Source organism: Paramormyrops kingsleyae, chromosome 16 (genome assembly GCF_048594095.1).
Source record: "Paramormyrops kingsleyae isolate MSU_618 chromosome 16, PKINGS_0.4, whole genome shotgun sequence".
Taxonomy (NCBI): Eukaryota; Metazoa; Chordata; class Actinopteri; order Osteoglossiformes; family Mormyridae; genus Paramormyrops; species Paramormyrops kingsleyae.
The window spans coordinates 1,432,886-1,493,833 of record NC_132812.1 but is presented as its reverse complement, the minus strand read 5'-3'; the positions used below and the strand labels follow the sequence as shown (position 1 = coordinate 1,493,833).

At 44.2% G+C, this 60,948-nt stretch overlaps 1 long non-coding RNA gene across 1 annotated transcript; it reads right to left on the bottom strand.

Moving 5' to 3' along the window:
* Positions 1-14,547: 14,547 nt before the first annotated feature.
* LOC111838300 (uncharacterized) lies at positions 14,548-17,424 on the bottom strand. The gene is made up of 4 exons (XR_011983034.1): positions 17,078-17,424; positions 15,442-15,726; positions 14,815-15,054; positions 14,548-14,684 (listed from the first exon to the last, which is right to left on the bottom strand). It is a non-coding gene; the product is annotated as an uncharacterized lncRNA (long non-coding RNA).
* Positions 17,425-60,948: the final 43,524 nt, after the last annotated feature.

Sequence of the window (60,948 nt, the reverse complement as noted above, 5' to 3'; positions counted from 1 at the left end):
CCTTTCTGAGTTTCTTTTCATATACTGTGTAGATTATCTCCCCGGTTCGAGGAGAAGAGGCTCCAGCCGCTCACCTGTGCGGAGGCAACCCCGCCTCCTCCTACAGGAACTGGGTGGCGAAAGAAGAAGAGACGCCGGGGAAAAGGGGAGGAAACCGCCCCGACGCTCTTCCTAGGGGCGTGCTACCTCGCCGCAGCGCCTCTTCTGGCGGAGGCTCAGGAAGAGCCCCTCTTGGTTCAGCAGACCCCGGAGGTCTTCACCACCGCACTGCCCCAAAGACCATCTACCTCGCCACTTCGGGGCGGCCGCCTGGAGTGTGCGGGGATTGCAGCGGTGTGGGATGCCATTCCCCGGGTGCCGAGAACCCTTGAAGGGGCAAGGGGCATAAAACTGAGACCTCGACTGGAGCAAAAGTTCGATAGTGCGGTCTGTTGTAAGAGTATCAAATTCTGCCTGTAGACAAAGACGCTCTTTGTATATCTCTATGGTTTGGGAGGTAGCATACAAGTTATCAAGTTGAGAAATGCGTTGTGCCAACCTATTCAGTTTTTCCTTTCTGAGTTTCTTTTCATATACTGTGTAGATTATCTCCCCCCTAATGTATGCCTTTATAGCCTCCATTAGCACTGAGGCAGACACAGCAGGTGTTTTGTTTAGGCTCACAAAAATCTATTTGTTGTGAGACAAAGTTAACGAAATCCTCATTCAGAAGTAGGCGTGTGTTAAGATACCAAGGCGCACGTGTAGTGTTAGAGTTTTTAAAGCATATATTCATAAAGATTGGAGGATGGTCAGAAATAACAATAGCGTTGTATTTACATGCAGATACAGAAGAAAGTAGTCTGTTATCGACCATAAAATAGTCAATATGGGTAAAAGTATTCCTTAAAGGACTGAATTACCCTAGCAGACTTTGACATAGGACAAACTCTGGGCAAAGAACGATCCAGCTGAGGATCAAGCCAGCAATTAAAGTCTCCTCCTAAGTGTAAGGCTTCCCAACCATGGAAGAGGCAGACCCCAAAATGCAGGAGAACCCTTTATTCAGAGAACCGGGTACACCAAAAACTAGAGGGCAAATCCAAAAGAGAGGTCGGGTCAGTTGCGGTGGATCAGTAGCCGCGAGGTTCAATCCAACATTCAGTGACAGGACGAGGAGACAAAGGGACGGGAGGAGCGGCGAGAGCAGACCGGGAAGGCAGGGCAGGCAGTCAGGCAGGGCAGGCGAGATGGCAGGGAAGGACGAGACAAGCAGGGCAAGTGGGAGGGACAATGGACAAAGAAATGATCAGTTTGTGTCATTACCATGGCAACAATACTTTGCAAGTTCAGAGAATGCTTCCGCATTAAGTAGAGCACTTAATTAGGCGGTGATTGCCTGCCGTTGTGCTGCCCTGCCCCTGTGGGTGTGACACTAATATTAAATAATGCAATGACATATCAGGGAGAGTTAAAAAAAAGACATTTAAAAAAAGTATCATCATCATAGTTGGGACCGTAGACATTTGCCAGGACCACCGGAGTATTACAGATCTGACCAGTGACTATAATAAATCTACCATTAGGATCAGAAATAGTGTTTGAATGTACAAATAGAACAGATTTATGTAACAAAATAGCCACACCCCTTGATTTGCCTGGAATTGAAGAATGATAAATCTGTCCTACCCATCCCTTCTTCAGTTTTAAATGGTCCGAAACTTTAATATGAGTCTCTTGTAGGAAAATTACATGGGCGCCCAAATGATGAAGATGGTGTAATATCTTACTTCGTTTTATAGGATAGTTGAGACCTTTACAGTTGAAACTGGTGGATCTAATGTCATACCCGCTGGATAATGTTCTTAAATTAGGTGGGATCATAACTAGGAAATTAAAGTACTATATAAAAACAGGAGTGATGGTTTGTGGCAAAACTCAAGACAAACACTGGACTGGTGTGAAAAAAGAAAAAGCACATACATACCCTCCCCTCCCATCCACCCACAAACTCCAGCAGAACCATCCCCCAAAACGGGATGCTTGCAACATCCCCCTAGTGCAAACTAACTACCACGCCTCTTACAACACCAATAAACCACTAAACTAACAACTACTTCTGCGTTGGAATTGTGACAGAATTGTGACATAGGCCCAATCCCAATACCCCCACTTAGCCCTACCCCTCTGTTTTGCGCGTACCCGCGTAGGGTATAGTGTTGTCCCATTTCTTTTTAGCAGCGAGGGGTAGTGGTGTTCAGCCCTCAAGATAGCCCTCGAAACAGATTTTTCAGATGCTGACTCAAAACCGAGTGAAAGAAGAAAATTCCCACAATACATTGAAATACACAACAAGAAAAGAAAAGATGGCTAGCGGTGTGGGGAAAGAAGCAACATATCTTTATAAATACGCTTGCAAAAAAAATCAAATTTTAGCGGAATATCTTAGTTTAATGTAAGTGAAACGGAGTATGAGGTTGAATTTTTCAAAAACAATTTTCTGAAAATCGTTAATTCCGTGTGTAGAGACAGAGCAGTATCTCTAGTATTTATAGAAAAAGAACCAAGCAGGGGTGAGTTTCACAAAACCGTCGAAGAATTGAGAACATATTTATTCAGAGAGAGAGCATTCAAAGTCCTTTTTATGTAGTTTTTTGGCTATGACACTTTTGGGAAATTCAACCCCGATTGTTTTCTGTGATTCATGCAATAGTCTTCTAAGTGCATTATTCTACATCGTGCAATATGTAAAAGACATTGTTCCTGACATATTGTTTATGCAACATAAACACATTGTTTATGCAAAACGTGTGTGTTACGTCCCGTTCCATCCGCTCCTGATGTGTGCCACGCCCCCCTCATTACCTGGTGTTCCTCCCTGATTGTTCTCACCTGTGGCTCGTTATCAGTGGCTTGTCTTTTGTATTTAGTCCTCGTCTGAGTCAGTCTTCACTCGTCATTAATGTTGCCTTTTGTACTCCTCCGTCCTGTGACCTACCCTAATAAACCCCGATTACCCGACTTCCTGGCTCCTGCTCTCCTGCTCGCCTGACCAGCGAACGTAACAGAATGACGAGTCTCCTCACCAACGCAACGCAGCAGAACGAGGACGAATGGCTCGTCCTGCTGCATGAAGTAGCGCACTGGAGAGGACAGCCAGAGATCCAGGAGGACCCAGCTATGAACAGCCTGGTGAGCCAAAGCTTGGATCTCCTCCAGGGCGTACAACCGCAAACAGAGGAACGCATCGTGGCGAAGGTGCGTTCCCTGTTGCAGCAGCTGGTAATCCGGTTCGAGGAGAAGAGGCTCCAGCCGCTCACCTGTGCGGAGGCAACCCCGCCTCCTCCTACAGGAACTGGGTGGCGAAAGAAGAAGAGACGCCGGGGAAAAGGGGAGGAAACCGCCCCGACACTCTTCCTAGGGGCGTGCTACCTCGCCGCAGCGCCTCTTCTGGCGGAGGCTCAGGAAGAGCCCCTCTTGGTTCAGCAGACGCCGGAGGTCTTCACCACCGCACTGCCCCAAAGACCATCTACCTCGCCACTTCGGGACGGCCGCCTGGAGTGTGCGGGGATTGCAGCGGTGTGGGATGCCATTCCCTGGGTGCCGAGAACCCTTGAAGGGGCAGCGCCGAATCACTCGGCGCCTCTCCTGCCACCGGTACCGGACCTGCATGCTCCGGACCTGCCCGTGTCATCGCCTGCTGCTGCCGCTGATCTGCCCTTAGCACCGCCTGCTGCTGCCACCCCTCTGCCCGCGGCACCGCCTGTCCTGCCTGTTCTGCCTGTAGTCCCTGCAGCTGCCACCGCTCTGCCTGCGGCACTGCCCGAGGTGGCCGCGGTTGCGCCCCCTGCTGGCCGCGTGATGGCGGCGCCCGCTGCGGTGCCCCCTGCTGGCCGCGTGGTGGCGGCGCCCGCCGGGGTGCCCCCTGCTGACCAGGAACTGAGGATGCCCGCTGCAGCGCTGCCCGAGGTCCCGGCTTCGCCTCCGCCCCCTGCTGGCCGCACGCCTGAGGTGCCCACCGAGGTACCCCCTGCTGGTCACGTGATGGCGGCGCCCCCTGCTGACCACGTGACGGCGGCGCCCGCCGAGGTGCCCCCTGCTGGTCGCACGCCCAAAGCGCCCTCCGAGGCGCCCCCTGCTGGCCACACGCTCGCGGCCCTGCCTGAGGCCGCCTCTCCCGTCCTGCCCGCGGCCCTGCCTGAGGCCGTGGCTCCGGCTGCACCGCCTGCGGCCACGCCCGCGGCTCCGGCTGCACCACATGCTCCCCCTGCTTTGCCTGAGCCTCCACTCTCAGGGACCTCCCTCTTGACTCCCTCACCCTTGCCTCAGCGAGGCCAATGCCACCCGGGACCCCGCCTTTCAGTGTCCCGTAAGGGACGGGGACACAGGTGTTGGGCCCGGGTCCCGCACACTCCAGGCGGCCGCCCCGAAGTGGCGAGGTAGATACCCCCTGGCTCGCCCGTTCGGCCCCTGGCTGTGGCTCGGTGGCTGCCTGCGGGTCCTCCGGCTCGGGGTCGGCGGTCTCCGCCGGGTCCCCCCCTGGTTCCGCGGTACCGGCCCTCTGTGCCGCCTCCGGCTCCGTGTCGGCCGCCTCCGGGCCCCCCTGCTCCGGCTTGGCGTCGGACGGCGCCTTCCCCGGCTCCGGCTGCGCCTCCGCCTGCTGCGGCTTCCCCCTCCTGCCTGCCTGCACCGGTGTTCCCTTCTGCTCCCTCCGTGTCCCCTCCGTCACTCCCTTGGCCCCTGGGTGGTCCCCTTCTGCTCCCTTCTCCCTCTCGCCTGCGGCCCCTCCGGCCGCTGCCCGTCACCCGCCTGGGCTCCATCGGACTCCCCTTTGTCCCCCTTCCGTTCCGGTCTGGTCTCCCCTGTCTGCTCCTCCTCCCTTCGTCCCGCTTGTGTCTGTTCCTCCTCCCTCTGTTCCTCCTCTGTTCACTCCTGGCCCCTTCGTTTCGCCTGTGGGTGTTCCCTCCGTGTCGCCCTTTTCTATCTGCCTGTCTGCGTTCCCGGTCCGTTGTCAGGTCTTGTCGTTCTTCTGGTCCCTGTTCCTGTTTTGTTCCTCTGTCCTGTTTCCAGTCCCTCGTTGATGTTTTGGTTCTGTCTTCCAGGTCCTGTTCCCCGGTTTCGTCCCGTCCGCCGCCTCCTCTCGGGCGCGCCCGGTGTGCGCGCCTTTGGGGGGGGGTTCTGTTACATCCCGCTCCGTCCGCTCCTGATGTGTGCCACACCCCCCTCATTACCTGGTGTTCCTCCCTGATTGTTCTCACCTGTGGCTCGTTATCAGTGGCTTGTTTTTTGTATTTAGTCCTCGTCTGAGTCAGTCTTCCCCAGACTCGTCATTAATGTTGCCTTTCGTACTCCTCCGTCCTGTGATCTACCCTAATAAACCCCGATTACCCGACTTCCTGGCTCCTGCTCTCCTGCTTTCCTGCTCGCCTGACCAGCGAACGTAACAGTGTGCATGTTTTATAGAAATATTGCATGCAATATGCTTAATTTTAAATCTGCGTGCCATTGCCAAAGGAATGCTAATCCACAAATCGACAGTGTCATATTTTGTCAGAATATTTTGTAATATTCTAGGGACACGTCAGTGCAGGGGCGCCGCTAGCAATTTTGGGCCCTATGACAAAATATGAGGTTGGGCCCCCCTACGGTAACTTATTATTAATAAAGCAGATCTCTGGGGGGCCCTAAAGGGCGTGGGCCCTTAGAATTGTCCCAACTTTCCCCCCCTTAGCGGCGCCCCTGCGTCAGTGGTATAATCATGTTGTAATGTTAAAGTGACTTGTCCGTGTTATAAGCATGTTGTACTATTCCAGGGACTCCCGAGCAAACCAGGCAGCTCATAAGCGAGTGGTGTCCCGATTCCTAGGTAAAGATTTCAGGCCCTACTCCTTGTGGCTACGATCTGTGAAGTCAACTTCGGAAGGGAGAGCTCTCGAAATCTAGTGGTAGGGCTAAGGGAGGAGAAATGGGATTGGGCCATAATGTTTTGTCTCATGCATCCATTTTTAATAATTGTATTCTTTTTTTTTACATCTGTGACATAATAGGTCAACTGGGAAAAGCCCAATACTAACAAGCTGAAAGGAGTCATATCGCCACCTATTGTAGCAGTCAGATGTACTTCAACAAATAATCAACAAATTGTAGCCCTATGGGAATTTTGGGTAACTGCTTTCAAAAGTTAATGTATTTAAGTTGATGTTTATTCTGTTTAATTATTGTTAAAGTGTCAACCTCATATTGTTAAAAATGTGTAATTTATGTTTATATGTAAAAAGAAGTTAGTTTAAAAAAAAAAAAGAGAAAAAAAAACTACCTGGAGGGACGATCCAATCAGCAGAGAGGGAGCGGGGAAGAGTAGAGAGAGGCAAGGAGAAGGGAGATGTAGGCAGTAAGTTAAAAAAAACAACTTTATATTTGTGACGGTGAATGTGAGCAATAAACGGATAGTGAGTCGCTTAAGAACATTCTACTCACATTGTTTAGTTTTACTGCGGTGTTTGAGTAAAACTTATCCAGATTTTACCACGACGACGCCGGAGACTGCTAGCCAAACCTAGCTTGCTAATTGGAGCTTCAAGGGACTGTGCGAGTGAGTAGCCTACTCGGCCCTCCTACTCTACGCCCAGGACCACGAACTTCAATCCCCGGTGACATTCCTGCTTGGGGGTGATGACGTCCATTTTTCATCCATCATTTTGGGCCTCTCCTTTCACAAGCCTCACTTCAGGCCTGCATTGCTGACATGATTGGGTACTCATTCCATCTCAGGTTTTCATTTTATGTTTAGGTCAGTTTGGTATAAAATTGCCGGCTTTAGAGTTATATGTGCATAGATTTAGGTTATTGTCTTTGGTGAGGTGAGAAATACTGTTTAGTTACATTGCGTGAAAGAACAGCTAAATTTTGAACGAGCTTACTGAAATTAGTGTTTTTGGTTTCACAAGCATATTTGATTTTAATTTATATACATATTTTCAGTAAACAGTTAAACTTTATTATGTTTGTGCATTTTCCCTGTTGATAATTCACTGGTAAAGGTAACATCTGTGTTTTAAAAGAGGATAAAGGAGTGTTACATTACTGACTAAAACTCATTGAGGTGAGTAATATTAAGTATGACCGATAACGGGAAGAGATGACTATATTTAAAACTATGCTGTTAATCATCAGTCGCTAGAATAATTTGAGAGGTATTACTACTAACTTCCTGATTGTCTGTGGTAAATAATTATTTCCATTAATGCATTGATTAACATTAGAGAGAGATCTCTTACGTCAAAGAAAAGGATTCAGGGGGCACACTCCAACACATAGCCAGACAAGCTAGGGGGCGCTACAAAATTAATACCCCTCCCGTGAATGTACAGTATACCAGGACAAGGACCGTAGTCAGATTAAATGGTGTTGTTGAGCGACTTAGTTGTGCATGCAAACGTACTGAGTGTGAAGAAGCTCACAGGCTGCAGCAGCATCGGCTGATGGGGGAATATGCAGAGTTATCACACTGACAAGTGCGATCTCTCTCAGGAGATAGAATGGCCAAATACTAACTGCTAACAGCTCAATATCCATGTTACATTTTCACAAAATAGTTATGTACATTTCAATTCCCCCGCCCTTTCTCTTACCACTCTCTTTTGTGCTCCTATCCGCTCTCATAAGCTGAAAACTGTGTAATGCCACATGCAAGTTCATTCAGCCAAAACAGCAAAACAATACAGTACTGTGCAAAAATCTTAGGCAGGCAAAGAAAATGATGTTTATATTATTCTCATGTTGGTGTAAAACTATGATATTATGCCTGTCAAAGTGTGTCAGTTTAGCCATTTCAGAACCTCAGCTAAAATCATCCCAGTAGTTGCAGCGACCATCCAGTGCAGCCATATATTTTTTGATTTGGCCACTAGCACACCTCATACAGTTAGTCAATCTGTCACTGACTTTTTAAACCAATTTATTTAATTATTTAATTGAGCTGTTGATGAAATTTAAAAAAATCATGGATGAGTGAGGTGCCCCTGAGGAGACGTTTGCCTTTGATGTTGTCCCCCACAGACGGCTCCTGCTTAAGCTCAAAGCTGCAGGGATTTTAAGAACTGTAGCAGCTTGGATCAAAAACTGGTTAACAGACAGGAAGCAGTGGGTAGTTATTAGAGGCACAATGTCACAGTGGGCCTGCGTTCATAGTGGGGTACCGCAGGGTTCAATTTTAGGACCACTATTGTAGCAGCTGGGCTGATACCTGGCAGATAAAATTTATTTATTTTTAGTTTTTTTAATGTGTCCTGTCCGGCAGTTTTCTCAAGCAGAATAATGGTCTGAATGCACTGCTGTGTCAGACATATTTGCTCTACCATGAGGGGCTCTATAAACTCTGTATAGGCCCTTCATGTTGGTCAATTTCTTTTTATTCGTATATTTATTGTATTTTATTTATTACATGTAAAATATTCCAGTTGCCATGCTGCCCGGAAGGGAGTGATAGATTAGGAAAATGAGTGAAGAAAAGGGGTAGGGAGAGAGATTAAAGAGAAGGAAGGAAAGAGAGAGAGAAAAAAAAAAAAAACGAACAAAGGCGGAGACAACAGTGGGACAGAGAGGCTAAGAAAGACAGGAGTAACGTAAAAAGCACATAAGGCAAGAAAAGAAAAAAAAAAAAACGCATTTGAAATACAACCAAAAAAGGACAAATACAAAGACACAACCAGACATAAAGAAAATAAAACAGATATACAGACATACAAAATTGTTGCGTGTGCTAGGAAGGGAGCGTGGAGGTATATTTGCATGTCTGTTCATCTGTTTGGGGGAGGTGTTTGAACACGTATGCGTGTGTTGGGTGCGTGTGAATTTCTCCATGGAATGCACTTGATAGCGAGGGTGGGGGGCCGCAACCACACCCCACAAGAACCAGAGGCCGGCGGAGACAGGCCCAGGAGACCCAAGGCGTCCGCAGCCCCCCAAGAGCACGGAAGAGCCAAGGCCCCATGTCCCCACGACAGCCGGGTCCCCACCCCAGCAGGAGGAGGAGGGAGGACCCAGGCGCAGCCCCCGCAGCCAAAAGGGCACGAGCCCCAGAGAACCAGAGGCAACAGGCAGCCGACCCCGCGAGGGTGACGGCCGCTCCCACACTGGCAGACGAAATTTTACGTAGATAAATGTAAAGTAATCCATGCAGGGAGCATAAATTTAAAGTACATAGGTTCCACTAAAATAAAGGTAGCTGATTATGAGAAAGACCTTGGTGTGTATGTGTTGATGCATCCATGTCCCACTCTCGCCAGTGTGGGGAAGTAATTAAAAAGGCCAATGGGATGTTGGATTACATCTCCAGGTGTGGAGTTTTAGTCAAGGGAGGTGATGCTAAGATTATACAATTTCTTAGTAAGACCCCACCTAGAATATTGTGTGCAGGTTTGGTCACCATAACTTAAAAAGGACATTGCTGCCTTGGAAAGGGTGCAACATAGGGCTACAAGAATGATTCCTGGTCTTAGAGGAATGTCGTATGAGATTAGCTGAGCTGAATCTGTTTAGCCTCAACCAAAGGAGACTAAGAGGGGACATGATCCAGGTATATAAAATTCTAACAGGTCTGGATGCTGTTCAGCCAAATGGCTACTTCAATATTAGTTTAAATACTAGAACTTGTGGCAATAGGTAGGAATTAGCAGAACATTTTAAAAAGAATTTGAGAAAACACTTCTTTACACAGCGTGTAGTTATGGTATGGAATAGTCTTCCTGTTAGTGTAGTGCAAGCTAAATCCCTTGGGTTCCTTTAAATCAGAGCTAGATAAGATTTTAACAACTCTGAGCTATTAGTTGAGTTCTGGATGGACCGAATGGCCTCCTCTCGTTTGTAAATTTCTTATGCTCTTATGTTTTAAGAGGGGAGCGGGGGTAGGAGGTACTGCGATGAGATGAGAGTACGTTCAGGGGTGTCATCCTCCCATGCCTCAGCAGGTAGGAGGCAGCGCCACCTTCAGGATGCTCATTCCCCCTTTTCCACCTGCAAAGCCCACACATACACAGCTGTTTCCCTCTTTCTCTGCTTGCTTCTTCCCAGCCAGGACTTTAAGTCTGACCAAGGAGACTGTTACCTCCATGATTAGAGTCCTAATCAATCTCCAGCTGTGGGTCCTTAGCTCTTCTTGAGGTGGGTGGTGAGGAAACCACAGTTACCACTAGCCTGTGTAGTGCTGATCACCTTGTGCTGGGGAACAGGGGCCTCCTAGCAGGGCTACCACCTCACATACCCACACCTCCCCAAGAACCACACCAAGACTGGTGGCCCCCTCCTGTCTGGTGTTTAGTGAGGTAGCTGACACAGAGGGGCTGGTGACAATCTCTTGGTCCTAGTCTCTGCTGTTGTTGCTGCAGTACTTCAGCTATCCAGGCCTGTCATAATCAGAGATGACATCCTAAACGTTGGCTGCAGTGTCTTCAATACAATGGCAAGGAGGTGGCGGTCCTTGTAGAGCAGTCTCTACAAAAGGAAAGGTTCTGAACGATCTGAAGATTTCTCTCAAAATTCTTCAGCTGTTAAAAATGAGCACATTCCAAGCCTGCCTTTATAGGGTTACTGGATGAAGGATTCCACAGTGTTCAGTTCACTTCCCTATTCTTTGTGTATTTTAGGTTCCTTTTCCTTCAAAAACAATGCTCCAGTTCATCTTCTGTCCTGGGATCCTGTTCCTTGAATCAAACAGTCTTCAAGCGACATATTCACCCATATGATCAAAGCTAGTCTTTTAAGTAAGCTGGGTAGCATATGACGTACTGCATGTGTCTGGAAAAAAGTATTAAGCCTAGTCATATGAAAAGATAATGAACTGTACTGAACACTTTACTGTTGATTTTATTTGGCACTATGGTCTACTGGAATCAAATCATTGTGTTAGTTGAAGACAATCATACATAAAATATGTAAATATATATAAAAAAAAGTATCAGTATCTAGTCAGTATCTTAACTTCACTGGAAACATCACAAGATTATAAACTATTAAAGATCCATGATGGAACAGATGACTCACAATCAGAGGAAGTCTAATTGGAACTAAAGCACTCAGTGTGAAACTCTGATCCCCTGACAGTTTCCTTAACATCAATTACTATGAAAGTAAAAGCTTTTATATCATTGGTTGTTCAGGGACAATTGTGGGCAGCATCTTTTTAGTTTCCACCTGAGCTGTGGGTTTCACTTAGTATTACACTTTGCTTTATACCTTAAAAAGATTCACTATGGCAGGAAAAATACCATATAACCAAACAATGTGAGGAAAAGAATATTGTCTCTGTCTTATCATCACAAAATGCAACACAGCTATGAATAATTTCTAATGTCTTTCACAATTTTATAGTCTTCTTTCTTCAGGGAATGTTTTTCCAGTCTCCTTATCTTTAAAAACTAAGCCAGGAAACACTAACAGCAGATCCCCTTAATGTGCACACAGTTTCTCTGAATGCATGTGCAATGCTCTTTGTGACAGTCCAACCATCTGCACTATATGGCCTTTCTGATTCTGAAACTCATAACCCAGGGGGCAATGAAAGAGAATAAAAACCAGTTATCTTCAATAATCCAGTTGCTGGTGGTAAAACTAGTTGACTTGGGGTCAGGGGGAGGGGATGCTGACGGAATATGGTGTGCTGCTGGTGAGACTTGCCAAGCCAGAAAGTAGAGTTTGTTGGGGGGATTACATATTTTTTTATTCTCTGTGGAAAATGAAAGATTGATCTGAGGGCCAGGTTATTAGTGAATTATTAATTTAATTCAGATTTAATAATAATAATACATGTTGTGTATAAACCATCTCTGTTTTAGAAGGCACCAGACTGCAACTAAGGCATAAACCACACAGTCCTGTTTCAGTACACATTAACACCTTCTACCAACACATCGTTTCTGCAAAAAAACATGTGCTATTTCAATGCATTACACGTGGCGAATAGGAAATGAAGTCAAATGAAGGAAATCTTCAGCTGATGGTTTAAAGCCGGGCCAGAGCTGGGCTGTTGCTGAGCCATTTAAGTTTCAGAAAGTATGAAAGAAAAAGATTAAAGTACAGAGACACAACTCAGGATACTCATTGACCTGTTTGGTCCACAGACATTACAGTTAGGGCACAAAGACCTATAACAAGCCCCTTGGATAACCTGTAAACTCAAGAGATGTAAAAAGACTCTTGAGTACAAGACAAAACAGTAGAAATTAAATGCATTACCAGTTACATAGCACCTTCATTTTGTCTTATTATGTCTGGCTTTGTAGTACTTACTGTATGTTCTTCCTTCTCTTTAACTGCAGTACTGCCATCACTGAAATATGGGTCTTTTTTCAGATGCTGGCAATAACAAACAATGCAGCAGTTTCATTATAAAGCCAACAGTGAGATCCTGTCTTCCTAATGCTGACCTATCAATGCACAATCATCTGCTAGCTTCAGTTCTGGCTTATGGGGCTGAATGGCCTTGAGGACGTCGAGCAGGTTGGGCAGGAGGTGCATCCGGTTCCTGCAGGGTTAAAACTGTTCTGCTGATGCCTTTTGTTTTGCACAGTGTTGCAGTTGGTGGCTAAAAACCACAGCTCCAGGCTCATTTCATATCATTGTAGTTCCGTTGAAACAGGAAAAGAGAAGTCTTAGCTGGTGCATGTACTACGTGAGGGGTAGGCGAGTGACAAAGCAGACAGAAACACAATTTTTAGCCAATGAATGCAAACATTACTGGGACTAACTTCAACTGTCCACCCCTAGAATGAGATGGTTTTACACCTGAGACATGTAATACTAAATTGAACATACTGAGTAGCCCATAGCACTGGCTGCACACAACATACATATGATAAGCACAGATATATAACAGCACACTGACAACACTTGGAATGGAGAACAAGGTACTTACTGTTAGAAAAATACTTTGGGTACGAGGTACATATTACACATTTCACTTTATTTTTCTTTTTTTTGGTTTTGTACACTATATGTAAACATATATTTTAGAAGAAAAAACATAAAGCTGGTTAAATTTTATGGGTTAACATTGCCTCTGTATCGTGAATAGCTAACTCTCGTGAAAAATATGTAATACGATATTCATCCTTATATACAGTACTGTGCAAAAGTCTTAGGCAGTCCAAAAAAATGTTTAAAGCTGTTTATCTGGGCAACAAGTGTACTTTGGCTTAGAACAAAAAACACAATTTAACATTAGAACATGTGCAAATTAAGAGTAACACAATAAAAACTAGTAATAATTTCTTTTGTTTTCTAAAAAGTTACTGATATCTAGTTGGATGGCTAGATGAACACCGCTTCAGTTCCCAAACTTCTCCTCAGGGGCACCTCAGCCGTTCCATGATTTTGTTAAATTTCACCAACAGCTCAATTAAATAATTAAATAAATTGCTTTAAAAAGTCAGTGACAGATTGACTAGCTGTATGAGGTGTGCTAGTGGCCCATTTAAACAGGATAATCTAAACATCATTTTCTTTACCTGCCTAAGACTTCTGCACAGTACTGTACACCAAACATTGTAAAAAAATTAATATACACATATTACACACACACACAGACACACACACAAATATTTATAAAAGATTATTTGTTCTGTGGCACAAATACTTTTGCAGTTATGTAAAACAAAGCACATATAGTACTTTCCTTGCAAGGTTATTTTGAATTATGTACCTACAGTAGTTGTGATATCATGTATGTATGGCCTTGTGGCCCTGCATGCTGGTCTCTGATGATAGGGACATGTGACCTTTCCAATGAAGTTGCTCTGACAGTTGCTTGGTGGGAAGCTGAGCTAAGTGCGGTTGTGGCGGGGCGCTGACTGCCGTGGCTTCGGCCGTGGCGGGGGTTTCTCCTCATCCGTGACCGGCACTGGTGGAGGCCTGGGCCGTTTGCCTCTTGGTCTGGGGGGGGGCGGGGTGTACTCCTCTCCATTCTGTGGGTGTGTGTAGGGAGCTGTGTGGCTCCTGGGGGCCTCCTGCGGCCTGGGGGGGTGGGCCTGCTGCCTCATGTGCATCAGCCGAAGCTCCTCTTCCTCTGTTGGAAGAACATCACGCCACATGGTCAGTGTGTACCTGAGATCTGTCTGTGACAGTGGTAGCCCAAATCACCAGCTCAACAACAGAGGCATCCTACATAAATGGCAATAATCCGACTGGGTACAGTGTGTAGGGGTGCATCCTGTCATGGACTGACATCCCCAGCCCTGTGGTGCCTGGGTTAGGCTCCAGGCCCCTCTTGTGATCATGAACAGGATAAGCAACTGGATAGATGCATGGATGGATGGATGGATGGATGGATGGAGAATGCAACATCCCGGAGAGAGGAATGTCAGATCAGAAATCCCAGATGCTCATCTGCAATCTGATGACAGTTTTATTCTCTTGCATACTTTCCCTTGCCCTGTGGTTGAACTTGCTACCATTTGTTTTTGTTCTTCCCCATGTTTTCTTGTAAAATAAAAAACCCAAACACCCTGGATACAGAACCGCAATATCTTAGAACTGTATATTGAGTAGACGGAACACCACACACTACATCTTACCTCGCTCTCGATCCTTGTTTTGTTTCAGTCGCCGACAGACACACACCACCAGGACCAAGATGAGAATAAGAATAAGACCCCCTCCTGTCGCCAAAATGGCTACCATGACCCAAAAGTCCAACCCAAGCAGTTTGTCATCTGAAGTAAAAAGGAATACAAAACTGATTTACAAATGTGATCACCTGTACATAACAAAGTCAGTGTAATGAAATAGAATTAATAATTGGTACTAGAAATACATGCAAATATCACAACTCTACTGACACACCTGGACATTTGATGTCGTCACTCATCTGGTAACTGACTTCATTCGATACGTTGCATGAAAATGTATCACTGCTTTTAAGTTTTTTTTTGTCTTCAATCAGAGTTTTGGTATTTTCTTTCATTTCTTTCTTGTTCTTAAGCCAGGCATACTTCACATTATTAGGTTTTTTCACAGAACAAGTCAGGGTCAGTTTTGACTTGCTGCAATTAGACTGAATATGAGGCTTTGATAAAATTTTTTCTGAAAAGCAATGCAAATGATTATTAATTACCAATTACATTTTGCATCTCATAAAGCTATACTCACAATTCATATTCCAAACCATTTTTTTTTCCACAACCAAACCATAATTTTAGTAATAGGACAGAGAGCCATCATGGAGTTTATTAAATTCAGTTCAGTAGTGATACAAGGAAACCATCAGTTTCAGAAACTGATGGTTACCTTAATTCCGAAAGTACAAAACATATGTGGTGTATATCGGTTAAAATTAAAATATGAACAATATTTCTGATATTGATCCTACTGACACAGAAATTTAGTTATGTTATTTACGTGGCACAACCAGAAATGTTCTGTATTGTTTGTGTACACATATGTACATGCTATGTTTCATAATGTACTCACCAATCACACAAAGGCATTTTCTGTCTTCCTTAAGGAACGCTCCGTTTTTATCATGTACCTCTACTGAATAATTTGCTGAGTCAGTCATTTTCAAATCAATTAGCTGTAAGGAGCCAGAGCTGCTGACAACTGTGGTATTTATTTGTACCCTGTTTTTCTTCTTCTTATACACTGTTTCTGAATTTTTCTTCCAGATCAATTCATCATGTTCTCTGAGGTTTTTGTGTTCCAGCGGGATGCTAAAATTATCTCCTAAAGCCACATAAAATGTACATTTTCCACAGGCTGTCACGATAAAACAAACAGAAAAAAGAGGAAAGACAATGAGTCTTAAACTTCTGATTAAATAGAAGAAAATGCACTGAAACATATATGATAATGCATATCCTCTGATAAAAGAAAAACAATCTACAAAATTTTCTTACCAATTGAGCCTAATCAGATGCACTTTCCTATACTAACGTTCTTCATTTTGTTCATTAGTACAGCTGATCTCTAGCTGAGCTCTGAAGGTCCATCACAACTGCTTTAAATTTTAAATATGTAGCCTTATTGACTCTGGTTCAGTTCATCAGTGAATGCATCAAGTTAATCAGAATTTTGCTTATTAATTTTTAATTAAAATTTTAGTATTGTGTAGTGGTTATTCTTCATAGTCCATACTACTGCTCACAAAGTTAGCAACACTCTTATGAAACCCTTTCATCTTAAAACAAAGACTCCAATCAGAGCACAGGTGCTCAATATACAGTAGTGCATGTGTCCGTGGTTTAGCTTTGTCTTCCATATGCAGTTAACCATATGCTAGTCATAAAACCTATAGTTCTGGGCCATCACCAACTTTCCAAGCAAACTTGTATTTAAAGCATGAGAAGATGAAATTGTACCTGAAATATGTACAAATATTCAATTATTTTCAGTGTGATTCACAAGTGTATGGTATCCATGATTTATTCAAAAATAATTTTTAGTAGTTGCCTATAAAACTCTAAATCTCATTAGCATCACTAAATGCCAATTCTGATACTGAACATTAAAGCATATGAAGTTCCATGAAGAAATGAGACAAATCTCGATTCAGATGAAAGTTTACCGCTCAATTAAAAACACTTCTTAAAATGTTTTTCTGAACAGTGGAAACTAGTAAGCCAGGATTTGTTGCTATACATATAATTAAATTATGTAAATTTTTCCTGGTTGAATTTGATCATGGTACAGATTTGTCTTTTATGGTTTGAAATTATTACTATACAAGTATAATTTCTAAAACATTTATGAAAGCTAAATGTAGGCGTACCTTATAATTTTCTATAAATCTTTCCAAAAGGAAGAAAAGGAAACATTTAGAATTAAACATTTTCAAATGATACAATTCTAAATTTTCAGTTTTCAGTAATGCAATTTATAACTGATCTGCCGCTGTCTATATCTAAAAAATATGATGGAGCTCATAGAAAACACCTTTAAAATTATAAGCTACTAGGAATGCGGCAACAGGAAAAACCATAAAATTATGAATGGAAACATTACTAAACACACAATCCCAACATAAAATGCCAAATACTATACCAAATTATTATCTAAAGATTTATAAATTATATAGAAACCAAACATGTACAATGAGTAGCAAACTTACCATTTGAAACTGAAATGCCATACCAGTAAAGTATAAAAATTAAAACAATTCCCCTCATAATTGTCTGTGCCCTCGGCTTTGTGCATAAAATGGAGCTCAGCCCTATGCAAGTGTAACCACCACGTCCGCGCGTGAGCGTGGTGCTGTAGCGTAAATAATACTCGTCTCACCCCTGTGATGGGAAATAAGATGACACTTCAGTTTTCGTGGCAAATGTACGGTGGCCCCTAGAGACAAAACACAAACAAAAGAAAAAGCAGAAACAAAATGAAAATGCGCTGCAAAGTAAAAAACACAAACAAAAGAAAAAGCAGAAACAAAATGAAAAATGTACTGCAATTCAAAAGAGACAAACAAAAGAAAAAGCAGAAACAGAAAGAAAATGCACTGCAAGTAGACGATCCCAAACCAGAAGTGCTCCAAGACGCTACGGGGCGCGGTGAGCTCATGTGGCCCAGTCGCTACACAGTACTGATGGGAAGTTCGACTGAATTAACTGATTTGATTCTTTCAAGCTGTTCATTGTAATGAATCAATTCTAAAATGTTCAGCTTGACTATTCACAATAAAACAATATATAAAAAGCAAAAAGGGTGTCGATGCTGAACAAACACGCGTGTGTATTTATAGTTCTTATTTTCTTTAGCCAAATTCATGTGCATGAGTATCAAGGACTACATCACAGTTAACAACTGCAATATTACCAATACAATCACACATACACATACAATGAGCATGAGTAAACTTGCATACATTGTTGTGTAAACGTCAAAGTTAATAAATATCTTTGTTTTTTGATGAAAGACATATAGTTTTATTATGCAGAAATGCAATAATTTACTGTTGTGATAAATGATGAACATAGGGCTGCCAACTCTCACGCATCTGGCGTGAGACTCACGCTTTCGGACTCTCACACTCGCGCAAGAAATCTTATGCGGCGCCCCCTGCTGGCCACGTGAAGGTGGCGCCCGCCGAGGCGCCCCCGGCTGGCCGCACGCCTGAGGTGCCTGCGGAGGCGTCCCCTGTTGGCCGCACGTCCTCTCTGCCCGCGGCCTTGCCTGAGGCCGCCGCTCTGCCCGCGGGCCCTGCCCAAGGCCGCCTCTCCTGTCCTGCCCGCGGCCCTGTCCGAGGCCGCCTCTCCCGTGCAGCCCTGCTCATCGGTCCAGCCGGTTCCGGACCCGCCTGTTCCCGTCCTGCCCGCAGCTCCAGCTGCACCGCTTCCTGCAGCTGCCACCGCTCTGCCTGCGGTACTACCCGAGGTGACCACGGATGCGCCCCCTGCTGACCACGTAATGCCGGTGGCCCCGGATGCGCCCCCTGCTGGCTGCGTGATGGCGGCGCCCGCCGTGGCGCCCCCTGCTGGCCGGGAACTGAGGGTGCCTGCTGCAGCTCCGCCCGAGGGCCTGACTTTGCCTCTGCCTGCAGCGGAGGAAGCCGCTCTGCCCGTGGCGCCCCCTACTGGCCGCACGGCCGAGGCACCTGCTGAGGCGCCCCCTCCTGATCTGCCTGTCTCGCCTGTCCTGCCGGCGCCTGATCTGCCTGTCTCGCCTGTCCTGCCAGCGCCTGATCTGCCTGGCTCTCCCTTCCAGCCAGTCCTGTCCCCGGCTCCGGCTGCACCGCCTCCGGGCCCCCCTGCTCCGGCTGGGCGTCGGACGGCACCTTCCCTGGCTCCGGCTGCGCCTTCTCCTGCCGCGGCTTCCCCCTTCTGCCTGCCTGCGCCGCTGTTCCCTCCTGTTCCCTCCTCGTTTCCTTTGTCGGTCCCTCCGTCTGTCTCCTTGCCCCCTGTGTGGTCCCCTCCCGTCCGCCTGTGGCCCCTGCGGCTGCCTTCCCTCGCCCGCCTGGGTTCCCCCGGGCTCCCCTTTGTCCTCCGTCCGTTCCTGTCTGGTCTCCCCTCTCTGCTCCTATGCCCTCTGTGTCTCCTCTGTTCGCTCCTCGTCCCTCTGTTCCTCCTCCGTTCACTCCTGGCTCCTTCGTGTCGCCTGTGGTTGTTCCCTCTGTGTCCCCTTTATTTGTCTTTCTGCGTTTCCTGTTCTTTGTCGTGGACGAAATAAACTTGCATACATTGTTGTGTAAACGTCAAAGTTAATAAATATCTTTGTTTTTTGATGAAAGACATATAGTTTTATTATGCAGAAATGCAATAATTTACTGTTGTGATAAATGATGAACACAGGGCTGCCAACTCTCACGCATCTGGCGTGAGACTCACGCTTTCGGACTCTCACACTCGCGCAAGAAATCTTATGGCAAATTTATATTATAACATTATAAACCTAAAACTAGCTGCATCAAAAGTGTTGGGGTAGTTTGCAAACCCTACAGACTATTTACAAGGTAATGAAACTGTCACATTATTCCTTTCAACATTCCGCAGTAAACGCCGCAATGGCTCTTGGAATCGATTTGCAAAGCATTCCTTAAGTTTGAGTCACCGACCGAGTGTCCGAAAACCGTAAGTTCGATTTGTTCATTGAAGGAATGCATTTTCGTGCATTTTCATTTTGTTTCTGCTTTTTCTTTTGTTTGTGTTTTTTACTTTGCAGCGCATTTTCATTTTGTTTCTGCTTTTTCTTTTGTTTGTGTTTTGTGTTAGATCGCAGATAATAATGAAAATGACTGTATTAAACCAACTTTCCTTTTAAACAGAAGTTTTATCCAGCTGAGATTTTAGTGAATAAACAGAATTAAATAAATTTAATATAATGCGTTGTGTGTCTTTCCGAGTGGAAGTATTGTATTGTGTGATATTTGAATGTGCATGTGGTAGAGCAACCCTCTAACACAAGCATGTAGCTCTAAGTAGGAAGAAGGCAGTCAGAAACACTGAGGAAATAACCAGTGAGAAGTGCCTTCCCAGATAGCATGCAGATGTGGGCCACTTCTGGCAAATGTGTGGCACTGCTGGCCTGGTTCCTGTCACGATCCGCTCCGTTCGATCCTGATGTGTGCCACGCCCACCTCCTTACCTCGTGTGATTACCGATTGTTATCACCTGTTACCCGTTCTTTCCTGCTTGTCTTGTGTATTTAGTCCGCGTCTGAGTTAGTTTCCCCAGGTCTGTCATTGACGTCGTTTGTTGTGAAGCTCCCCTGGCTGCTTGGTTTCCTTTAATAAATCCTTTTTGACCGTGTTCACGGCTCACTTGCCTGCTTCCCGGATCGCCCGGACACGCAACCTGACAGTTCCGGTATCAGCAAACGGACGTATGCCAAAAGTGGCCCACTCGTGGTTAGACAAATGTGGCCCACATGTCATAAAACAGATATGGGCACATGTTAAATACTTTATTTAAAAATAGTAGTGAGCAATGTTAACTCAAAAACATATAGTCAGGTAAAATTAATACAGTATGACTCACTATAAACACGCAAAAGTTTATTGTTGGGTTAACAAATAGACAGGTTTTGATTGCTATACCCATAATCTTTATGAGTTTGTATAACTGTTGGGGTTTACTGTGCACAATGAAACATATTAGTTCATTATAATGTTGCATACCTGTTTAATAATGCATTTAAATAATGCAATATGCTCTGTCTCTGTCCAAATAGTACACTCTTTTCATCTAGAAAACATTTCGTTTTCCATAAGCACAAGTGCACATTTGCCATACCTTTGCCAGAAGTGGGCCAGAGCCGCAAGCCATATTAGTTCAGTATTTGTCAGACGTTCACAGAGATTCTCCATATTTACCAGATTAAATATGACAAAAACATGTTCACAGAATCCTTATTTTGACTGATTACAAAATTAGATCAAAATATTGGTTATTAATTTCCTTGTTTCCAGTGCTTGAAGTGGAAATATCTGCTGTTAGGGAATCTGGGGGGTTTCCACGAAGACGGATTAAGGGAAAGTCTGACTTATTTCGACAAGTCTGGCTCATTTAAGTGGAATTTCCGTTCCATCAACGTGCCTTAAATTAATCCCTGCTGAGCTACCATAGTAACTTAGGTGAGTGAACAAGTCTGCTCCGGACCAGGGGGGTATTCCAGAAAGCAGGTTACATTATGTGACATACCCGGGTAAGTTTAAGGGTAAGTTAGTGGATAACCTCAACTTTCGGTTCCAAAAACGGAGGTAACTTTCTGGGTATGTACGTAACCATAGCAACTTACTCTCTAAAGATAACCTGCTCGGTAGCAGGTTATGTTCCAGGGTCAGTTTGTTTCAGAAGGTTACTGAGCATGGCGTGCCCTTTTGATGACGATCCTGTGGACGTGGAGGCACAAATCATACAAGGTTTTTTTCACCGGGAGAGAGTTATAAGACCGCATATTGATGTCTTTTCACTTCCTAATGATTATTTGAAAGAGCGTTATCGGTTTTCAAAAGAATCGTTAATTTACTTAACACATCTCTTGAAACCGCATATTGCAACCGCGGGTCTGTGCTTAGCACAGAAAACATTCTGTGCATAGCACTTCGGTTTTTTGCGTCAGGGCATTTTTTGTACAATGTGGGCGATGCAGAGCATGTGGGAAAGGCAACTGTGTGTAGAGCCGTTCGCACAGTATGTCTGGTACTTAAACGCTTCTTACACACGTTTGTACAGTTCCCTGGCCATAAACCTCTGCGTGTTATTAAAGAGGAATTCCACAGAGTGGCAGGTTTGTCCTTTGTAGTAAAATCGATGATGCATATTTAATATGTAGTCATACTATTTATATCTATACATGTATTCATCCTGCACACACACACACAATTGATACTTCCATATATGACTTTCTATTTCAGGGTTTCCAAATGTAATTGGGTGCATTGATGGCACCCACATTCCTATTAAAGCTCCTTCAATAAATGAGGGAGACTATGTTAATAGGAAATCTATTCATAGTATCAATGTGCAAGTAACAACTTGATTTTGTGTCCTTAAATTTTTGCCTTGTTAAAATCATTAAACTCATTACTTTTTTCCACTAACTATAGGTAATATGTGAGGCAACCCACATCATTACTAATGTTGAGGCAAAATGGCCAGGATCTGTGCATGATGCCAGAATTTTCCGCGAGTCATCATTATGGCAGACATTTCAGACAGAGATGGTAGACTTTTGAGATAGGATTTGTCAAAATTACTTTTAAATTGTTTGCACTGGTCTGCTGTGCAGTTCATTTCTTTATTTCCTGAAAAACAATGAAACAATGAAAGTAAAATGAAATAAAATGGGTTTTTTTTTAATTACATTGCTTTATATACACAACACTTTTAACATGCAACAGATTAATATTCACACAAGTTCTCACCTTAAGGCGATGCTCTAGTAATTCAATTTCTAGTGTTGCTTTTTTAATGGATAGCCTTTTCTCTTCCATTTGAAGCTGTATACATGGAGATGTCACTTTTTCTTATTTGTTTTTGAAGATGGACCTTATACAGCTCCTTTGCTGGCAACTAGGAAGGCAAAAATAATTACATAAATGAGATTCTGTCAGACAATAAAATTAAAATATGGACAACTGCACACAAATTCTTACACTGCTTAGATTGTGCATTGAGATTGAAGGACCTTCATCTGTGGGCAAATCTCCAGGTATGTACTGTGAAAGGACAATGACAGTTTGTTACTCTAATGTAAAAAAGGGGGCATGCATTATAATGGTATGCATCATACCTCAGTGGATCTACCAGCATTGTCCACTTCTGTCACAGCAGATGTGGTCTCTTCATCATCATCTTCATCCTTCAGTGGAAATATGCAAGTATACATTATCTGGCAAAAAGAAAAAAAAAATATCTAAAAGCAACTAAAGGTACCTGACAATAAAACACTTACAGTACAACTGTGACAGACTGTGTTCTTTCTGTAGGGTCCAATAATACAATCCCTCTATCAGTATCTGTAAGAAAATACAACCCATAAAATTCTCAATATTATCAAAGAAAAACCAATAATGCAGGAAAAAAAACATGTGAAAGTAATACAACTAAGATCACAGTGGCCTATACATCATATGCAGTTAAATAAAGTAAGCCTGCAAAAAAAACGTTAAGCATGTTCAAAAAGCCTTTAAGTGACAGAGATAGTAATTTATTAAGTCATATAATGAAAACAAATCATAGTGGTAAACTTACATTTCACCATGTTACTTGTGGTGCATGTGTAGCCAAGTTAAAAATTGCAACTTATTTAATGTGAACTTCACAAAACTTTTGTGTTGTTTTTGTGCGTTTTATGTTGATTGTACAGTATATTGTATTATAAGATGCTGTGTATATAGTTATACCGTGCGGAACCACATATGTAGTGTTTGTGTTAGGTGGAGCACGTATTAGCGACACACAAGATGCCTCGTGCCGCGCGGCAGCATGTTAGATTGACTTTTGCCGCCAGAGAGGCTGGGTGTATTGTCTCTCGCTCTGCTAATGCGAACACGAGCAAAGGGAGAGACGTTGTGCTGTGCGCCATCTTACATGTGCTATGTGTTTCTGCAGGTATGTCGTGTTATTTCTTTATATACGTGTTGGTGAACTTTAGATATGTATTAAACTGTATGTTGGTTTGTTATAAAGAAAAGTGAGCACTTTGCAAGTGTAGTCGCACTGAATGTTTATTTGATGTATTTGATTTATAGTTTGGATGCGTAATTAGTTTTGTACGGTTTAATTATATTTTTTCATGCATTTAATGTCTGTTATAATATAAATTGTTGGAGTCAGAACTCCGCCAGGTCCGTTGATGAGAAGAGATTCACTGCACAGTCGAGGAGTAGTTGCAAGTCACCAGTTTATTCTCTGACAGATTGCAATCTGGGAGCAACCATCTGACATACATTTGGCATGTACAGGAAGAAGCTCGAACCATAGGTGTCGGCTCTAGGTCTTTATAGGTCTTTTGGGGTGTGGCCCCCCTTTTCTGTACTTTTCCACCTACGTGACTACCACATACATTGACATTTACTCTAGTTAGCCATTAAGTACGTGTCGCCCCTCCCCTTTTATATTGTGCAAAAATAAGAAAAAGTATTAGTTCACCCTGTCCTCTGGCACAGGTCATCTCGCTATCAATTCCTGATTTCTGCCAACTTCATGAAGTGAGATCGCCCCATCCTGCAAGCCCAGTATCAGTTTCCCTGTCCAGTGTCTGCATTATATTCAACACTGTGTTATTAGACATTAGTAAATTAGTATTGGCATTATTGTATAATTAACCCCTCAGTTTCATCATGCCCTGCTTTAAGTTATATTCTCCTTTTCCTCTATTCATTGTATGTTCTTTATAATTCTATTGAATCCCACAAAATGTTATATAATTTTTATATATTTATTTATTGCTATAATTGTGTATTATATAAATTTATATACGTATTTAATGGTATATCTGTTATACGATTATGTATTTTATTGTCTGACCTGTATTTCGTTTTATTTTGTTCTTTTTGTTGTGCGATGTTTTGCACTGATTATTTTATGTATATTACCATGTTAGATTAACTTTTGCCGCCAGAGAGGCTGGGTGTATTGTCTCTCGCTCTGCTAATGCGAAAACGAGCGAAGGGAGAGACGTTGTGCTGTGCGCCATCTTACATGTGCTATGTGTTTCTGCAGCGTTTCTGCAGAATAAAAAAGGAATCAGGATCATCTTTGTTGTCATCGTTTTATTAAAAAAGAAAAAACTACACAACCAGAGTACGACCGCTACACATGGTGTGTGTGATGAAGTGCCCCCTGGAATGCCAACAACCACTGGTCGCCCTTTATTAAAGGACAGAGCCAGCTCCTCAGATGGGGTGAGGGGAGGTGGTGGTGGGCCCCCGCCAGTTAGATGGGCTTCAGCCTTCTTTCTATTAGCTACATGACATAAAGAATATACTAAATCGTGTTTAATAAATAGTTCAGTGATCGTGTAATCAAATATTACCTTTTTGCAGAATGTTTTTGTGTTTCATTTTGACTTGGCTCAAAGTTCTCCAGAAGGATTACACCTTATTAAATGAGAAACCGTATATTCCTAGTCAATATATATTATTTTAACCTAAAGAAATGAATGGCAGGAAAAGTAAATTCTTTCATAGTGATTTAACAGTCAAAAGGATGCGGAAGGGGTGTTTATTTTCATTATAATAAAAGGGGATCCAATGTCAAATTTACAATTTAATACACTCACGCATTTACTCTGTCCGTTATTTTTTGCCAAGCCAACTCTTTCTTTAGTCGATGCAGCCGTATTGCTTTTTTTCATTCTTATTGGCTTGAATTCTTCATATGCGTGCATTAAAACCTCCAACTCCGCCTCTGTGAAGTATGCCACTCTCATTTGTTCACTTTGATTTTCCATTTTGACTCGTGAAATCGGCGATCCATTGAAAATGTCTTTATGTATGCACCGTGCTCGCGCATTTACTCTGGCTAACCAATAGGAGGTTGATTTAACTTGCTCTTCTCAGGTGTTTTGGAACCAACATTCTCATGGTATGCGGGTTTGGGGTAAATCAACCCAGAGGTTCTGATTTACCAAATGGTAAGTTAACCAAGCTTTCTGGAATACCCCACAGGCTGTCTCACTTAGTTTAGCGTTGTCTCAAAGAACGTCCGACGTGTGGGAACAGATTTCCAAAATATCGTTCCGGCGGACGAAATTCCACGATCTTACTACTCATGTCATGTAATATGTTGAATTATGTGTTCTCATCTAACATAATATTTACATTATCTGATTGAATTATTTTGTTAATCTGTACGGTGTACCAAAATGACATGATTTTGTTTGTTAGCGGAAGAATGAGTCTTGTATATACGTATATAAAAAATGGAACCCCTGTAGTCAGTGATGTGAGTAAAAGCAAGACGAGAAAGCAGAGAATAAAAACCATCTCCTCTGAAGTAATCCTCTGCGTAATACTTCCATAATATGGAGAACAGAATTGAGATTGCTACATAATCAATATAATAAACCTATGGAAGTAAATCTGTGTCATCACAATTTGAATTTTATATGCCACTGAAATTCTAACATTGAATGTTTATGCATTGGAAATATACATCGGAAATTCGATGTTCCAAATTCACATGCAAAAATTCGAGGTTAAAAATACAAAGACAACATTTCAAAGTTGCTCCAATTCGACAGTCCGAATTCACATGCAAAAATACGAGGTTAAGAAATACAAAGACAGCAGTTCCTGGAGGATGATGATGTTTAAATGAATAATAGAAATTGATTATACAAAAAAATACAGTGGGGTCCGTTCGGGCGTAGCACAGTGCTCATTTAGTAAATGCACAGCTAAACTATGCTAATTGTGGCCGTTAATATTAAGTTAACATTATGCCAAGTCGCCACAAATAAAACAATGCATGGGAAACAGCTTTGGCGTGTTAGTTGCAGTGCACTATGCAACAAGCTATTGTAAACAAGCTAACATGAACTAGATGTTATATAAAGTAATATTTTAATCGCTAATATTTCCAGATTCATGGAAAATTACATCGGTAATCAGCATTTTTGCCGCAACTAATTTATGAATGAGTCTGCATCAACTACATTAAAGAGAATCGCTTTATTTAAAGTGAATAAAATACCCTACTTACTGCAGTTCAACATTAATTGAGCTGCAGCCACATACCTGATTCGTGTGTGTAGAGTAGGTGAGATGAACTGGGAAAGCAGGCAGTTGGCCAAACCACTGTGAGGAAGGCGAGGGGGAACTCAACTGTTTCTAAATGCATTTCTTGCGTTTGTTTTTTTTTTCTACTTACAGAATTATTTTAGGTATACATACATATACACTCACCTAAAGGATTATTAGGAACACCTGTTCAATTTCTCGTTAATGCAATTATCTAATCAACCAATCACATGGCAGTTGCTTCAATGCATTTAGGGGTGTGGTCCTGGTCAAGACAATCTCCTGAACTCCAAACTGAATGTCAGAATGGTAAAGAAAGGTGATTTAAGCAATTTTGAGCGTGGCACAACCATTTCTAGGGTTTACAAAGAATGGTGTGCAAAGGGAAAAACATCCAGTATGCGGCAGTCCTGTGGGCGAAAATGCCTTGTTGATGCTAAAGGTCAGAGGAGATTGGGCTGACTGATTCAAGCTGATAGAAGAGCAACTTTGACTGAAATAACCACTCGTTACAACCGAGGTATGCAGCAAAGCATTTGTGAAGCCACAACACGCACAACCTTGAGGCGGATGGGCTACAACAGCAGAAGACCCCACCGGGTACCACTCATCTCCACTACAAATAGGAAAAAGAGGCTACAATTTGCACGAGCTCACCAAAATTGGACAGTTGAAGACTGGAAAAATGTTGCCTGGTCTCATGAGTCTCGATTTCTGTTGAGACATTCAAATGGTAGAGTCAGAATTTGGCGTAAACAGAATGAGAACATGGATCCATCATGCCTTGTTACCACTGTGCAGGCTGCTGGTGGTGGTGTAATGGTGTGGGGGATGTTTTCTTGGCACACTGTAGGCCCCTTAGTGCCAATTGGGCATCGTTTAAATGCCACAGCCTACCTGAGCATTGTTTCTGACCATGTCCATCCCTTTATGACCACCATGTATCCATCCTCTGATGGCTACTTCCAGCAGGATAATGCACCATGTCACAAAGCTTAAATCATTTCAAATTGGTTTCTTGAACATGACAATGAGTTCACTGTACTAAAATGGCCCCCACAGTCACCAGATCTCAACCCAATAGAGCATCTTTGGGATGTGGTGGAACGGGAGCTTCGTGCCCTGGATGTGCATCCCACAAATCTCCATCAACTGCAAGATGCTATCCTATCAATATGGGCCAACATTTCTAAAGAATGCTTTCAGCACCTTGTTGAATCAATGCCACGTAGAATTAAGGCAGTTCTGAAGGCGAAATGGGGTCAAACACAGTATTAGTATGGTGTTCCTAATAATCCTTTAGGTGAGTGTATTTTTCACAATATAGGTAGCGTGTGAAGTGCTTACATGGAAAGTGCACTGCGGCATTATTTTGTTTTATAATGGCTGACATATTACAACTTCATATTATATAACGTTTTGTACACTTTAGGTTCAAACTATTATTTCGTTCTTACTTATGTGACTCATTTATAATACATATTTCGCTCCCGCTGAGAATTTTCGCAGAATTTTAGTGTTAATTAATTTATTAATTGTTTATTATTTATTGTCATTTATTTGCAAAATCATAATTATTATAGGCTTATTTTTCCCACACAATGTATTTTTATTGCTGATATATTTGGATAACAATAATAAGCATGTCCCTTGAGAAGTATAAAGTAATCCCATTACAAATGTAATGTGTATTTTTAAACCGCACATTTTTTGTAGCCCAATAACTGTTCAATGTAAATAACTAATGTATTGGTCTATTTTTTTCTTCCAGATTTCATATACCAGGTTTTCAACTTATGAATCTGCGTGATTTAGGATTCAACTGGACAGCTATATCCCGAATGCTTTGTGTTAATATTCGCACTTTGTTTAATCATAGAAGACAGCTAGGTTTACTGGACTATAGCAGTTTTAGTTCTTTGTCCAACACTGAACTGAACAATATTATTTTTAGAGTGCTTGCACTAACACCAAACGCTGGAGAAACATACATTGCGGGCAGTTTAAGAGGACGAGGTGTCAGTACAAAGGTGGAGAATTCGTGAGCGGTTGCGAATTTTGGATCCTGTAGGAAGAGCAGTACGGAGGAGACGGGCGATCAGAAGATCAGAGTCTACAATGTTCATCTTCCAAATAATCTTTGGTATGTAAACTCAACCCCCTGTTTTGCGTTTATTTTGTGTGCGTAGGCAGGGGCGTAGCAAGCTTTTCAAAAGTGTGGGGGATGAATGTGGTTTGTTTGTTAACAATAAAAATGATGAATACAATGACAGAAGGGTACAAAAGGTATTAACATACAAGATATAAAAAGCTTTCAATTTAAATGAGTGATAGTGATACTAGAGTGATACTAAAAACACACTCAGAACACACTTGCTAGACTTGCTAAAGATTTAGAATCAGAAATGCTTTAATAATCTCAGGGAGAAATTATTTTGTTGCTCCAAATATACAGACAACATTTCATACAAACAACAAACTGTATATTCAGAACAAAAATATAAACAACTATGTACATATATAAATGCAACCAACAACAACAACAACTGACCAAATAATATATGACCAACTATATCTCTCATTTAAAAGAAGCAAAAGTGCTCTTTCTGCTCTCCTTACAAGAGACAAACTGCTCAGCAACCTTTTTTCTGTTTACCCTGTCCAGCTTGTCTTTATGTACATGGCACACAGCAACACTGTTGAGGCGAGTTTGGGTCATCGTGCTGCGTAGCCATGTTTTCAGCCTCCGGAGGCTGCTGAAACTCCTTTCTGACTCTGCTGATGACACAGGCACAACTAGGAGGAGTCGGGCAACTGTTTCGACTTGGTCAAAGAGACCACGGACCTCTGGGGTCATTCCTTGAAGAACTGCAACAACTTCAGTACTAGACTGGAAGCTGTACTTCATTCTGAACAATGCAAGCTGAACTTTGAGGATGTCTGGGTTGATTTCTGGGTACTGTTGGACAACAACATGTATTTTTCCAGTTAATAGAACTTGTTCCAGGTGCTTTAACATTTGCATTCCTTCCTGCTCAAATCTTTCTCTAAACTGCATGTCAGCAACATCCAGAACTTTGTAGAATTTAGTCCTGTAGTAGTCAGAAGGGGACACATGTACATGTGCAGGAGCATTACCTGTGAAGCGCTGAGGTGGGATACAGACACGAGGAGCGGCAATAGGAGTGAGATGGAGTGTTTCACACATACTTGTTGCTTTCGTGTAAAGAGCCTGAAAACTCTCTGAGTTTCTCTTTTTGCTGAAACTTTCCTTAACACAGGCAACAGCTGAAAGCATCCCATCCATGGTCTGAATTGTGCTCTGGAGGGACATATTCAAAACCTCCAACTCCTCTGTGATCTCCAAAGCACACAGAAGACCAAAGACAACATTTCCCTGCTGAAATGTGTCATAAAGCCCCTGTGCCTTACTAGCCGCATCAGACTGACTCACTGCCATTTCAGCCAAAGCCTTGATTATGCACTCGTACTGGTTTAGCACACTGCGGATGGCACTAGTGCGAACGGTCCACCTTGTTGGACACAGAGGTCTTATAGTGTGACATGGACCCCCTCAGACCTTGCAATTCCCTTAAATATGTCCTTCAGTTTCCCTGACTGTCCAAACAACACACCCAACTCATTGACCCAATCCAGAGAATTACGGATAAATATTGAGGCAGTACAGGACCTCTGTGTAATTAGGTTAACACAGTGTGCAGCACAATGAACATAGGGAGCCAGAGGTTGTATTTTTCTTATAATGGCCTGTGCTCCATTGTATTTGCCAGCCATATTTGCGGCCCCATCGTATGCTTGGCCACGCAACCCAGTGATAGGCAAGTTTAGGCGCTGCAAAACATCCATGACTACTTTTGCTAGATTTTCTCCAGATGTCGAAGAAACTTCATAAAGACCAATAAATTCTCCATGAGGGACTAAATCCTTGTCAACATATCTCAAACACACTGCCTCTTGCTCTTTTCCAGACACATCTCGTGTCCCATCCATCATCACAGAGTACTGCAGGTGTGGAAGTGATCTGATGTTTTCAACTATTTCACGTATGATCATGCTGCTGAACAAAGTTAGGATTTCATTTTGAACAATAGCTGAAGTATATACATCCTTTCTACCACATGTCAACCACTTGGTTAGAGAGGGGTCATCCTCTGATTTGTACTTCAGAACCTGTTCAAAATTTCCTTCACCACATTCATGGCCTCTAAAAAGTAAGCCCTGCCTAGCCAACATCTGCACAGCACCAATGATTTTGAGAAGACATCCCCTTGCTTCCTCTTGCTGTTTCACACTCACACTAGATAGCTGAACCTGTACTGATCGATTTTCATAGATGTGCGTTGTCATGGCTGTCTTATGACTATCAGATCGCTCATGCACAGTAAATCGTTCAAGGGCTTTTTTCCAATTTTTAAACCCAGATGAAATGAATGCTGAATCAGCATTCTTGGCAAGAGATGATGTCCCCGAGTCAAAGGCTTATGAGCAGTAAAAGCACAATACACCCTCAACATCAGGACTCACATGGAGCCATAGAAATTTCTGGTACCACTGAGTTTGAAAACTCAGAGAATATTTGGGCAAGGACTGTTTAGAAATTAATTTTGGATCTGGTTGATTGGGTTTACTGAACTGATGGCGAGTAACATCCACGTCTGTGTTCTCTGCTCCTCTCTCTACCATTTCATCTTCATCCTTATCCTCTCTGACTTCCCCCTCACTCTGTTTTTCTTGTCTGTCTGCTTCTTGTCTGTCTGCTTCTTGTCTGTCTGCTTCTCGCCTGTCTGCTTCTTGCCTGTCTGCTTCTTGCCTGTCTGCTTCTTGTCTGCCTTTTACCCCCTCTTCATCTCTGTCTTCCTCACTCCTGGCCACATCCTCACATACACCATAATCAAAACATTTAAAATGAATTTGTGAATTTGATATAAACACACCATACACACGTGTGCACCTGAGATGGAAATAAGCACCACCCATGACACAAACACACACACAGCCCCTCTTCCTTCATAAACCTCTTTTACAAACTGTAACATTCATTTAATTGCTCACCTGTGAACCTTCCTGTGCTGCCTCTGAAACCAATGCCTCCAGCAACGTCCTCTCCTAAACAAGGTTGCAGTGGTAATAGGTTCAAACAGTTACAGCTGTGGCACTAGAAAACCTCAATGAATATTGAAAAGTAATACAATGAAATAAATGCAAACAGCATCTAATGGTAATAGGCTACTGTTGTTTAATGTCAACATTTTTCAACTTTCATCTCTCAACTTCACTTACAGGATTTCTCTTGAAAAAGGTGTCAATCTTCTCCTGTCTCTTTCTTTTCTGCATCTTAATGATACTGCGTGACAAAAGGACAATGGTAAGCTTGATAGTGGCATGGGTCTGACAGGACTTTGATTCAACCATTATCTAAAGCCAGTCTTCAGCTGTTTTAATTGATTTAATATTGAAACTGTTTGTGATCAATATTCATTCAAACATCAATAGTTTTACTAATGAGGTTTCTGCTGAAATACATCTGAACATACTGTAACTTATCTGAAACTAAGAAAAGTAACATTCCTACTATACTGTACTACATGAAAGACACACTGCAGACTTCAAGTATTTCTCACATCCCTATCCAGCGAATTAAATAATTTAATTTATTATCTGTAAAAACAAAAAACATCGAAAAGGCATGTGATGTTTTTAAATATACGGCTTGTTTACCTCAAGAGCTTCGTAAAAAGACATGAAAACAACAGCGAAACCGTGTACAAATCAGCGCGCGACAGGGGAAACCTAGGGAAACTGAACTGCCCGGAACACCGGATTCGCCATTGACGACACCGGCTGGCTGTAAAGTGCGCGTCAACCGGGCTAGGCTCGAGGAGCATCTCAGCCCCAATAACAGCAGTTTTTTTTATTCACAGAACCGGCCAGTATAAGAGTAAGTTTCAAATTTAACTCACTCTCTCTTCGCAGCCTCAAAGACAATGATGGCGTGAATGCGCGATGGCGCTGGCGGGTAAGGTTTAAAGTATGGAACATTCCGAACAGGGGGCCGCGCGCTCCTTCTTCGGTTCAGTCTCTGTCCAGAGATGACCTTTAGATGTTTTTCTATTACACATTACACACGTAACATAAGACTATTTTCATGTATTTAAAAAAACTGTGATTTATCTACAACTATGTGTATAATACGCCCCCCGCACCAAAAAATGGTGTGACCCAATTCGCTATATAAAAACAGAGATGCACAGCGCAAGCCTTTAATTTCCGTTGGTAATTTAATGTCGGTGTTTTCCCTTTAAGAGCGACTTTTAAAAGTTCTCCACATCATTATTGCTTAATTATCCAAATATGTTGCATGCATTGCAGTGGAAAAACTGCTTTGTTTAAAGAGAAAAAGAAGATGCTTTATATATATAGCACCTTTCATACATGAAATGCAACTCAAAGTACTTTACAATAAAGTGAAATGTGATTTTTAAAAGCTTTTTAAAACAAGGAAGTGATTCTGCTTCTCTGCTATGGGTATAACGTATTCCAAAGTTTCAATGTTGAAAACAGGACCCTTAGTCAACATTGATTCAATGGCTCATTTTCAACATAGAAATTGTTGTTGTTGTAAAAATGTTGATTTAAAGTTGAAGTTGTAACTTCAACCACAAAACAAACTTTCTGACCATAATTCAATGTTGAATCAATAACGATTGCTATCTGGGAAAGTACCTGGAAAACGGAGATGTAAATAATCATAACAACCATAAGTTCCCGCCTCCTCTGCACAAGCTGACCGATAAATCTAACACACCAAGAGAGGCAAGACTTAAGGCAGAACAGCCAATCATCAGCCGGTGTCATGTTTGAGAGGGAGGGGAGAGGAGAGCTGAAGCGAGCATAGACACAGAGCGGCCAGAGAAACGGAGGAGCGAATGCGAAGGCGTGAAAACTGTAGAAAAAGTGTGGGTGTTGCACTCTCTCACCGGGAAAAGTGTGGGTGTTAAAACACCCACATCCCCCACGGGTGCGACGCCCCTGTGCGTAGGTTGTGCATGAAAATCCTTGTCATGCACCCATATTTCAAGCATTGGAGGAATTATGGTCCACTAAGTAAATTTTATTGCAGTACGGTTTGTGAACATTTCACTACAATTTTCAGAAGACTAACGGTCCTTTATCCACATTTAGTTTTGTATATATTTCTTGCAAATTGTAGTCTACATCAGACTATTTTATTTTATTGGGTTATCATATTTCAGTGTTTGTTCTACTTAAGTCATTTCCCTACACTGCTACACCAGTAAGGTTCCATCCATTTTTTAAGTTTATCAAAGCTGCACAACATTCTTCTGTTTTGCCATAATTTCAATATAATATCCCATACAAGGATAAAATCTGTTTTCTTAACATGGGGATTTTTGGCTTTTTGACTATATAACCTTTGGATTCCTTTTGTAACTTAAGTGTCCCTGTGTTCATTTGGACTCGCCTAATGATACCTGTCTGATTGTAGGCATATAACCATAAATTAAATGCCTGGGGCTTTGTGTTTCATGGCTGTGTTGATGGGTTTAGCAGGTGCATAACCTACCTTAAATGCTGTACCAACAGCAGAGCATCAACAGCTCTTGAACTGTTCAAAGATGCTGTTGCACAGTTTGGACTTCCCAGCCGTGTTTGAGGAGATGCAGGAAGTGAAAATATGGACATTGCACATTTTATGATTGCAAACCGTGGGATAAACAGAGGAAGTTTCATGGTTGGACCTAGTGTTCATAACCAGCGTATTGAGAGGCTCTGGCCCGAGGTCAACAGAGTGGTCTCAGTCTATTTCAAGGACCTTTTCTTGTTCATGGAGAGCTTTGGAATTTTGGATAACCCCCTCCATATTTTGGCCCTACAGTATGTTTACCTACCAAGGATCAACAGAGCCTTAGACGAATTTATTCTGCAGTGGAACAATCATTGCATACGCACAGCAGAAGGCCGGTCACCATTACAGCTGTGGACCACTAGCATGGCACAGATTCCAAGACCTCCACCACCAAGAGTAGCACAGTCAAACAGTGACATACATCTCAATCCCTTGACTGATGACGGCAATCACAGGATACAAATTTTTCTGGCAGCCTGCAATGCTTTTGGGAGCCTTGAGCCATTGTCCTCTGCACTTCATAACTTACAAAAATTGCATAATTTCGGTGTCAATGTTTATGGAAATACTTGCTTTGAAATATCCCACAAAAAATGTCAGTTCTTGAATATTAAGTGCAACTGTAACATTTTATTTATAACAATCAAGAGTATTCAACTACATTCTCAAACTGAATTGAGCATGTTATATATAGCTAAGTATATAAGTATATAGCCAAGTAAATAACTATCAGATTATTTTAAGATGAACTGGCTAAATTATGTAATATTGTACCATTGCACAGAGACAATAACAATCACTATAAGCTTGCCGTAAATAAAAAAGCAATAAAAATGTATAACCAAATAAAACTGGTAGTTATTTTTTCTCTAGTTCTCACAGTATATAAACTTGAGTACCACCTAATATTAGCTCAACTTAAAATGTTAGTTATATTACTAAACCATCCATAAGTTAATTAAGCAAAGCAGTACCATCGCTTATGTTATTGAATCATACTGATAAATTCAGAAAAAAAAGAAAGAATAGTTTTAATTTGCCCACATTTTAAACATTCTAACAACATTATGCCATTCCAAATCCTGCAGCATTCCTAATTCCAAAATCCATTGCCAATCTAAAGTCTTCATAATCAGCTTTAATTGGTATCCGGAGAATGTTGCCACACGTGTTAGCAGTTGGGTATCCTGAGTAATCTTGAAACTCCAGAGTTGGGTGTGGCCTAAAGCCAAGTGGAGGTATGGAGTCACATCCCGTTGCAAAAATGAACTCAACTAAAACAAATGTTTCACTGATAAAATGCAATAAAAATCACAAAAAAATCATAATGGGTCAACTCTGTTCAAAGATGATCTTACCATCATCATCCACTCGGTCAAATGACGAGTGCACATTAGGGCCTGCAGCAGTGCTGTTGCTGCATGCATTTGCCACGGTTTCAATAAACTCTTTGTTATTCAAAAGACACTGCACTAGGGCTCGAGCTCTGTCTGCCATGTTTAGACTGGTATCCCAGTTGTCACAATGCAATGCGGAAGCAGGCGAATGAAGCCGTGAATAGGGGAACACAGGGTTTAATTCCACAAATGGCAGGCAACAACACATTGACACTACAATGACCGGACTGGGGAAACAAACGGAAACGCGGACTAAATACAATGGACTAATTGACAACGATCAGGAACAGCTGGTAAACACGGGGAATCCACATGGGGTTAAGGAGGGGGCGTGGCACACGAGAGGAGCGGACGGTCGGGGCATGACACCAGTGACACCCTCATCGCGCTCCTTGTAGTGGAAGACCCAACGAAGTTGACCAAAGCAGTGCCTATCTGTAATTTCACGTTCATTATACTGTATATCTGCAACCCGTGGTGTGCACAGCTTTTTTGCGACCCTTTCAAAATTATAAAGCAGATAATATGGCTCTGGACCGTTGTAACACATGTGCCAGCGTAAGTTGGGGCAGTATGCTGCACACGCCTCACAATCATCATCTATTACCGTATCCATAATCCATGCCACAACCCCTATAATAAAATGGACCGTTCGTAGCGCCCTGGTTCCTCCCGCTGCTGCAGTCTTCACGGTGTCACACACCGCACCCGATGCCGCAGTCTCCTCCATAAGCCCTTCCTTGATAAGCTTCTCGATATTTGTGATCAGTTCTTCGGTCGGGCATCCATCATCTGAACCTGTGTGTATATAATCACATGCTGTCTTTCCCCATTTTTAAACAGTAAAAGCCATTGCTATGTCTGAAAACTTACTGGCCCTCCATCCGTTTTCTTCAACATCCTTGCTCAGCATCCTTAATTCACTTGATAACATAAAAAACTTTTGGTCAAAATAACAATAATATGTTTTCACAGTATTGACAATTATAACAATTATAAATAATATTAAAATGAGAATGTATCATACCTCCAGTTTAGCTTCTCCATCTTCGGTTTGAAAGTTGTTCGTGGTGTTCGTAGCTTCAAGCTTTCAAATGGCGGTTGGTATCTTGCACGATGTCTCTCGCGCTTAATTAACCCCAGGGTTGTTGCGGTTTATGACATTACGACTAATGGTTAATAGCCAGGGGGGGGGTATTTGGAGCTTCCGCCGACGGGGTGCGAACTTGCGTGCATGTCCGAGGTGAAATACCAAATTCTCCATTTATGCGTGGCTGCTAAAGTTTTTTTATACCTTAAAACATTAATAAAACAGTTAATGTCTTTTCTTTAAAATTTACAAGTCTATTTCTGTATGGTTTTTCCTTTACTTTATTATTCATATTGGCTGAAAAGTGCTTCACTACTTTAAAAACGTCACGGTTAAGGGGACTTATTTGAAATAACATGGTGCTCTGTTTGTTGCTACCATTTTGAAATGGGATGTCTTACGAATCATTATTCTTTGTTTGATGCATGGTTTCGTGTAAACACCCGCGACGGCTTATGACTACACCATACTGTATGTCCAAAGTGGCCTGGGAACGGATGACTCAACCTATGTTTAATAGCTTGTGAACGGGTGACCAGTCTATCTCAAAGCCAGTGGCCTGTTTGATTCTGCCCCATGTTTCCTCCGGCAGGTGCGAACTTCCGTGCATGCCCGCTGTGATATGCTTGACAGACACGTTTGATGGCATTATCCCTTAAAAATAATATACCCATTGCATTATTCTAACATGGTATGTTGCTAAATACCGCTCACTAGTTCCTACAGCTATTAAATGTATTTAAATAAAATCAGGGCATCTTGTTTAAAATAAAACGAACAAAATACAAGTAAATGCATCTAGGTCACCATTTGAACGTGTGTCTGTGTCAGTGCGCATGCGCAAGCTTCGGATCCCCCCACCGTCGTTCATTTAACGCACAAGTTTTGAACAGGCTGGTAGCACACGGCCGAGCTGCAGGGCTAAATGTTTGCTGGTTAAATGTTTTCTTCAACCTAACACTGGTAAATATCGCTAAAAGTTCTTCTTCTTTAAACATGTTGGTTAAATGTAATGGGTTTAAGTGCTTTCTTCTTTTAAAAACTTGGTTCAAATATTTGTGCTTGTTTAAAACTCAGCATTTGCTCTTGTTTCGCTCGGTTATGCCTCAACTTAAATATTGTCTCTAGTTAAAAGTTTGGGACTTGTGTCGTTTGTGCTTAAAATACGGTGTTTCGCTCGGGCATGTTTGTACTTGTTTAAATTCTGCCTGCTTTTCTTTCTTTTTAAATGTAAGTAAGTAATCATTATTTATATAGCACCTTTCACAGGCAAAAGCCACAAGGTGCTTCATAACATAATAAACAAAGAAAAATACATAACATAACAAAAAAGCCAAGACTACACAAAAATCATAACTGCCCATAAATAACTATTTGAACGCCTGGACAAATAAATGAGTCTTTGGTTCTCTCTTAAAAAATTTTATTTTTTTGCCCACCACCACCCCCCCTCTTCGGAGGACAACTTTATGTTTAATTACAACATAAAAAGAAAGGAAAAAAAAAAAAAAGAATAAATGTTTACATTCACTTTTTTTTCTTTTCTTCTTTCACGTAGATGGGGGGGCTTATTTATAACATACAAAAACCTGAAATACAACATAAAACAAAATAAAACAAATAACAAGCATACAGGAGGCAAAATAGTGCCACAAGATCCGACAATGATGACAAAGCAAAAAGACAGACAGACAAGAGACAATACGAGGCAATACGAAGTGACTTACGATAGACTTACAGTTACAGTTAGAGATGCTGAAGTTGATCAGATGTATGTGTATGTGCAGGGTTTGTACTAAAAGTTTATAAAAGTAAGTGTGTATATGTGTACAGAGAAGGAGTGGGGAAAGGGGTTAACTCTGGAGATATACACGTTTTTTTTTTTTTTCCCTCTCCTTTGCTCTGAGGCTATATGTTAGTAAAGTTATTGTGATGGAATATTAAGAAATGTTATAAATGGGTTCCAGGTGTCCTTAAAGGCTGACACATGCTTCCACTGGACAGCATTATTTTTTTCCATTGAAATGTATTCTACAATCAAGTTGGTCCAGTGAGTAATATGACATGAGCTCTTAGATTTCCAGTTTTGGAGAATTACTTTCTTGGTGACCGCAAGAGAAATGAGCAAAGGGTTTTTATATTTAGAGGGAAGATGTATATTACATGTATCACCAAGGAGACAGAGTGACGCTGATGCTGGGATTCTGCAACTCAGAATAGTGGAGAGTGTTTCAGTAACCCTTAGCCAAAGGGAGTGAACTGGTTCACAAAGCCAGACAGCGTGAAAATAATTATCTATGCTCCCCAAAGTACACTTTGAGCAGATATCTGCGTTAGTCAATCTCATTTTAAACATTTTATTTTGTGTAATATAAGTTCTGTGTATGACTTTATATTGGATAAGCCGCAAGTTGGAGTTGGTGGTCATGCAGAAGATGTTTTTGCAAATCTGCTTCCAGTAATCGGGGTTGGGGGAACTGCCCAAATCTTTTTCCCATTTAGCTGTTGGGAGTGTTATTACACTATTTCAGGTAGAGATAAGTAAATACAGTTTAGATACTAATTTTTTTGGGCTGCTGATTTAAATGAGTTCTTCAGTTAGTTGAGATGGCTGTAGTGTATTATTGGTTAAATTAACTTTTCCTTTAATTCTTAATTTAAGCTGTTGATATTGAAGAAATTGATCTCTCCCAAACCCATATGTCTGCATAAGAGCATCGAATGACATAAATTGGTTATTATGGAATAAGTGGTGGATGTGTGTAATACCATTTTGTTCCCATGTGGGAAAATAAACAGATTTATTTTGTAGGGTAAATGTTGGGTTGTGCCACAATGGGGTGAATTTATTCAGAGTCAATGATGACTTAATGATTCGGTTTGTTTTCCACCAGGCTGTCAGAGTTGTAGAGATGGTATTGATCTTACCGATGTTTGATTTAATGATTGACTGTGGCAGGAAGGGGAGATCTGCAACTAGGATATTTTTACACTGATATTGTTCCAATTCAAGCCAGGGGTAACTATAGTCCTGTTTGTGAATCCATTTAACTAAGTACTGTAACTGATTTGTGAGGAAATAGTGGAGAAAATTTGGTGCCTCGAGTCCACCAAGTGATTTTTTATTTTGCAATGTTGTAAGTGAAATTCTAGGCTTTTTATTTTTCCAATAGAATTGCGTTGTTAGTGAATTAAGTTTTCTAAACCAATTATCTGTGGGTGTAACGGGAACCATAGAGAATAAATAGTTAATTTGAGTTAAGGTTTTCATTTTTACTGCTGCAATTCGACCCATAAGTGTAAGTGGGAGCTTTGACCAGCTATTATAGTCGTCTTTGATTTTCCTAAGGAGGGGAGTATAGTTAAGGCTAAACAGCTCTGACAACCTGGAGGAAATGTTGACACCCAAATATTTTATGTTACCAATACGAAGGGGGAGAGGGAAATCCTGAGTTCCGGAGTCCCCCGCATCATCTGAGAGGGGTAAGTATTGATTTATTCCAGTTAATTGTGTAATGTGATATTTGAGAGAATTTGTCAATAATATTAAAGGTTTCCTGGAGAGATATGTATGGGTTCTGTAAATAAAGTAATAAATCATCTGCATATAAACTGATTTTGTGTTGTCTATCCATGGCCTGTATTCCTTGAATTTTGTTGTTTTGACGTATTGCTACTGCGAGAGGTTCAATAAAAAGGGCAAAAAGGGAGGGCGAAAGTGGACATCCTTGTCTAGTCCCCCGGTGTAATGTAAAGCTCGGTGAGGTGATTCTATTAGTAGTGATAGTAGCCCTTGGTGATGTGTACAGTATCTTAATCCAGTGAATAAACGACTCTCTGAACCCAAATTTATTAAGAGTGTTAAATAAGAACATCCAGTTTACCTTATCGAAAGCTTTTTCTGTGTCGAGTGACACGATGATAGTTTTCCGTTGGGTTTGTTGTGATATATTCATAAGATTAAAAAGTCTACGTGCATTGTCTATAGCAAGTCTATTTTTGATGAAACCTGTCTGATCTGGGTGAATTATTGTGGGGGTGACTGTTTCTATTCTAGATGCTAGTGCTTTAGTTAAGATTTTCAAATCGGTGTTGATTAATGAGAGTGGGCGGTAGCTGGAAGGTTGAGTGGGATCCTTATTAGGTTTTAACAATAATATCATGGCGGCAGTATTCATATGTGTGGGTATAGTCGAAGTGGCTTTAATCTCTATGATTACCCTGTAAAATAGTGGTGATAATATGTCCCAAAAACATCTATAGAATTCAGCTGGTAAACCATCTGGTCCAGGGGATTTGTTATTGGGTATCTTATTTAAAGCTGAAGTGAGTTCACTGAGGGTGATGGGTGCATCCAGAAATGTTACTTGTTCTGTGGTTAATTTAGGGAAATCCAAATTGTGAAGGAAAGCATCAATGTCAGGGTGTGTGGGTTGATCAGGGGAGGAGTAAAGATCATTGTAGAATTTTTGGAAAGTTTTATTTATATCTTGTGGATTGTGAGTTATTGTTCCTGTAAAGTCCATAATTGAAGGGATAATTGATTTTTCCTTTTTATGTTGAAGTAAGTTTGCCAAATATTTATTCTTAACTTTATTACTAAGGTGAAAGTCATTGTATTTCAACTGTTGAATGAGAAATTTAGTTTTTTTATGTATATTGACGACAGATTCCATTAAGCGCAAAGAGGAGAAAAGATCATTCCAAAGCCTAGGAGCTACAGCCTGGAAAGAACGGTCACCTCTAGTGCGAAAATAAGTGTGAGTAACTTTCAACAAATTTTGATCCATACACCTCAAAGCACGCGCAGAGGTGCAGGGATGGATCAAGTCGCTAATATAAGACGGAGCCTGTCCATGTAAGGCTCTGAAAACCACAACCAGAATCTTAAACTTATATCTAAAAGACACAGGCAGCCAATGAAGTTGTTTTAAAATAGGGGATATGTGAGTGCTCCTATTAGTGCGAGTCAAGATTCTCGCTGCAGAGTTTGGTACGAATTGCAGACAAAGGAGCTCCTTTTTATTCAGGCATGAAAACAAACTATTACAATAGTCTAAACGTGAAGACACAAAAGCATGAATGAGAAGCTCCAAATCATCTCGTGAGACCATTGATCTAAGTTTGGAGATGTTCCTAAACTGAAAAAACAGTTTCTCGTTAGCTGCTTACAATGCTGCATAAATGACATTTCACTGTCAAATATAACTCCCAGATTTCTAAGGCTGGACTTCACAGACAGGCCTAGATCACCCAGGAACTGTTTAATCCCTGGGATTAAATCAACAGGGGCAATAACCAGAGTTTCAGTTTTGTCTGCGTTTAGCTGTAGGGAGTTTATGCTTAGCCATTTTTTTAATCCCACTAAACAATGGAACAAAGAATCTAACTTATGCATCTCAAATGGTTTAAAAGAGCAATACAGCTGAATATCATCGGCAAATAGGTGGAAAGAAACGTCACTGAACTGTTGGATGATCTTACCCAAAGGGGTCAAATACAGCAAAAAAAGAACAGGACCTAGGACAGAGCCTTGGGGCACTCCACACAATAAATCCGCAGACTCAGACCTTATTTGGTTTGCTGTAACACTAAAACTACGCCCTGATAGATAAGAAGAAAACCACTGAAAAACTGTCCCTGATAAACCTATTTGATCCCTCAGTCTCATCAGCAGGACCTGATGATCAATCATATCAAAAGCTGAAGACAGGTCCAAGAGAACCAGAACAGTGTGTTTTCCAGAATCAGCAGCCATCATAATGTCACTGGACACTTTCAGTAAAGCCGTTTCCGTAGAATGGTATTTACGAAAACTGGACTGAAACGGTTCAAAGATGTTATTTTGATTCAGGAAAGAAGACAACTGTTCATAGACCACCTTCTCAAGGATCTTAGAAAGTAACGGAAGCTTAGAAATAGGCCTAAAGCTGTTGGGGTCCATTGGATCTAAGCCTACTTTTTTCAATAATGGCTCCACTATGGCATGTTTAAAATTATTGGGAAACACACCGGTTGACAGGGACAGGTTAACCATTTTGGTAACACATGGGCCTATTGATTCAAACACTTTTCCGAAGAGCCTACAAGGGAGGACGTCGGATAAACAATAGGAGGGCCTCATCTTAGTCACCAGCAGCGAGATATCAGCAAGCGTCACAGTCGTGAAAGAGAACCACATGCTGGGGACAGGCTCACAAACAGCAGGGATACCCCCTGGAAAGGGCAGAATTTTATCTTTAATCGACTTGATTTTGTTAATAAAAAATCTCAAAAAGGAATTACAATCAGCCTCACAGAAAAACAGGGGTAACTGGGGCAGCAGGACGTACAAGAGAATCTATTGTGTCAAATAACACTTTTGGATTCTTCTTAGTTGTAGTTACCAGCTGACGAATATAGCCACCTGGTCAAGAATTTCTACACAATGATTATTAAAACAATGCATGAAAACATCCACATCAAGACAATCCCTGAATAAAAGAGGGTCAAACATAACAGAAAAGCTATCTGCAGTGTTTTCAGTGATAAGACGTCTCTGAGACCTTACTCCTAAAGGCTTGGGCTCAGGACTAAAGTAAAGATCAAACAAGACAAGACTATGATCACTCAAATGGACATCAATTACAGACATGTTTAAAATGTCAAGGCCAAGAGTAAAAACCAAATCTAAAATATGGCCTCTCTGGTGGGTTGGCTCAGAAACATGCTGCTCAAAATTAAAAGCTTCAGTCAATGTTAAAAGTTCCATTGCAGGACAAGATGAGCTGTCATCAACATGAAGATTAAAAACCTCGAGGGATTAAAACAGATTCTAACTTTATAATCGAGGACAAGAAGGCACCAAAATCCTTTAAAAAGACAGCAGCAGGGCCAGGAGGACGGTAAATCAACACACAATAGAAAGGGGATAAGGAACCCACTTTTACCATCTGCGATTCAAAAGAAGAAATGTAACACTAAAGTTTTTCTTACTTAAAACATTTTGGTGCTGTCTTCTTTTAAAATACGCCGGGGCGCTCGTGTCTACTGCGGACGGACGGAACCCCGCCCCGCAGGACGTGTATGCGCTAGCTCATGTTCATCCGGCTATACACTTTATTATTCCTTAAAACGTAATTAAAAATAACACATTAATAAAATACATGTAATGTATTTTTATTCTATTAAAGTTTAACGGCAACCATTAACACCCCCAAACCATATATCCCCCTATTGGCAACACGTGGCATAAGCATGTATGGTACCATTTGGCCAAAACCCCCCGACCAATCAGATCAAAGAATAGGCCCACCTCCCGCTTATGACGCCAAAGATGCGGGGGGGAGCTTTAAGCTCCGCCCACAAAAATAGGCCCTGCCCAAGGTACCACCTAACCTCTCTGGGGATAGTAGTCAAAATGATGAAATTTCACATAATCCTTTACATTTCAACGGATTAAAAAAGGCAAATATAATTAGTATTTTGTCATATTTTATTGGGAACTGTAAACAAAAGTATGTCCCTTAAATCAAGCAAAATAAAATGCAATAAGGTAAAAATAAAAACTTTGGATGGATGTAGATTAACATGGTGACTAATTTTTATTTTGAATCAAGTCTCCAGATAAATACAAAAGTGTAACAAAAAGTATAAAAGTATGTCCTTAACTATCATGACCTGCTCGTATGACCCTCTCGTGTGCTACGCCCCTCATTAACTTTGCGTGCAATCCCGATTGTTTCTTATTGTTTTGTCTAGTCCTGTGTATTTAAGTCCACGTCAGAGTCTGTCACCCCGATCTGTCATTGAAGTTTTCCCTGTTTTGTGTGATGTGCTTGCAATAATCCCCCCTGTTAGTTGGATTTCTGTCTGCCTGACCCTGATTCCTCATTCCCTGCTCGCTCACCCTACGCTGGGATACAATAACAAGTAAAATAAAGTGCAATAAAGTCAAATACATTGCATGGACAGACATGTAGAATGAGGAAGATTAACATGACTGTAAGTATGTCAGTATTCTTCTTTAAGAGTTTTTTTAAAAGAAAAATTAAATGGTCAACGTGTTCAGGAGATTGTGTGCTTTGAGCCTAGCGTACTATGTCACCTGCCATACTAAACATATATTTATATTAGGGCTGTCAAAATTAATGGGTTAACACGGATTAATCCATCATCATGATTAATCTGATTAAATTTTTTAACGCAATTAACCCATCTGCAGCGCAGAATGATTCAAAATCACTGAAATGTCTCTGTCAACCCATTTTGGGTAGTTTTACTGCGTTCAATTTCCCCTCGGAACTTGTATTCCGAGTCGGATTCCGGTGTTTTGAAGCCAGGAGTGACTACATGCGCTCCCGTTTCTCGGACATCCGAGAAATATCTCGGAGCAGCACAGAGGATCCCGAGTTCAGAATCCAAGATGGCTGCGCCCTTTATCAACAGAAGGGAAAGTTGTAGTCTTATACTGTTTAAACACTACTTCTCATTTGTGGCTCATTAAATCGGTCGCACACGCTATACCATCCAACTTATCTGTGGATGTGTTGCTACGGAGTTTTATATGTAAAGCACCGCACGTACTAACAATGGCAATTAACCGGGCTAGAATTGGACTTCATGATTAGTTGGATTATTTGTCGGATTTACGGTAGTTTGTGCTAATTGTAAGCGAACGAAGATAAAGACCATTTAAACTGAGGTACCTTAAATCCGACAAGTTGTCCGGCTAAGCAAAAAATCTTGCCTTTTGATATGGGTCCATGGTATTGCATACGGGTAAACGGGATTTTAATAAAGCAGACAAGGAGCAGCACAGGACGAACGTTAATGACAGACCTGGGGAAACAGACTTTAACACGGACTGAAATACACAAGACAAGCCAAAATAACAGGAAACAGGTGATCACAATCGGAGTAGCACGCGTAGGTAATGAGGGGGCGTGGCACACACGAGGATCGTACAAGCCGGACGTGACAGAACCCCCCCCGAAAGGTGCGCACTCCAGGCGCGCCTCAGGGGAGGCGACAGACGAGACGAGAAAAACAAGAGCAAAAACATCAGCGGGACACAGGGAACAGAACAGAAACACAGAACAAGCACAGGGGCAACAGCCAAGACAACACCAGAAACAAGATGGGAGGAACCAGAGGGGGACGAGGAGCAGAGACAGGAGGGACAAAGGGACGAGGAGTACACAAGGGAGGCCAGACAGGAAAGGTCGGGGGACAAAGGGGAGCCCGAGGAAGCCGCAGCGGGGCCGCAGGCGACCAAGAGGCTGAGGGACCCCGGACGGCCGCGAGACCGGAGCCGGAGGGGACCACGAAGGAGCCAAGGAGGAAGACGAAGGGACCAACAGAGGGGGCAAGGAGGAAGACGAAGGGGGCACCAGCGAGGGCAAGGAGGGAGCAGTAGGGGACCACGGCGAAGGAGGGAGGGGAAGCTGCAGTAGGTGACAGAGCAGCCACAGCAGGCGGAGGCACCATCCACCGACGGGCCGCAGCAGAGGGACCCGCAGGCGAATGGCGTGGCAGAGTAGGGGAAACCGCAGGGGGCCGCCAAGGCGTTGGAGGCTGGACCGCAGGAGGCCGACAAGGCTATGGCGAGGGACCCGTAGGCGACAGCCGAGCAGGAGCCTGGGGGACCGCAGGCGAGCCGGGGGGCAGGGCGGGCAGGACCCGACCCCTGCACCTATGTCATCTCCCTTTCTGGGACACCGATAGACGGGGTTCAGGTCGGGATCAACCGTGCCGGGGCGAGGGCAGAGGAGTCAGGGAGGTCCCCAAAGGGTCCCACTCGAGCTCCTCCTCCCAGGAGGAAGGAGTGGTGGTCAGACTGTCTGGGACCTCCTCTGGGACTGGGACTGGTGCTGGGGGGACTGGAACAGGGACCGGGACTGGCAGAGCCTGGGTTGGGGCATCAGGTGAGGGCGGAGCCCGGACTTCAGGCACAGGCGGAGTCGTAGCAGAGGCCGCGGGTATAGTCGGGACCTCTGGCGTGGGCGGAACTGCAGGCAGTGCTGCAGACGGTGCTGAGACCTCAGGTGGAGCAGCAGGTGGAGCCACGGGCAGAGCATTGGGCGCAGGCGGTGAAGGGACCTCGGGCATGGGCAGAAGCGGGGCTGTAGCAGGCACCTCGGGCGCAGCAGCAGGCACCGCTGACTCGTGGCTAGCAGGGGGCACCACAGCCGGAGTCTCGCTGGGCATTGTGGTAGCCGCCGGGACAGGCAGATCAGGTGCTAGCAAGACAGGCGGGACAGGCAAAGCATGGACGGGCGGAACAGGCAGAGCATGTACGGGCGGAACAGGGCTGGCGCTGGAGCCCCAGGTGTAGCTGCAGGCGGCGCCGGGACCTCGGGCGTAGGAGCGGCAGCAGGCACCGCTGACTCGTGGCCAGCAGGGGGTGCCGTAGCAGGCACCGCCGACTCGTGGCCAGCAGGGGGCAGTACGGCGGCCACCGGAACAGGCAGGACGGACAGGACAGGTGGCGCTGGCGAGTCAGGCAGGACAGGCGCCGGCGGGGCAGGCTGGACAGGCACGTCAATTATAGCCAGGGTTGGCGCCAGAAGAGTTGGCATTGCCTCTTTAAGGGCCCTGGGGATCCGGAGAATAGCGTCCCATGCGGCCCTGGCCCCCTTATTCGCCAGTCGTGCCACCCAGAAATGGTAGGCTGCTAGAGGTGGCAACTCAGTGGCAGTAATGTGGGCTTTAGGTACCTGAGGGGGGCGATGTGGCGGTGACGTCCTGGCCGAGCCCAGCTGGTATCCGGATCGGGAGGGCTTCTTCCCGAAATCTGGTGGAAAGAGCAGAGGTGGACAGAGAGCAAGCCCTCAGGAAGATCGCCGGTTCTTCTTCCTGTCTTCCGCTCTCTTCTCTTCTTTTTTCTCCGGCTTTGGCGGGTTGTTAGAGGCAGGGTCACCTCAGAGGGAGCGAGCGACTGGAGCCGCCCCTCCGTTATCCTTGTCACCAGCTGCCGGAGATTTTCGCGCAGTGCGAGTTCTCAGGCGGCGACATCCCCGCTCCGGCTGGCCAAATCCAGGGTGACGGGGTCCTCCTGGACCTCGGGCAGATTCAGCCAATATATGATGTCCTGTAAGAGGCCGAGGCGTTGATCCTCGGTCTGTGGAGGCGCGTTTGAGAGGTCTGTCATTCTGTCATGATCGCGGCGGTCGAGCAGGCAGGAAGCGGCGATGGACGAGGCAAGCAGGCAGGATTGCGGGAAATGAGAGAGTATTCGGGGAGACAGGGCAGACAGCGACGCACATAACATCAATGACGGACACCCAACTAAGGAAGACGTGGACTAATATACATGAAACAAGCCGAAACTAACAGGGAACAGCTGGGCACCATCGGGGAAGCACACGTGGATGATAAGGAGGCGTGACACACACGAGGATTGAACTAGCAGGTCATGACAGCCTCTCCACATTTCCCTTCTTCGGAACAGCAATGGTAGACTGACAGATGAGGCAAATGCACTTCGAATATGACATGGTGGAAAAAAAACAGTCCTCCTCCCATTCCGTATGGAAGTGGTTGGTTTTTGGCTTCTTATTTGGTCCAGGTCCCCCATTCATTTTTATACCCTTTCTTAAGTTTAGTAGAAATAAATTGGAGGCTAACTAGGCAACTCGGTAGCTTGCAGCAGCTGCCGAGGTTGATCCATCCTCTATTTTTTATGCCATACGACCTACTCACACTACCTTTGCAATTGACCAGTAGATCGCGATCGAGCTATTGGGCACCCCTGGTGTAGACCATGTATACGTCAGAGTGGATCATGAAAACAATACTGGAACAGGCGAGAAAATAAAAATGCATGTATCGATATTTATGCGGTCACATCGATGCATCAGATCATTTGCCGTTGAATCGATATATTGATACAAATCAATGTATTGTTACACCTCTAATATAGACAGCAGGTAGCAGAGGTAATGAAGAAGCGTCGGGTGCCTGGATCGCAGCAATGAGACGGAAGGAGATCACTTTCAACACGATATCTACCTTAATGCGTGTTTGCTTTCGGCATTTTCATAAAGGCAAGTAAGATGTTTTTTGTTTAAGTAGTATTACTGAATATGCATTTTGTTGTCTTCTAAAGTTGGTATTTTCGGAGGGTAGTAGAAATGGGTTAATCTGTTCGTGTTAAACTTGTGTTACAGGGTGAATGATTTTTAAAGACAAAAGTAAACAGCAAAACTGTAATGACACGTTTATCAGTGCATGTATGTGTATATTCGTGTGCATGGATTATAAACCACAATGCTGGAAAAGGCAGTCACTGTGTGCTGTGCCTTGACAAACCAATGCCCAGCTGTAGTTTAAGTTTAGAAACATTTGCAAGTATGGTTTCTAATGTTTCACATGATGTCTGGAAGGATTTGTATAAACTCATTGTATACCGAGTCTGCATGTATTCTGCTTGCTGCTTATATTTTATTTTAAATATAACCAATAAAGTTATGTCCAATGACATTTTTGTGGTGTTCTTGACTCTTCCTTTCTTAAACACCTAAATTACTAGTGTTTTGGTAATGAAAGTTGCTTATTACTAATTCCATAAAACATTACATTTTTGTGGAGGGGACACAAAACACTGAATATCAAATATTAAGTTTGTTAACCAAACCTGTTTACATCCGCGATACAATCAAAATGGCGAATGGAGGCATGACAGTGCAGACACGTGACTGACAAAGACCGATTGCCATTAGAAGTATTTAAGTTTAAACTGTTTGATTGACATTTTCTTGTGAATTAAATGCTGTTAAAACACCGCGGTACGTAATGAGAATGTGTGAACACGCGAAGGGAGGGGGGGGGTTGGGGGATTTCGGCACAACACCTGTCCTTCGGTGTGAAAACCCTTATAGAATAAGACAAAGTACACCACTGGCTCACCTGAACGGATTCGACTTGCAGAAACAGAGTGGCTTACATTAGCCTGAAAACGTCTGGTTATCAGTGTTGTCAAATCTAACAGACCGCTTTTCAGTTCATCACACTGACAAAAGTACATGTTCAATTCTATTAAGATTTGTAATACAGCTGAAGAGAAGAAAGCTCTCTGTTCCCTCAAATTCCTTGGTTTAAGGCACGTTCGATTTCGTGGCATTTGTGAGTGATCGTAGATACTACTGCCACCGCCATATCTGTTTCTACTTTTAACAATAGATAGCTGTACTTCCTAAATGAGATAATTCACATTGTTACATCTGCTCTTGTTACTAGTAAAAATGACACTATTTACGTCATTTCTCCTGTCTGAAATGACGTTAAATGCGTTATCCGTGCATTTTGGATATCCAGAATGCAATTCTAGAAGTCTACAATGTAATTTTAGATATCTAAAATGACATTATGACTAGTAGAAATTGAGTTGTTACTAGTAGAAATAGAATTTCTCCTAGTGAAAACTGTATTTTGGATATCTGAAACTAAAATAAAGACAGTCAGTGCAGCCTTTTAATGTTAAAATAGCACATTATCCCACTTTCAGCAGATATCTACAAATGAATTGTGGATATCTACTGAAAGTGGGATAATGTGCCAATTGTACTTTTACTAGTAATAATTCAAATTGTAGATATCCACAGTTGAATTCGTACTAGTGCAACTGGGCATTTCAGATATCTAAAATTGAATTCTTACTAGTACTAATGTAGTTTTAGATGCTTTGCATTCTGGATATACGAAATCGACATTTTGACTAGTAATAATTGAATTGCTACTAGTAGGAATGTAATTCCAATTATCTAGAATTCGCATTTGAGATATCTGAAAATGGAATTGTTGCCCTCTCAAATGAAAACCGCCATACAGATGAATGGGGAAAGTGACGTCATTCTTTCTAGTAAGAATTGAATTGCGGATGTCACTAATACTCATTTGTACTAGTAAGAATTGAATTAGAGATATCTGAAATGCCAGTTTGTACTAGTAAGAATTACATTGCAGATATCTGAAATTACTATCCCACCTACTTATTTTATGTTAAAATGGCTTGCCATTCGGTAACATTAACTTGGAAAGGACAGTTGCTCCAAGGCGAGACCAGGAGGACGTTTTCCACTTTTTTTCCTGCTCCGGCAGTAACCTGCTTTGAGAGGGTTTATTGTGGTTTTTCGGCCTCCCTAGAGCAACTTCGCTTTATTTTAGTTAAATGTGGTTCAGCAGGAAGTTAGTCTCGGGTAGGTAATTGTTAATTTGGTTATTTTAAAGTTTAATTTCCAAGGTTGTTATCGCTGACACTGTCGAATAATAATAAAAAAAAGTTCTGTTTTAACGCGAGTGTTAATTTAGTGTTTTAGTGTACTCGGCACTTTATTGTTTTAACTATATGTTAATTAGATCAACTAAAACTTTAAGTAGGCTATATTAATATACTGGGCTGGGAGTAAAGGACGAGGTCATAGTGAGTTAGGTAATTATGTATGGAGGGCTAAGAGTGCCAAAATTAAATAAATAAATACACCAATAATTAATTCATTAAATGTGCCATGAATTGTTTAAAATGGGAAATATAAAGAGAAACTATTACTTAAATGTGTCATGAATTATTTAAAATGGGAAATAAAAATATTGTTAATTAAATGTGCCATGAATTATTATCTACCATTAGAAATAAAATCATTATTAATTAATTACATGTGTCATTTACAATTATTTCATTATTTATTTAATTTTGGCACTTTCACCACATCATGAATTAATTTTATCTGTCACTGCGGGTCGTCAACCGAGAGTAACATCTGATTGGTTACCCTGTACAGCAAGTCAAAACAAATAGATCCCAGATAATGGATCGGTACGGGACCCGTCAACATACTCCGAGACAATAGATGACAGTATTTGTTTTTACATTGCTACCTATAATAATCAAGAAGAAGAAGAATTTCGCAACGGCCTTAATTGAGCGATATAGGTAGGGGTGTCACTACCAAAACTGTTACACCTACCGAAATTATTATCTAATGGTAGATAATAATTCATGGCATATTTAATTAAGGATATTTTTATTTCCCATTTTAAATAATTCATGACAAATTTAAATAATAATTTATCTTTATATTTCCCATTTTAAACAATTCATGGCACATTTAATTAATTAATTATTGGTGTATTTATTTATTTAATTTTGGCACTCTTAGCCCTCCATAATTATGGGGCCAGCTCAGTGTTGTGTTTGCAAGATGTTTGCCCTTCTGGATGCTTGCGTCCAGTCGGATTTCGTCTGCGGGCGATGTAAGTTAGTGGACTCACTCATAGTCCAGGTTCGTGACCTCGAGGAGCAACTGGCTCTCATCCAACATAACAATGAGTTAAAGGAGAGAGTTAACACACCTTTTAGGGAGATTGTGTGTACGTCACAAGCGGGGAGGGGGGAGAATGATGAACAGGTAGGTCGAGTGAGCTGGGTGAACGTAGGTCGTAGATGTAGAAAAGGGCGTACACAATTCACAGAGGCGGCATCACCTGAAGTGACGGTGTCTAACCACTTTCAGGTGCTTCCAGCTTTAGAGCCGGAAGAGTCTGGGGAGGCAGGACCCTTGGGCACCAAGGAGCCGCCTACCCCCAGGAGGAGGGAGGTTGTGGTAGTAGGGGACTCAATTATTAGAGGTGTAGATAGTTATGGCTGATGACCATGTGACTGGGCCTGGTGTTAGGGGTGACAGCGCACTGGACGCAGATGTTAAAATGCTTGATGCAAGTGACGAATTGGCCATGCACTCTGAACTGCATCAGATGATTGCAGAACTGAATGGTGAGCATCTGGGTGAATTTAACTCCATGATACAAAACTTATTAAATGATTTAAATGATGATGATGATGATGGAGCAGCGGAGGTGGATCCAGAAATTATGGACATTGATAATGGGGTACAACAGCAACAAGGCGGGGATGTGGGTGACGTTGGAAATGATGATGGGGGTGCAGCAGCGGAGGTGGATCCAGAAATTATGGACATTGATAATGGGGTACAACAGCAACAAAGCAGTTTAAGAACACTGCGTTTGGGTGCTTTGTTTCAATATGCCACTTGAGTTTTGTTGGTTTTAGAGCCTCATTTGAAAGTGTTAATCCACACTCCATACACTGTGCCTTGGGCTTACAGCGCTGTCTTGGAGCAATGTATTCTGGTCCTGATGCAATGCATCATGGTTAGATTTTAACGTGGTGCTGGCGGCCCCACATGGACCAATGGCCAGTCTCGATTTTAAATTCGCGGCCCATCAGTGGTTGAGAAATGTGGTTTTAAAAGATATTTTGTTCCCTGTTAAACCAGCTTTAAAAGAAAAGAAAAAAAGAAAAGTCTATTCCGTCGCGTACTGTACGCTTGGTTGGAAAGGTAGGTTGAAAATCATTTCTTTCTTAAATAGTTTCAGAATGATCTAAATGATTTTCTTTTTGTTTTTGATGATTAATATAAATTAATATAAGTTAATAATCGTGTTTTGATTAATTATTTATTGTTACAAACTTTTTATTGCACCATTTTAACATCTATGGCTATGCTAACGTTACCATGCTCGACCTTTTGTGTGATGTGTTTGTATGGTACTATTAATTTGAGTTGTAATACTATGGCGTAAGATCGCTCTCAAAATATATGTGCATACTGAAAATTATCACAATTGTGCTTTTCAATTTTCAATATAATACAAGATTGTAATTGTGATCACTTAGGGTTTTAGATAATTTTTTTACTGTCTTATTCGTACAGATGTTCCTTCGAGAACTCGATTACCCACAGGGCAACTTATACCAAGTCAATGCACACGTAAGTTGAAAACAAATCTACATCTACATCTGTCTCGATGTATGTCTAAATATTTAATGCTGTATTCTCTATTGTTGACCTTACAGCAACAGAGAGGATCCTTCTGCAAATGCTGGGGGGAGTTGCAGAGTCAGGTCCAATACCTGACAGAGATTGTTACCCAAAGACCTCCCTTTTTGGGTAACAGTCCTGCAGACACACCATTAACAACGGCAAGTGCACTGTACAAAATTACTTTATGATCTATTTTAATCAAATTATTTTAGATTGATTTTGGAAATGTTTTTTTCTTAGTCTAAATAGTAAAGTTTTTAAAATACGTTTTACAGGTTTTTCTATTTTTTGGCACATTTGAGCCCATTCACTGCCCATTTTCCCCTACTGACCCAGTCTTTCCTTAATTTTCCTCCACATAGCCTGCCGTGAGTCACAGATTGTGTACTTACAGTACCAAATTTCATGGCAATCTGCCTAATAGATTGTGAGACAGAAAATCTCACATATTGGCCTGAGGGTGGTGCTACAGGAAAGGTGATGGTGACATTAAAACTGCCAGAGTTCCTGCTTTGGAAGCACGAGTCCGCTCAGCAAATGACTTTCGATTCATTATATGAATGACATTTGGCTTGAGGGTAGCACTATCATGACCACAAAAATAAAATGTTCAATCAAAGTAGAGAAAGACTAAGCATACTCAGATAGTCATTTGTGGGCTATAATTAATGATTAAGTTTCTAAACAAGGAGGCATAGCCAGACCTTGTACAATGGGGTGGCCAGACTAGACCCAATGATTTTACTGGGGTTGCAATGGGGTCATATTTTGCTCCATTATATTTTGCCAACTCGGGGGGGGGGGGTCCATTTAGAATATTTTGATGATGCATGACCATTTTCCATTAATTATCTTGTGATTGAGTTAGAGACACACCATGACAGTTTGGGCAGCTTGGGTTTAGATAATTAAATGCTTCTTATTTTGTTTTTATTTTTTGATGAGAGTGTCCACAGATTTATTGGGGGGGACATGGCCACCGCTGGCCACCCCTTAGATTTGCCCCTGCTTCAAAGTATATGTGCATGTTTACCAAGGCACAGGACTATGCTGCTATAGCCAGGGCATAGCATGTTGAATTAGTATCCTATAGTACCTGTCAATAATCTTTCTGGAAAGACCATCCACTCATCCACATATCACAATGCTGCATCTGTGAAGCAAGAAAATATGAAACATTATATTTAAAATATAATCACAGTCAATGTGTACATGCAAGAAATGTAAGAAAGATTGTGTTTTTTAGAGCTTTCCAACAAGTTACTTGTTTTTGTTTTTCTCCTTTGTTTTGATAGCTTTTTCTCTTTTGTGTTTTTAAAAACAAAAATAACATAAAAAATAACTAATAAAATTTTCTGTGGACATATGTGTTATGATCTGCGTGCAGGTGAACGGGGAAGCAGGCAAGCAGAGTTGTGAAGTCCAATAAACGTGGATTTAATGGTCACAGACGGGCAGAACAGGACAGGACAGGCACTACGCAAACCAACATTAATGACCGATCTGGGAAACAGTGGGAGACGCGGACTAATATGGACAGGATACGGTGAACAGAACAGGCCACAGATGAGAACAATTAGGGATGAACACGAGGTAACGAGGTGGGCGTGGCACACATTAGGATCGGACGGAGCGGGGCATGACATAACCCCCCCCCAAAGGCGCGCACACCGGGCATGCCCGAGAGGAGGCGACGGACGAGACGAGACCGGGGAACAGGACCTGGAAGACAAAAGCAAGACATCAACGAGGGACTGGAAACAGGACCGAGACACAAAACAGGAACAGGGACGAGAAGAAAGACAGGACCCGACAGAGCACAGGAAAGGCAGACAGACAGACAGAGAAGGGAGACACAGAGGGCACAGAAGGAACACCCACAGGCGACACGAAGGGGCCAGGAGTGAACAGAGGACCCACAGGAGGAGGAGGAGCAGAGACAGGAGGGAGAAAGGCAAAGGGAGGAGGAACTACGGGAGCCCGAAGGAACCCCGACGGGCAGCGGCCGGAGGGGCTGCAGGCGAGAGGGAGGAGGGAGTAGGAGGGGACCACCCAGGGACCAAGGGAACGGGACGAGGGAGTGACGGAGGGGACACGGAGGGAGCAGAAGGGAACACCTGTGCAGGCAGGAGGGGGAAGCTGCAGCAGGCGGAGGCGCAGTCAGAGCCAAGCCGAAGCAGGGGGGCCCGGAGGCGGCCGACACGGAGCTGGAGGCGGGACCGAGGACCGGCACCGGGGAACCAGGGGGGGACCCGGCGGAGACCGCCGACCCAGAGCCCCCGCAGGCAGCCACCAAGCGAGGGGCAAGCCAGGGGGCAGGGCGGGCAGGACCCGGGCCCGACGCCTGTGTCCCCGTCCCTTACGGGACACTGAAAGGCGGGGTCCTGGGGAGTGTCGGCCCCGCTGGGGCAAGGGCGATTGAGTCATTAGGGAGGTCAGTGCTGGGCGGACAGGAGTCAGGGCCTCCAAAGAGGCAGCTGGCGTGGCCGCAGGCGGTGCAGCCGGAGCCGTGGCCAGGACGGGCGAGCCGGGCTGGACGGGCTGGACAGGAGAGCTGGGCCGGACAGGAGGAGCAGCGGCCTCAGGCAGAGCAGCGGCCTTAGGCAGGGCCGCGGGCGTGTGGCCAGCAGGGGGCGCCTCGGAGGGCACCTCGGTCGCACGGCCAGCAGGGGGCGCCTCGGAAGGCACCTCGGTCGCGCGGCCAGCAGGGGGCGCCTCGGATGGCACCTCGTGCGCGTGGCCAGCAGGGGGGCGCCTCGGCGGGCACCTCATGCGCGTGGCCAGCAGGGGGCGCTGCCATCACGCGGCCACCTCGGGCAGTGCCGCAGGCAGAGTGGTGGCAGCTGCAGGGACTGCAGGCGGGTCAGGCAGGACAGGCGGGTCAGGCGGTGCCGCGGGCAGAGAGGCGGCAGCACCACGCGGTTCCACGGGCAGAGGCGGCAGCCGCACGCGATGACGTGGGCAGAGAGGCAGCCGCACGCGATGACGTGGGCAGAGAGGCGGCATCAGCAGGCAGGTCCAGAGCAGGCAGGTCCGGCACGGGCGGCAGGAGGGGCGCCGAGCGACTAGGCGCTACCCCTTTAAGGGCTCTCGGGACCCGGGGAATGGCATCCCACACCGCTGCGATCCCCGCACACTCCAGGCGGCCGTCCCGAAGTGGCGAGGTGGATGGTGTTTGGGGCAGTGCGGTTGCGAAGACCTCCGGGGTCTGCTGAACCAGGAGGGGCTCCTCTTGAACCTCCGCCGGAAGAGGTGCTGCGGCGAGGTAGCACGCCCCCAGGAAGAGCATCGGGGCGGCTTCCTCCCCTTTTCCCCGGCTGGAGCCGCTTCTCCTCGAACTGGCGGACAAGCTGCTGTAGCAGGAAACACACCTCCGCCACGATGCGTTCCTCTGTCTGCGGTTTCACTCCTTGGAGGAGATCCCAGCTTTGTTCCACCAAGCCATTCAGAGCTGGGTCGTCCTGGATTTCAGACTGCTCTCTCCAGTATGCTACCTCATGCAGCAGGACGAGCCAGCTGTCCTCGTCCTGCTGCGTTGCGTCTTTCGAGAGATCGGTCATTCTGTTATGATCTGCGTGCAGGTGAACGGGGAAGCAAGCAAGCGGAGTCATGAAGTCCAATAAACGTGGATTTAATGGTCACAGACGGGCAGAAAAGGACAGGACAGGCACTACGCAAACCAACATTAATGACCGATCTGGGAAACAGTGGGAGACGCGGACTAATATGGACAGGATACGGTGAACAGAACAGGCCACAGATGAGAACAATTAGGGATGAACACGAGGTAACAAGGTGGGCGTGGCACACATTAGGATCGGACGGAGCGGGGCGTGACAATATGAAATCATCATGCATTTTAACTACTGATACATTCTAAACAGCTGTCAGAAAAAGAGAAAAGCAAAATCAATGGGAGGCTTTTCTTTCCATAAAATGTGTGTTTTTAAATCTGAAAATATGCCAATTTTTGTCAAGTGGCTCCTTTTCAAATGCAGTGCCTGGCCAAGATCAAGTCATCAATTCAGTTTAAAAAAAGGCAATGAAACGAGATAATAATATTAAGCAATGAAATATGAAGCAACATTTTTACGTGCAAAACAGGAAATACATCTAACTTGTGGGTTCTGGCTATTAAGTGGATGGATTTTTCAGATAAAAGGACACGGATAGAGACAAATTATTTTGTGAACAGCCATGCATGGTGTCACGCCCCGCTCCGTCCACTCCCGATGTGTGCCACGCCCACCTCATTACCTCGTGTTCTTCCCTGATGGATCTCACCTGTTGCTCGTTTCCCTCAGCTTGTCTAGTGTATTTAGTCCTTGTCAGAGTCAGTCACCCCCAGATCAGTCATTGTTGTATTGTCCGTGCCTGTCCGTCTTTGTAAATAAATCCCGTTTACCTGACGTTCTGGCTGCACGTCGCCTGCTTCCCTGCTCGCCCGAGCCCGAGCGTGACAGAATAACTGATCTCTGTAACAACACGACGCGGGAGACCGAGCACCACCGGCTCGGTCTCCTGCAAGACTTCGTGTATTGGCAATCCCAGCCCGAGGTCCTGGAGGACCCGGTAGCCCTGGAGCTGGCTAGCCGGGGCCGGGACCTGCTCCAGAAGGAGCGCCCACCAGGGCAGGACTACCCACTTACCAAAGCCCTGAAATGCCTCCGTCGGCTACAGCGCCGGCTCACCGAGCGAGGGGAGGAAAAGCAGGAAGAGACTCCATCGTTCTCCCTGGGAGCCTGCTCTCTCCTCCCCGCCTGGGATGACACCGCCGCTACCAGCCTGGCCAGCTCCCATCCGGAGAAGCCACCTCCGATGGAGGCTTACTTCTATCGGCCGGAGCGTCTGGGGCACGGCGGAATTCGCGCCGTAAGAGACGCCGTTCCCCGGGTTCCCAAAGCCTTACAAGGGAGGGCGCCCACGCGCTCAGCACCCCTCCTCTGCTCGCGGCACCGCCTGCTGCAGCTTCCGCCGCTTTGCCAGCTGACCCGCCCGTCCTGCCTGTCCTGCCTGCTGCTGCCGCCGCCGATCTGCCCGTGGCTGCGCTGCCTGCTGCTGCCGCCGATCTACCCGTGGCTGCGCTGCCTGCTGCCGCCGCCGATCTGCCCGCGGCTGCACTGCCTTCTGCCGCCGCCGATCTGCCTGCAGCACCCCCTGACCCGCCTGTCCAGCCCGACCCGCCTGTCCAGCCCGACTCGCCTGTCCTGCTTGACCCACCTGACCCGCCTGTCCTGCCTGCTCTACCTGCAGTCCCTGCAGCTGCCACCACTCTGGCTGCGGCACCCGCCGCGGTGCCCCCTGCTGGCCGCGTGATGGCGGCACCCGCCACGGTGCCCCCTGCTGGCCGCGTGATGGCGGCACCCGCCGCGGCGCCCCCTGCTAACCGCGTGATGGCAGCGCCCATCCTGCCGGCACCTGAACTGCCTGTCCTGCCCGTCCTGCCGGCTCTTGACCTGCCTGTCTCGCCCGTCTCGCCCGTCCTGCCGGCTCTTGACCTGCCTGTCTCGCCCGTCCTGCCGGCTCTTGACCTACCCGTCTCGCCTGTCCTGCCGGCGCCTGAACTGCCTGAGGTGGCCGCGGTTGCGCCCCCTGCTGGCCGTGTGATGGCGGCGCCCGCTGTGGCGCTCCCTGCTGGTCGCGTGCTGGCGGCGCCCGCCGAGGCGCCACCTGCTGACCGGAGGCCCGAGGCGCCTGCCCAGGCGGCCCCTGCTGGTCGCACGCCTGCAGCTGCCTCCGCTCTGCCTGAGGTGCCCGCTGAGGCGCCTCCTGCTGGCCACACGCCCGCAACGCTGGCTGCCCCGCCTGCGGCCATGCCTACGGCTCTGGCTGCCCCGCCTGAGGCCGCCTTTCCCATCCTGCCCGCGGCCTAACCTGAGGCCGCCTCTCCCGTCTTGCCCACGGCCCCGCCTGCGGCCGTGCCAGCGGCTCTGGCTGCTCCGCCTGTGGCCACGCCCGCAGCTCTGGCTGCCCCGTCTGCAGCCATGCCTGTTGCCTCGTTAGAGGCCCTGACTCCCTCGCCCTTACCCCAGCAAGGCCAACGCCCCCCAGGACCCCGCCTGTCAGTGTCCCGTAAGGGACGGGGACACAGGCGTCGGGCCCGGGTCCCGCCCGCCCTGCCCCCTGGCTCGCCCGTTCGGCCCCTGGCTGTGGCTCGGTGGCTGCCTGCGTGTCCTGCGCCTCGGGGTCGGCGGTCTCCGCCGGGTCCCCCCCTGGATCCTCGGTGCCGCTCCTCGGTCCCGCCTCCGGCTCCGTGTCGGCCGCCTCCGGGCCCCCCTGCTCCGGCTTGGCGTCGGATGGCGGCTGCGCCTCCGCCTGCCGCGGCTTCCCCCTTTGGCCTGCCTGCACTGGTGTTCCCTCCTGCTCCCTCCGTGTCCCCTCCGTCACTCCCTCGTCCCGTTCCCTTGGCCCCTGGGTGGTCCCCTCCTGCTCCCTCCTCCCTCTCCCCTGCGGCCCCTCCGGCCGCTGCCCGTCTGGGCTCCCTCGTGCTCCCCTTGTTCCTCCTCCCTTTCCGTTTGTCCCACCTGTCTCTGCTCCTCGTCCCTCTTTGTCTCCTTCGTTCACTCCTGGCCCTTTTGTTCCGCCTTTCTCCCCTTCTGTGTCTCCCTTCCTTGTCTGTCTGTCCGCTTTCCCTGTTCTGTCGGGTTCTGTCCTTCGTCTCGTCCCTGTTCCTGTTTTGTGTCTCTGTCTTGTTCCCTGTTTTTGGTTGATGTTTTGCTTTGTCTTCTAGGTCCTGTTCCCCGGTTCCGTCTCGTCCGTCGCCTCCTCTCGGGCGCGCCCAGTGTGCGCGCCTTTGGGGGGGGGTTATGTCACGCCCCGCTCCGTCCGCTCCCGATGTGTGCCACGCCCACCTCATTACCTCGTGTTCTTCCCTGATGGATCTCACCTGTTGCTCGTTTCCCTCAGCTTGTCTAGTGTATTTAGTCCTTGTCAGAGTCAGTCACCCCCAGATCAGTCATTGTTGTAATGTCCGTGCCTGTCCGTCTTTGTAAATAAATCCCGTTTACCTGACGTTCTGGCTGCACGTCGCCTGCTTCCCTGCTCGCCCGAGCCCGAGCGTGACACATGGAACTTTTTTTTAATTAGTCCCCCAAACTAACCTGTTATCACAGGGTTACATGATGGATTCTAACCATAAGAATTAAAGACACTCTGTCCATTTGGTAAAACCATTTAAATCTTAGAAAACCGATTCAACATACTTCCTGAACTACCATAATCCCAGTACAAATGTAAAAACAGTTAACAGTTTGACCGATAACAGTTTATGCAAGAAAAATGAATTAACTTCATGAAAAATGTAAATCATAGTCTTACAA